Consider the following 72089-nt stretch of genomic DNA (forward strand, 5'->3'; position numbering starts at 1 on the left):
ATGTATCTCTGTAGTGTTGTCTCTTTTGTTTTACTGTCTTTCTTTTCCACCACCAATAGCTTTTAAAGTTCCAACTCCTGATGATTGCTCATCAGGAGTTGCTGGTGGATGAACAGTGTTGTCTTTGTGTTTTCTTGTGTGCGGCAGTTGGCAGGATCTGGATAAAGCTCCAGGCCTCATCGACCCCACCTGAGCAACATGCCAGGATCATCTCTGGTGGATAAAGTCGGTTAAGAACTCTCCGGCTATTAAACCGGCTCTTAAAATCCAACTGGCTGCGCTCGTTACAATTACTACATTCCACTTGATCTTGGCTCCGGCGCAGCCTGTTTCACAAGAGTCTGATTCGTCCAGTTTGTGTGTGTTCCACCTCATTACAGCCGTTGATTGTATGTTGATATTAACGGTAAAGACGTCCTGAAAGCAGCACGCCGTTTTCTGAGCCTGAAAATCGTTGACCTCTTTGACAGTCCCCCCGCTTACAGTTCACTGGTTGCCAAAATGTATTAGAACACGCTTGACCTTTACCCTCCGATTGATTTCTATTCACTACTGACGATTGGCATCATTGTAAGAAACCCTGAAAAATGTAACAATGTGATCGATTGTCCTGATTGCTGTTATTAGCTTTGGTGTTTTACCTCCTCTAGAACGTCTGTTGCAACTATTTACATTTGATGATTAGTGAAACTGTTTCCATTTGTTAGATAAAAAGGATAGAGAGAATTTTTGTTTTACTCATGAATTCCTTTTTAAATAGTTTTACATTTCCTGGACATTTTCTTAAACTGCATGACTTTATTTGAAGCATTTTGGTTTTCCTCCTTCCTGCTTCGGTCGCCTGCGTTTCTTCCAGGAGCAAAGTTGTTCTTTTGGGTTTAACTCCCTTCACTTTGTGGTGAAGTGAAGTTAGTGAGAATCCAGGTCATTAAAGTGATTTTAAGTTCAGTTCAATTTAATACAGTTTATAAATGTAATGCCATTTCACACCAAATGCCATCGCAAGGCACTTTACCAAAAAAAAAAAAAAAGAAAGAAAGAAATGGTTTAAATTTAATCACATATTTTCCAGTTAATCCTCAATCTGTGCAGTGAGTTCCATTTATTATTCAATTAGTTTAAAAAGTTCATGTCTAAAGAAATCTAGCAGATTGGCCTCCTTCTTCTGGACCAGCAGGGGGCGCCCCGTGTAGACAATCACTTTCATTGTGTGTTGGGTTTACAGCAGTCCCTCATTCTGAGAATACATGTTGCAACAGCAGAGAACAAAACTCTCCTTCATTTCAATGTCAGCTTTATTTATAAAGCACTTTAAAACAACTATTAGCTGCACCAAAGTGCTGCGCAGCATTAATAAAACCACCAATAAGGACACGCCGGAATAAAACAATAAATTAAACAGTCCGGACAGGTAGATTACAATGTCAGGCCTTAAATGCCAAAGAATAAAAATAAGTTTTAAGGAGTGTTTTGAAGTGTTCCAGACTATGGCCAGGTCTGACATTGAAGGGTGAGTTGTATAAATTAAGAGCAGTGACAGAAAATCTCTGGTTTATCCTGCTTTTAAAGCTGCAGTGTTTAACTTTTATAAAATCATTTTTCATAAATACTGCAGCTTTAAGATACGTTTCACTGATGTATCGGTGAGATTAGGGTCAGTGTTCATACAGAAAGCCTTTTTTGTTTGTGGCTTGAGAAGTTACTAAAACATTTCACTGCTTATCGCCCTGTAGATAATCGGCAGTTCTCCCTGCAAACATGAACCAATAGCTTCTTCAACAGACTGTCAACAACAGGCAGACAAACTCCAATAATGTGTTTTAGAAAAAGTCAAACTTCAAGAGAGAAAACATGTAATGACGGCTGTAAGCCACAAGAGGCCAGTGTTTGATTACATCACACTTTTTCTTCTCTTTTAGTAATCTTGTATTTGTATTGTATTTTTATAACGTGTATTTTTTTAATCACATGTGTATGTGTAAGTTTTATGGATGCCACTTGCATCTGGAATTTCCCAGAATATGAACAAAGTATTATTTCATTTGATCTGATCTGATCTGATCTGATCTGATCTCTGCTGAATCCCATGTTCACCTGTTTCATGGGATAAAGTTTGATTTTTCACATCCTACAGTAATGAAACACATTTAAACACTTCCTCAAGTGTCTCGACTTTGAATGCTTGTGAGAACTTCCAGCCTACTTTGGGGAGAATTTTCCATCTACTAGAAGAACAAAAGTAAAACCTTCTAGAGGAAAAAAAACCAAAAAACGTAAAAGTTCTTGGAAATGTGCTGAGCATAAATCCATCATTACACAAAATCCTGTATGCAGGTTTTGTGCAATTCTTTTCAAATATAACAATTAATTGAACAAAAATACATAGACAGGCTTGAAAACGTATTCATGCTCCCTTTACTTCTTCCTGTTTTGTTGTGCTTCAAACCTCAATGTGATTTATTAGGTTCATATCTGACGCACCAAAGTAAAACGATGAATAATTGTATCGTTGAGGGAAAATGTAAAAGGATTTTCTCGTTTTTATGTTCTGTCTCCCTGAAGCAATGCTTTGTAGAACCCCCTCTTTTACTGTAATTACAGCTTTAAAGGGGCAGTATTATGTTTTGCACACACAAAGAGCCATTTTATAGCACAATCAAGTAATTATGTTACTTTTGGTTGTTATAAAAATGCTGTATAGTGTGTGTGATACACAATAGTTAAATATAACAAAATTTAAGTAGATAACTGGAAGCAGCGTATAGCAATGTTTATTTTAATCAAAGGACATCTTCTCTGAACAGGAATAGCTCACATCTCTTGTGCACAGCAAGAGCGCCCACCAGTGGTGATTTGCTATATTTTTTTATCTTCAAATTTGTTATCAAACAGCCTCCACCACACACCAAAAGTCTCTCAGAATCTGAAATCTAGAGGTTCATTAATTTCTGTGTCTGGAACACCACATATACATCATACTTGTCTTAAAAGAAATTTGACTTCATAATTTAACGCATTGAAATTGGGCCTCTGTCTCTTTAAGAAACACTTGGTCTTTCTGAAACTCTGTCTTCAGGGAGTCATCATATGGCTCCCCTCTTAACCCTTAAACAACATTCTGATAATGAGTTCTGCAGATTTTCAGTTCCACCAGGTGTTTGCCAAACACTGCTGACGAGTCTGAAGGAACTGAATGAGGGAGCCGCAGGGGTAGGGCTGCTCTGTGAGGCGGGACGTTGGAAAAGAGGAGGAGCTTTGTCTTTGAAGGTGGATCTCGGTCTCCCCAGACGTTTTGCACAGCTAAATGGTTGCCACGGGAGATTAAAGGATTTTTCAAATATGCATGAAAGAATCAGAGCAACACTCCAGGTATGTTTTTGATGAGGGAATAACATAACATGATGTAAAGCTAAAACCAAAATCAGTTTTACATAATACTGCCTTTTTAAAGGCGCTACACTTTTCCTTTTATTATTAGGAAAAAATCATTTTCATTTTACTTCACTATTATATGCAACATAGCAACGGTCTACATGGAATTCTAATAAATTGCTTTGAAGTTTGTGGTTGTAATTTGGCAAAATGAGTTGTTTTGCAATAAACACACAAAGAACATTCAGTGGCACACTGATTCAGTTGCTTAACTCTTTATTATAGGTCAACACACAAAAGCACATTGTTTCAATTCAAGTATACTGTTAGTATACACATAATGCAGCTGTTCACCATGTACTGAACCCTCAGAAAACAGAGGACCAGTTAGATAGCACCATGACAAAAAAAGTACAAATAAACTAAATTCACATACCTTCAAATACAAAGAATAACAAACAAGTAAGAAAATTAAGTAAAAAAAAAAAAAAAAATGCCAAAAAACGGTATCTGTGCCATCACCGGGTAGAAAGAAGTTCTTCCCCAAACCTGTGCTGCTGCTGGAGGAACATATGGATGGTTATGAGACCCACAAAGAATGTTCCACAGGTTTCATACTGGCCTGATAGTCATGCCAGTTTGTTGCAGGTTTATACTGAATCCAAGGTATGCACTATGTTAGTTCCACTCATTGCTTGATTAATACAAGTGCTCTCATATTTGCTCCTTTTGTGAGCCAACAAAGTCATTTAGGAATTTGATAGGAAGCCCATCTGGATTTGTCAATGTGAAGCTTACTTCAGGCATGTTCCAAGTCAGAAAAAACAGCTTTACTTCTCCCTGAATCTGGAATTCCAACTTCAAAAGTGCCAGAACAACCATGACCTCAATATCCAATATAGTTGACAGATTTATAAAACAGTAGAAGCTTTAGAAATAAACTGTTCCATCAGAAGGGAAAATTAACTTCTGATTTCTTCCATCTGTTCCCAGATGGTTCCATGTTGTTGGTGCAGTTTCACACTGCAAAACTAACCAAACAATTTGAGCAACCTGTTTCCCTCCTCGCCTGTGGTGGCGCTGCACCAAAACCGCTGAAGTAAATATGAAAACCTATTTTGTCTTTGGCAAAAGACCACCAGCCATTTCTCTAATTTGTCTAATGTGTTTGTTTTAGTTGAATTTACCCAAAATGCCCTGCGCTGTAGTCCACTTCCTGCATTTTGAGCGGTCTCCGAACCGCTTGGCATTCATATATGCATTTAACCGCACCAGAGTTCACCTCAACCGAACTGAGAGGTAGGTTTGGTTCTCACCAGTTCAATTAAAGCGGACCAAACAGGGCTGGTGTGAAGGCACCCAAAAAGCTAATTTGAAATAATTTTGGTTTGATTGCTGCAGTAAAAACAAATGGGAACATAGAATAGAACTGCATTGTTACCAGCTTGTATTGCTTTGAATCATAGCTACTGACAAATCCAAATGGTTTCTGACTTGGTACTCTGACTTGTGAGTCAAATCTAATTCAGAAACATGGAGAACGTCGTTTCTTGGTCTGCAAAGGTAAAACAAATGACACGTTTAACTTGTTTCCACTAAGTTTAGCTTTAGTCCGGTCACTGAAGCTAGCTGACATCCCTGAGCTCTAACATTTGTTTTAGTGGTGGTCAGGTGGTCAGGCCTTTTTCTGAACCTTCTATCAAAGTTTTTAAAGAATGATCTGTGACTGAAATCATGCTCGTCTTACATTCGGTCACAATCTGCTTCGAAGAGAATTTATAATAATTGATGAACTTATGATTTATCATTGTGTCTTTGAAGTACTTGCCCCTTAAGGATCAATGAACATGGATGTTTCAGAGAAGCACAAACAACAACAGTTTGTTTTTTTGACAAAACATTGATGGAAGGGAATCGGGGACCTCAGTTCTTACACCTCTTGCACATTTATACCAATGGAAAGGCAAGGTTTTCCAATGCAACAATACATGTATATCAGTATTTGGTTCTTAACTGAAGTGCTTACATGGGTTAACCAGGAGGTGGCAGTGTATGAATGACACACTAGCTTATATGCAAGTTTGGCATCAACAACCACTCACATTACAGCTGAATTATACAATGAAATTTCACTTTTTGAAAAAATAACAATACTTCTAACACACTTTTCTAACAAACCCACCCCGACCCTTCACCCCCACTGGATTATTCAGCAACTCTTCGAAAAATGGGTATAGGGTAATTTACTAAGTCTGCCAAGGAGAAGATAAAGCAAATACTGCCAATATTTCAGAACCGGTCCTTATGTCCTGTTAGAATATGGCAGTTCAAGCATCACTTAGGAGTAGTGATGAATAGACTTCTTGTTTTCTAAAGACTGGATGTCAGACATTAAAAAGTTGATCAAATTAGAAGAAAACAAAAAGTAGTTCTCCACTGAAGTTAATCTTCCAGGTCTGTGGGGACAAAACTACAGAAACAACATCCACCAGGTTCTGTAGTTGAGTGCTTAAAGTGCTGCACTGCCATGGAGAGATGTTTAAATAAAGTTCTTATTTGATCACAGTAAGTGAAATAGTCTCTCTGTCACAGACCCAAACAAAGCTTCACCAGTCCCGTGATCATCACAGAGAGTGATGGACAGAAGAGGTCAACACATACTATGTGCTGGGAGGTGAGAAGAGGGTAGAGGAAGAAAGGTGAGGAGAAGAAGTGATGATTCATTCAGGGACAGAAAGTAGAATCCAGCCCAGATGGAATGGGTAGTGGTTGGTGGGACTCTTCCCACCGGAGGTGACCGCCTCTCGACTCCACTCTGTTGTTTTTACCTGTGGGTCACCTGGTTGTTTAGGAGGCCTGGGTACATCATCTCTGTCTCAGAGCTCAGTGAGCCATCTAGAGGCAGAGCAGCAGAAATAGAATTTACCAAATACTGCATAACAAATTATAACAAAAAATTACAAAGTAAATTGATTATAAGGTGTTAGTAGCAAATAGGTTTAGCAAAGTCTTCAGCTCAAAGTGAAGAATGTTGCTCTGAAATAGTTGATTCTAAGAAATATGAAATCTATAGCAAATTAAATTAAGCTAATTGTTTCATTAGCTTATTTTAGATGCATGTAACAGTAAAAATGAAAATTTGAGCAAAACTGATAAATGCTATTGCAGGTGAATTCTACAAATGACTAAAAGGTAATGAATCTGAATCATGACTAAATGAATGTAATAAGATCTGACTATAGGTACGGACTTTGTACTTTTTAAAAAATAACACACAAGTCCTGGTTAAATCAAAACTATGACACATAAGAGTGTGTAGAGTGACTGGAAGAGGGGGATACTTTATTTTTTAATACAGATTTTTTTTATAGTTGACACAAACAAAGAAAAAGGTGACCCAAATATGGAGGTCCATGTGCTGTAAAGTGCTGTACTTCCATGAAGAGATGCTTAAATAAAGTTCCTTCAAATACTTGGAGGATTATTTGATCACAGTAGGTGATGAAATTCCATGTGGGATTCCACAAGGCTCCATATTTGGGCCACTCTCTTTGAATGTCTCATTAAATGCAGAAAAGACTAAAGTGATTGTTTTGGTAAAAAAACAACAAGCCCCCCAAAGACAGTAAAAGCTGCAGCCACTCTTCAAAATCATAGCAGGGTCTCACCATTATGGCAGCTGTACATCCACACACGATGACCATCATATCGACATCTGCATTTGGTGATGTTATTGGTGTAGTCTGATTCTGGCACTTCGTAATTAGGGTTAATTACAATCTGTTAAAGGATGGGCAAGAATGAAACTAAAGTCGAGGTTGCAGAGAGAAGACATTGCAAAAACACAACCGATAAAAAGAAGAAACAAAAGGACAAATCACCTGAAAAATGTAATCCCCAGGTTTGACGTCGGTGATGTCGACCCACTGGCAGTCAATGTCGTGCCTATAGGTATCCCAGCAGCCTACAGTAATGCCCTGCTCTCCAAAGTTAGCACATTCATACTTCTTTTCGATACCTACAAAGATAAAGTAAGATAACTTCACTGCAAATATATCACACCTTGTGTGATATATTCACACAAGGTGATCCACAGTATATTACCACTAGAGGGCGACATAAGAAGGAATGATCATTTGTATTTTCACTTCATAGACATATTCAAGACAACCAGATATTCTCCCCTTTGGGGAAAAGCAGACTATATGACTCGAATAACAGTAAATGTAATTTCTGAGAAGTTTGTTGCAAAAAAACACAGGTAAACAAATAAATGCATTCTGTAGGTTTTTGGTGCCTGGACATCATAGCAGACAAGCTCAGCAATTATATGATGTTGCTTCGCAGAACAATTGGTTTAGTCTTAGACTTATTTATACTGAACTAAGACAGTAGGACTTTGGGAAAACATCTACTTACAATATTAAATTGTATAACCTCTAATTCAATATCATTGTGCGGGTGATGTCATTTAACCCACATTTTCCTCACTTCCTTTTCAGTTTTCATACTCACTGTTAGCTTTTACACATAGGTCTCTAAATATATAAAAACTGAAGGCATCAAGGCCACTGAAGTGGCAGGCAGATTCCAACCTTCATCACATTCTGAGTCCTCCAGGCAGAAACTTGCTTTGTGTCCCTCTGCCACTTTGGTTCCATTTAGGCTGAACAGGTCATATGTTGTGAACACCTCCATGCTGTGATAATGCCTACACACACAGACACACGCACACACACATAGAGTATGTCTTTCAATCTTCACAAGGACTTTGCATTAACTTCCATTCTTTTTTCATTACTTTTTACAGCCTAACCTGACTTTTACCATAAACCTGACCATTACCAGTACACAGCACACCTTAATATTAAATCTAGCCCACAACCCAAAAACAACACTTCTTCTTATGAGGTGTGGACTTTGGGCCCCAAAAGAAGCATACAGTCCCCACAAGGTAATATATTTTAAATGGTCCTTACAATGTATCAAATACAAGAACACACCCGCACACACAAAAGCCTAAATGTCTCTTGCTTCATTTTTAATATATATTCTTTTAGTAATTTACTGTTGTGATAATCATCATCATCATAAAAAACTAGTCTGCATGGCACATCAGTCATAGCACCACAAACCTAAATACTGATCTTGAAAAAATTTAAAGAATTCAAGAAAACTGAGAATTCAAAAATTCTAGTGGCTTCTTCAGCATGCCACTTACTTGAAAAAGATGTGCTCTATATCACTAAGCTGCACTTAATAACTGCATTTAATCATATTTTCAACATTTCTGATATATATCGATGCTCTAATAAAGCTATCATTGAAGAAAATAGCAAAAATCACATCTCTGATGATGCTGTCAGTTTTATTTAGCTGAAATCTATCAGGACAACGATGGATCAAAATTTTTATTATGATAAGACATTTTTCACAGTAGATGATAAACACCACAATAAATGCCCACCCCAGGGTGCTTTGTTTCTAGAAACATTTCCATCCTGACAGACCTGTGACAGTCGTGCCACACCCACAGGTGCTTGGCAGCTTTGGGCTTGAAGTCGGACTGGCCGTTGTTGTGGATCTGAGAGGAGAAGCGCAGCAGGCGGCGGTACGCGTTGGCCGGCGTCTGGTCAGAGTTGGAGGCCAGGCAGTTCTCCTCGTACGCACACTGCAGCATGAACATGAGCCGGTCCTCCATGTAGGTGGTCTGCTCCACCACCTGAGGGTTCAGCACCAGGTCGGGAGCCGCTAAAGGTGGGAAGGAAAAAAAAATGAAGAAGAAAAGACGGAGACCAAAGATATTTAGAAACACAGAGAGATGACTGCATGCAAAGTAAACAAGTGTTTTCTGTTCCAAACAACAGATTCCAAGAAAGAACAAGGGGTTTCTCCCTGACAAAGGTTCTTTAATAGTTGAACACAGATTTGGTAAACTTTGTGTAAAAGGGAAAGGAAATTTACTTTTATGACTGAAAACTAAAGTTTGCAGTCAGTTTACAGCTCTTTGCAAAACTATTCCTCCCCCTTAAACTACTATGCGGTTGAAACACAGTGTATGCTTCAAATGTTGACAGCGGGTTTTAACACATAGAAACAGATGAAACCGACTGGACTTTGGGCTTTTCCAAGCCAAGGAAAGCTTTTGCTCCATGCTAGAGGAGACTGTAGAATAAATCAGGTTTTTATTGGCCCAAAAGAAAACAGAAACTTCTGAGAACCACATATGATTATTACAGAAGCTGAAAAGCAGACATCATCTGTAATGATGGTTTTTATGTTCAAAATACTGTATTTTATTGGAAACTTTTGCAATGTTTTGAGAATCTTTAAGAGTCATTCTTGCTGTTCAGTTTAATTGTCTTTTAATAAATAATAGCTATCCAAATCTATTACGTATAATAACCATTGCTGACTCAATATTTTGGGTTATTCAAAGGCATGTATGAATGTCAATTTTCAAGTGTTGATATAGAAACTCAGCTGGATTCAGACCTGAGCTTTGACTGGGCCATTCCAGCACAAAAATTTCTTATCACATTAGTACAAGAAAATATCACGATAAAATTCTAAGTTCATATCACCCACTTTATTCTGTCACATAAAATACACGTTCAAATTCACAGGATTGTGAACACTTTGCCAAAACAAAGTGAAATACAATTTATGACACATTTTAATATGCTTGATGCTGAGCAGAAGTGAGGCTCTTGATTAGCCTTCACCAGAGTCTTACTTTCAGAGCAGGAGACTCCGGCGGAGTTGCGTCCCCCTCCTCTGGGGCAGCTGAGGTGGGGTCCGTGGTGTAGACAGTGGGACAGAGACATCTCAGTTCCGGAGCAGCGAACGCCACTCATCACCACACCGTCAGCACTGACCTCACCCGGCCAATACCACGTCTCCTATGGACGCAAACGTTCAGAGGCAAAATTATTTTCTAAAGTACAGAAAAAAACAACAACAAACAAAAAGAGGTTTCATGAGTAGAATTGACACAATAGACCTCTTCAATTACAGCATATTGTAATTTTTTTTTTTGAAATCCTTACATACAGTATGTTCCACATCACTGTGATGGAACTAAAAATAAAAACTTTAAACTCAAATGTTTAAAGGGGCAGTATTATGTATTTTTCAGGCACACTGTGCTATAAAATGGTGCTATCAAGTAACTACATTACCTTCAGTTGTGATAAAATGCTATGTATCAGATATGACTTACAAGAAATTTGAGTTTGTAATTTAACAGCTTGAAATTGGCAGAGACTCTTTAAAAAAGCTCCTGCTCTTTCTGAAACTCCGCCTTCAGGAAGTCATCACAACATGGCTCCTATATTAACTCTTTAACAATGTTTTTGCCAGCGTTGCTCTGAGAAGCAGCTCCTAAAATGAGCTCAGCAGGTGTTTACTAATTGCTGCTGGCTAGTCTGAAGGAGCTCTAAGGAGGAGTTTCACCTTCAAATGTGGCACTTGGTTCCATCCAGGTGTTTTACAAAGCTGAATGGTTGCCATGGGAGATTTCTCAGACATGCATGAAAGAGTCAAGACAACACTCCAGGTATGTTTGTGAAGAGGAAATAAACCTTATAACATGTTATAAAGCTCAAAATCATGTTAAAAATGATTTTGCCACTTTAAAGACAAACAGGAATTTCAGTGACTTTCAGTACAGACTTATTTTTGGAATTTTATAAGCTGAACTTTGAACGATTTTTCTTCACTCTGATTTTTTTTATCTGAAAAGTCACATTTGTAAATTTTCAGTCACTTGAAAAAGGTAATTAAAGCAGCGATGATTCACCTCCGCTCCAAACACAGTAACGTTTGTGTTTCTTATGTCCAAAAGCAACATGTACAAATTCTTGTACTAGGAAATCTCAGTAGGATTTCCTATTAGGTCAAATACATTTCAGTATGAAAGTTTTCACACTCAAAAAATGATGTTCCTAGTTAAAGAGTTGAAATAACAGAAGCGCTGTAAGTACATCTGTCCTGTTTCTGCTGCCAGGCCTGGTAAGGCTTGTCTGGAGGTGTCCTGTGATCAGGCAGCTCTACATTCCACAGCTCTGCAGACACTTTTAAACGCTGTTGGAGCTAACCACCACGTTTCCAACTGTAAACGATATTATGAGCCACTCACTTCATGCCAGAAGCCTGAATTTTGTTTTAGTGCTTACTCCTGTCAGCCTTGCCAAAAACAAACAGGTCACTGACACTGAAATTTAACTGTCGACATGATGATTTAATTAAGATGGAGGATGTTACAGTGGTGTGAAAACGTGTTCGCCCCTCTACCCATTTTCCTATTATTTTGTATGTTTTTCACATTTAAGTGTTTCAGTACATCAAAATAATTTAGCTATTAGTCAAAGGCCACCAGTGGCGAAGACAAAGGTTGTCCAAGCAACTGCAGATAAAGCTGCACTTAACCATGACAGACGCCAAAAAAGCTCTAGCTATGTAGCAAGGTTATGTTAGCAGCTATTATTAGCCTCAACCGCCTTGAGTCACAAAACGCAGTGAAGACTTCTGCTCGTAATTAAGACGTTTGCCTGACAGAAAAGTCCTGTGAGAAAAAAAAGCACTATGCACACAACACAAGATGTTAACATACAAGATGAAATAGTCCTGCCACGAGAAAGTTTAAGGCTCATAGTTAACGTATTTAAAACCTTTGAATGCCTTAATTGTAGAATAATGACCACACACCCTCATGAAACAGGATGTCAGATCCATGCGAGTTGACTTGAAGTTTCCTCTTTCTAAGAACACATGCAAACTTGTTCTGCTAAAGGCACAAGTACCTGGAAGGCACTGCTGGCGAAGCCCAGGCCCAGCTGTCTGCACACCACCATGGCCTCCATGGTTCCCCAGCCCTCACTGCACACTGTGCCCCACACCAAAGAGCCGTTCCTCTCCATCAGCACCTCCACACGGCCTTCAAAGGGGTTACGGCCTCCTCTCAGACGCAGCTGTGGGTTAAAAATTAGAAGGAAAAAAAAACGCAGCTTAGTGCAACATCACTGAAAAGTATTAAGAACTTCAACATTCCCACAGTACCAGTCAGAAAAGCCATCAGAGAATCATTCTGTGATAAGAAAAAAAAAACCTAAATTCTTTAGCTCAGTGATTCAGAATACGTCTCATGCTGCTCGGCAAGCAGACCCTCATCAAAAACAGCTGTTGAAGACAAACTAGTAAATCCCTAACTGCATCTGGTTTCCTTGTTAGAGGTTCAGATTTGTACCGAAATGGAGGAGAGACTGACCCTCTGCTCGAAGCCCATAGCTGGGACGTTACATCGGACGGCTGCATCTTCTTCATGGCTGCAGCCCAGGGCCTCCTTGTTGAAGGGACACTCGGTTATGGACTTCTCAAATCCAGAGCACTTCACTTCATTCATGTGCACCGGCCCCATCCCTGAAGGGCGCACAAGTACGCAGGAGGTGATCAGTTTTTCAAACTTATTCGTTTGTGATTCAGATAGTGAAGACTTTATCAACGAGTTAGTTTTATGTACTCATAGATATAACTCAACATGGTTCCCCTAAACTCTATTGGATATTCAGACAACACTGATTGCTGCAGGCTTGTGGAAATTCATTCTCACGTTCAGACTAGAGATTGAGCAGCTTGTTGATTTCAGAATGAGAGTTTCCAGCCCAGACAAATGGGCATTTTAATGTGAAAGAAAAGTTTTACTTTATTGTTAGATGGCTCTATATCCTTTCTGATAAAATATTAATATTTTGTTTCCCAAAGAATGTTGTTTGAATTGTAGCCCTCATAAATTAATCTAAGCCTTAAGCTTAAAACTAAACCAATCTAAGATAAAATAAACTACGTTAAACTTTACTAAACTAAGCTAAGCTAGGTCAAGATATGAGCAAGTTAAGTTAGAATTATATGGAATAATTTAAGCTAACACATGGCATAATTAAGCTATTCAAACTATGTTTAATGTTAAGTTATGTTCCCAAACATGAATTAGGTTTGTTGACAATAATACAAACCACCAGTACAACACAACAAATGTCCAATATTACAAGTATTTTCTCAAAATAAAAAAGAAATAAAAATCACTTTTTCAGTTAAATTCAATTCTAGTTAAATTTCAAATCATGTAAAGGATAAAAATAATGTCTGTCAGTCAAACCTCCCTCACAGCAGAGCAGAACAGGACAGTGGTTGAGTTTTAGACATTTGCAGAGGTAGATCAGATCAGCTTCACATGCAAGTATTGGCCAATCACAGGTCTCTCAAAATTAAGGAAACCGGAGCCAATAAACCAGTCGGCCAATAAATCGCTGCATCCCTAATCATTTTCACAGTTATACAGACTAGAAAACTGCTAAGGAATTTAATCCACATTAGATCTGAGAGGTCATGACCCTAAGAAAATCTGCAGAGTTAACAATAAAAAGGACAGAATCAGTTTGTGAAATTTTACCAAGACGTGGTTTTACTCGACAGGGAAAGTGACGGCATGTCGGAAATTATAGACAGAGAGTTGTTCCAACAGTAAAAATTGTCATTCTCAGCTATCTATTATGGGTTAGCTTCAGGTCTGCTTTCTAATTAGCATGGCTGTTTGGCTGCTTTCCCCTCCTCTGTACATGTTGGCCACATGTTTCTGTAGGCCATAATCACTGGTGAATCTGAATGTGCATCAAACAGCAGTAGGGATGAAAGAGCCATACGACAAAACATTTAGAAATAAATCAATGAAAGTAAAACAGACACTCCAGAGACGGTATGGACGATGCATACCTTGTCCAAGTTGTCCTCCAGACAGTGCTTCCTTTGCTGAGCCGAAGCCCAGCTCCCGACACACCACAGTGGCCGAGAGCAGGTTCCAGTGGTCATCACATATGGTGCCCCACTCTCCATTCTTCATGACCTCCACCCTACCCTCCCCCACAATGGCTCCACCGCGGAGGCGAACCAACGGCTGCTGAAAACGTCAAACACACAGCGTCCAGAGGAGCCTCCGTTAAAGCAGCGACAAAATTTTAAAGTTCAAACCACATATTTTGATTATTCTAATGAGGATTTCGATTATTAAAATTTCTCGAAGTCTTGATAACTTATGTTTTACTATTTAGCTCACTGATAATTATTTGTGCTGCGCAACGATCTCAATGTTGACAGAGCTGTTGATGAATGCTAAGTGCCATTGTTTTCTTATTTAGAAAAGAACTGAAATTATTATTTTTCGTAAGCATCTTCTCCTTCATATACGGAGTCCACCTGGTGACATGGTAGAAAAAAAATGTGGTCATGACTTAATAACATTTGCACACCACTTGCTATAATTAAATAGTTCCACAAAGCAAATGAGTCTTTTCGTGCAAGATTTTTACTTTCACTCTGACTGCCACCAACCGTTGAAGCTGCAGGCGTGAAACACTGGACTGAAAGTTAGTTAACGATGGAAGCGGTTTGGGAAGAGGGAAACCACAAAGTCCAGCTTTCGTTTTCAGAAATCTTCAGCAATCATTTTGAGTCAAGTTGTTATAGAAACCATAATTGTCTGGCTGCGTGTTAATTTACGTGTGTGGGGTCGGTTGGACCCCATTTCTAGACACAAGGGTTATGTCACATTTGTTCAATTAGATGAGGAGATTTTAAAAAACTCCCAGTGTGACAGGAGAGGACGTTTTAGAGGAGGAAAAGTTACATTTTCTACATAACAATTACTGCCTGTTACAAATAAAAGGTCTGCAAAGATCATGGCAGTCACAGAGACTGATCTTAATCAAATTAACCCACATCAGAACCAGGGATGGGACTTAAACAGGCTAACGAAGAAGGCTGGTTCTGATCTGTTTCTGTTCGGGAAACGACTGTGGAACCTCTGGAGACAATGGAGCAAAATATGACTTTTACATAAACTCAAGAAAATTATAGACAACCCTTAGCTTCCTCTTGTTTTACAAATAAGGAAATACTATTTACATTGGTAATTTTTCTTTTAGAAAAGAAAATAACTTGATTCATATCATAAATCCGACCTGGTAGGAAAAATTGGAGATGTATATTTTTAAGCCATATTGCCTGGCCCAGCAGACTGTAAATAGAGTGAAGCATTAATGCAGCCAGTAGCCTGTCTGTCACAGTAACTAACGGTCCCAACAATTATTAGAATAAATGATAATATTGCTGTTTTGAGAACATTTTCAAGTAATCTACTGACTACAAAAGTAAAGTATAATGGTGTGTATGTTAATATACACCATCATGGCATAAAAACGGATGTTTGCTTTCTCAAACACCATAATACTTTAATTTTGTAGAGAGCACCTCACACCAGAACTGGAAAGTAAAACACACCAACCGAAAACATGAAATGAAATGGAAATAAAAAAAAACAGACAGGGATGAAGACATAAGAAAATAGCCTATTATATAAAATTAATCCTCAAAAAAAATCATCAAGATGGAAATTATCAAGCTCATTGTAATTTATCATACAATTAATTGATTAATTCCTTATTGAATAGGCTTAGCAGCCAGTATGTTACAATGATATCATGTAAGCTAACCGTGAGCAGCAGAAGCTCCCTTGTTGCCCATCTGCAGGGCAGACAGAATGAAAAATGCATTAGAACAAAAACAGCCTTCTTTTGTAAACGTAGCACAACAAACCCGGTTGGGGCCAAAAGCTTCGTGTCAGTGAGGACCGCTGCGCTGCGGACATCGGGAGGTTCAGAGCCTCTCCCAGCTCAGCACCCAGCTGTGCAACGTGACATGAAGCATGAACACAGCACCAGTGAGGTCACCCAGACAGAAATTCATGTTGGCGCCGCTCGTGGAAAAAGTATTAAGACGTACGATGTTCATGACAGATGCGGGAATATCCTTCCTTCTTCTCGGTGGAGAGGTCAGAGGTCAGAGCAGTTGAGTGAAAAAAAAAATCTCACTCAGATGTAAACGCTGAATCAGTAAGATCACTTAGATAAATGGATGCTTTTACACTGACACAGACCTGAACGTTCAACAGACACCGGGACCTTCCCTCCTCCCCTTCCTCTCCTTTGGTTTCAGGTTTTCCACCAGATGTTAAACCAGCAGGGCGGCAGTCATTTTCTCCCACTAATAAACATCCACATGACCACACTGGTGGGTGATGCAAGGCCAGCCTGGCTCACATGTGGCCGAGGTTGATTCAGGACCTGCATGGAGGCCTTCGCCATGCCCTCTCTGTCTACCGTTCCGTCACGTTTTCAGTTCGGATCGACAGAAAACGTGACTGTTCCACTGGGCTGAATCAGCAGGGTTTCATGCTGAGGATTTTTTGAAGGTAAATACATGAGGAAAAGGCGAAATAACTGTCCAACATTATGTCACGAGACAATACACACGTAGGCTAATGAGACCATATGAGGTTAGCAGGAATCATAGAGCAAAGGTCTCACAAATAAAGTTGTCAGGGATCATAAAAGTCAAATGGTGTAGAACAATCCAGTCCAGGTTTGACTGGTCTGCATACTGAGGTTCCTCTGTGTGCCTAATCTAATGTCAAAGAATCTTACAAGGACATTTGTGGAGACAGAGGCTTTGCTGTGACTCTGGAATAAACCTGCACTCTAATATTAAATCAGTGCAAACTCTGGAGCTTTTAAATCGCTTCTGAAGACTCGCTTTTATGATCTGGCTACACGTTGTCGGCAAATGATTTTTTTTGTGTGTTGTAACTTTGTTGGTCTAACTGTTTGATGTTCGTTTTTTTTATTTTTATTTTATTCCTGTACTGACAGCCTGTGCTGTCGGAAATGTGTTTCATATTAAAATTTGACCTTGACAACTTGATTTTTGTTTTTTAAAAATAGAAGAAAGATTTCAAAAGTGTCTAATTTTCATTAAATGATCCAGTCCAGCCCGATCAGTCCAAGTAATTTACATTTTCATCTAGAAGGGATCAAATGTGATCCTGACTGCTTAAGGAATCGTTGAGAGTTCAGAGGAAGTTCTGATTGTTAACAGTTAATGTTTTTTCACACCGCACAGCACATCATCATTTCTTTTTTCTACCAACAGAGCTGCCATAAATATGGAGAAGGAGTCTTCTGTGCTTTTGTGACTACATGATGCAAATTAGCATGCTAACATTTGTTTTAGCCAACACCGTCAACCAAAGCAGAAATAAGTCTTGCTACACAACTAATCTCAAAATTAGGGCTGTTGCGATTCCTTGAGGTAATTCGAATACCCCAATTATTAAAATTCCCCAAAGCAAATTATCTGCCGCGAAGCTTTGTTAAATTATGTTTAACAAAGTGGGTAAAGCAAATTACTTTACCCACTTTACTGTAATACCTCTAAAGAGCTGAAGACTTAATAACGCTGAGGCGTAGCCATGGTTACCTCTTGTCTGAAGGCCTTCCTATACCCTGTCATGGGCGCCGGGGCGAATGCTCTGCCAGGCACGCAGCTCACCACCACAGGCATCCCTCCAGCGCACGTCTCATTGGACTTCATGGCTAGTATCTGACCCAGCTTGCAGTTGGACAGGTGGGCCTCGGTGCCAGTGCAGTTGACAGAGAAGTCCCAGTATGTTGGCTTCCTTCTGCGAGCGAACATCCTGGACAGACAGAGGAGCAAAACAAATTCAAGCTGAATTTTGAGACCATAAATCAAAAGATCATATGATATGGAAAAGCAAGTGCTCTGGTCAGATGAATCCAGAGCACCCTATAACAAGAGATTTTTCCCCATGTTATAAGTGAATTAATTTGCCTATGAAAGTAAACATACATACAAATTTTGTTTAGCACATTTCAGCAGCAAGGCATTTCAAAATGCTTTACATCATAACAAGCACAAAAACACAAAGTCATGCAACATAGAATCAACAATCAAAACATGACATTAAATCAAGTGCCATCGTTAAATTCATAATTGACTACGTTTCAAATACAACTCTAAACAGTAATAATTTAATATCAATATTATGGAATTGTTGACCTAAAGCAAGCTCCTATTTCTTGCTGAAAAGTTATTTATGAGTTAATTTTGTCTTATTTCAAGTGTACTAAGCTCTTTGCACAAGAAACTAGACCAGAATTACTTGGTAAAATCTTCTTGTTTTCGCTGTGTATTAAATTATCAAGTCACACAATATAAATGGGGCAAGTTTCAGGATTATTAGCATATCACATAACAAGCAACATGATTCCACTGTTGTGGTAATCTTCTACTTTGTGATTATGAATAATCCTCTGTTATGTATTTAATGACCCTCTCCTGTCTTCCTGTCTCATCTCTAATGATAACAATAAATTCTACCCATAAAACACGCTTTACATTTACAGAAATCTTAAAATACTACAATCAATAAAACCATCTCTGTGGTGCAGATACAAAAAGCTGAGCAGGTCAGGACAGGCACTGATGGTTTTTAATTTGGGAGCTGGCAAGAAGCAGCTAGCTGCCGACTGGAAGCTCTCCAGAGCTGGTGTTCAAAGCAGCCGGCTTCGGACTGGCTCCGCTGTCTGTTCACAAGCTGCTCGTTCTGTTTTGTCCATATGGAGCCCAGCTCTCCTTCCTTTCATTTCCCTCACTCGATTCCTGGCCCCGGTCTTTCTTCATGGAGTTTGCATCTTCTCCCTGTGCATGCGTGGGTTTCCTCCGGGTACTCCGGTTTCCTCCCACAGTCCAAAAACATGACTGTCAGGTTAATTGGCCTCTCCAAATTGCCCCTAGGTGGGGTGTGTGTGTGCATGGTTGTGTCTCTGTGTTGCCCTGCGACAGACTGGCGACCTGTCCAGGGTGACCCTGCCTCTCGCCCAGAACGTTAGCTGGAGATAGGCACCAGCAACCCTCCTGACCCCACTAAGGGACAAGGGTGTAAAGAAAATGAATGAATGAATGAATGAATGAATGAATGGATGAATGGATGGATGGATGGATGGATGGATGGATGGATGGATGGATGGATGGATGGATGGATGGATGGATGGATGGATGGATGGATGGATGGATGGATGGAGATGGCCTCACATCAAGCTCTGTGGTGCAGAGCTGTGACTCTGTGGCTCTAGAATACTTTGTTAAATAGAAGGAAATCACCGGTGGCTGCAAAATAACTTGAATTTGTGAACTCCACCACTACGCCGAGTTACTGGATGTTAGAGACAAAAACTATTGGTCTCATCTGTCTACAAGTAAAGGTTGGCAGATCGATCCACAATATCGGGATATTAATACCCACACGGTATCAGTATTGGATCTATGCTGGTGTGGTGAAATCAATATTTAGTTCTAGATTCCCTCGTGAAATTTTACTTTATTTTTGTGTTATAGTTTCTCAACCTTACTTCAAAGAAGAATTTGTTTAAATTTGTTTTCAAATTATAGTTTTTTTGTTGTTTACTTAGAAAAACCGCACACAAATCATATTATTCATATAGTTATAAATGTCAAATTCTGTCCTACCACAAAACCGCCTACAGGTCAGAAGTTTGATGATATGTCGAACTTAAATACAAAATATCGGCATCAGTATCATATCGGCGATGAGGACTCTGTATTTACTTGGTATCAGATCAGTATTGCACTCCTTTAACTATAAGATTGCTCCATTTCTCTGAGAATTGCACCATCTGATCTGAAATTAGCACAACAGCTAACTGTCATTCTTAGTCTTAAAGCAGGAAGTAAAAAACATCCACATTTGCACTCTGAAAACAAGCAACCAGCCTCAAAGCAATCCAGAAAACATTCAGAACAGCTTCAGATAGAAACAAGAACATAATCTGTGAGTCTATAGTTGGTTATGATTAAAAACATGTAAGAAGATTTACACGTTTCTTAAAACATGTAAATTGGTTTTGATAAACTTTTTAAATGTTTTAAGACTCATTAGAGGATGCCACACACAAGAACCCCTATTTAGCTTATCTACTTCAAATAACATATTTTTCATCTTTATTAATTGATTGTAAAAAAAAATATATATATATGTTTAAATAAATTGAAAGTGAACATTTTCCTGTTTCCAAAACCTTAAAAATCTACTGTATGGATGCAACACAGCTAAGACTTGTGAAAGTCAGGATTATGAAACTGCTGCCGTTCCTGGCTCTGTTCTCATAATGGCAGACTGTGGAAGCACATCGTATGTTTCACGAGGCTGATGCACGAGCAGCCTGACACGTAGACGGAAAGTTGGGGAGCATCTGTTCTCTGCTGCGGTTACCTAAAGCAGGAGACTTCCAGCGTGAGCAGACAGAACATGTACGGTTATCTAGAATCCTGGAGGTTTTAATGGAGGGTCGTGTTTAATTTGTGGCTAGTAGGATGGAGAGCTTCCTTACGTAAGCAGGATTTATGATCCATCAGTGGTTTCTCAGGCATTACATGAGCTGAGTGTGATGCACTGATGCCAGACAGCCAGGAGTCAGGTACGGGTTACAGAGTCTGATGTCACACACACCTGTGCTACTCTGGATACATATTTAATACATATCTAATCAATCTAAGTAATTTTTTTTCAATGACTTTAGTGAAATCTTGTGTGTTTTACGTATTGATGACTGTTTCATAATTGTGGGAGATTTTAAAATCAGACAGAGAGGCAAAGACGCTGTGAGATACTTCAAAACTTTGGTTTCACTCAACATGTGAAACAGGCAACATGCAGTCAGGGACACACTCTGAGCTTGATTACCAATAAGGGTGTAAATACTTCCAAGGTCTTTAATTGAAGTTGCATTGACTGATCATTTTTCTGTTATCTTTGAAAGTACAACTTCTGTTGACTAAAACATTTTCTTAAGAACAGCACTGTAGAAACTTTCAGTCTAATCCACTCTTGCCTCTATCCTGATGAGTTGATACATCGTTTTCAATCCAAAATTCCACTCAACCTCTCTTAGCCCAGCTAATAAAGGATTAGATAGCATCAACTCACTCTTTGGTTACCTAGCAACAACTTGTTGTGTAACATGCACAGCAGCAGTTTGATGTTGCTCCCAACATGCTGACAGTTGAGCAGTGTCTGGTCTGGCTGTACGCCCAAACGGTTCATCAAACTCACTAATATCCATTTAGATTGTGGGAAATGAAGGAATTTCTCATGAGACATTTCAGCAGTCAGTACGTTGGACTCTGAAATCTCAACCATCCACGCACAGAGCACTTCATCATCAAGTCCAGTACGAATGACATGCCCCGCAGAAAATGGCTAAGTTTCACCAACTCACCCATGAAGTTTTAGAAGAAATTATAAATCAATTAAGCTCCTCCTCCTGCGGCATTTATATCATACACTCATCTTTCCTAAAGAACGCTCTGTCTGTTATTACATCTAACCTGGTTCACACAGAAAACCCATCAGCAATTTGTTGTTTTTGCAACTCTTTAGGGCGATTCTGAAGAAGATCAACAGTCAACATGGTTGAAGACATTCCTCCAGTAAACCTCTCCCTTCCATGAAGACGACTCTCACTGAGTTACACGAAAAGTTGAACATTATGGTCTCAAACACACTGTGCCAATTGACATGTTGAATTTCTGTGCAAGCGTTTCATTGCCCCATCAAAACAACACACTCATGCTTACTTGTAGACTCTGGCATTAAACTTCCTCTCCCCTGGGAAGCCAAACATGCCACAGATGACTCTGCTGTTAAACTCGTTCCACTCTGCGTTACAGATCTGCTTCCATTTGCCGCCATCTTTCACCTCTACGTAGCCCTCGGTCACAGGGATTCGCTTACGGTAGGAGGACAGGATGGCTCGAATGCGCACATCCTCCACATGAATGTCAAGGTTCTGTGGAAGAACATTGAGAGAAATATGTCAGGCAGAGCACTTTTAACACGGCCCTTCAAATAATGAGAACAGGTGAAGAACAGACTGCAGCGCGCGCACACCTCTGGTTTTTACCTAATGGAGCTATGGAGCTCTCTTTTGTCAGATTGGTCTGAAAGACTTTCCTGGACTTTAGATTAGGTGAAAACGAACTTTAAATCATTGTGGTTTTCAAACGCAAAGATTTTTTTAAGTAGACTGTTTAAAGCATTTGTCTAGAGACTGCACTTCCTGTGTTACATAAGATGGAACCAGCGACCCCCTGACCTTACACCCCCTTGTATGCGACCCCTGACGTCTGTGTGCTGCCAGTAAATATTTTCCAGATGGCAAAAAAACATTTTCACAACAAATTAGCTTGTTAACGTTAAACACTGTGGCGAGGTTTAAAGAGGTATAAATGTGCTTCAATGTCCCACCAGTAAATCTGCAAATGGAATTATGCTTCTACACCCACGTTTTTTATGATTCCCACCCCCTCTGAACCATTTCTATCTACTTTGTCAATGACCGCAGAGTTGAAGAACATGGCCTGAGCAGTGATTCTACAACTTAGACATAACATTGAATTTAGCTTTGTGTTGGCTTCCATTTTGAATGTTCCCATTAGTGGGCGCTCCTGCAGGCTTCAGCATTTCAGAATCCCTAGCATATGTATACAATCTAATTTACCTCCAATACTTATTTTCTCTTAGCTGCGCTGCTTCCTGTACATGTCCATGTGGATTACCCATGTTTCATCCAATCAGAGTTCAGTCTCTGCGGTCTAAGGAATCCACAGAACAGGCTGACGTTAATGAAACAATATAGCAGAGAAACTGTTGTTTTTCACCCAATCTGCTTTCAAAGTTGCCTCACAGATCAGAACAGTTTTGCTAGCGTAGCAGGTCCTCAACACCCACCATGCTCACATTAATACTTGAAAATTATCTTTTTTTTTTTTTTTTTTTAGAATCCTTGATCATGTTGGTTAATTGCTGTTATATTCTTTTAAAATATGGAATTAAGAAATTTCAAGGTTTAATTAATATTAAATTAATTAAAATCTATGACATATACTGCATAACTCATTTATTGATATGCATGTGATAGAGGTCTAAATCTATAACAGCAGCAATGTGTCTGACAGAATTTTTGTAAAACACAAACGTCTCATTGCATTTTGGCCTCCTTGTTTCCGAGGTAATAATGTTTTGGCCGGACAAAAACACAACAGACTCTTCGATATGTTTAGGCACTTAACTTGGACATAATGTCAGGTGACAAAATGCTATTTTTCAGACTTTATTTTTTTAGGGGATTTTTAAAGTGACAGTATGGACTGAGAACATCTAATTAGTGGGGAAATCTATCAGGTTCCTCACAGACTTTTCTCATGCTGAGCCAAAAACATAAAACCCTGACATGGAATAATGAGAGAGGAGGGTTTCCACAATTGGCATGTTCCTCCAGGGAAGGGCAGATGGCACAAGAGAGAAAACATCATCAGTTTTTATATCCGCTGCACATTAATCATTTTAGTCTGGGGGAATGTGAAGCTTTATAAAAACTAACATTTTGGTGCACAATAATTACTGGATATAAATATACATGTACTGAATATAAAGTAAATGATTAAAAAAAATCCCTTTTCTTTGGCAGAGTTGGATTGTCTCACTGAGCTTAGAGAAACGGATCCTGTTCAGTCCGTTTCCTGGTTCCAGCTCCACCTCTTTACATTTTGTTCCTGGGGATTTATCTTGATGAACTTCCTGTTTAGATTAGGAGCATGTTTCGGGGGGGGCGGAGGAAGGGGGAATTCTAGCTAATCTGACTTGGGAAACCAAAGACTTCCTCACGTGTGTTTTGCTTCAACTGAGTCTCAGGAGTGAAGCTTTTTCCTGAAAATGGCTACAGATGGAAAAAGCATTAGGGAGATGAACTGATGGGAGGAATTAAAGGAGCCAACATTTACTTCGACACAGGCTTGACTGAGACAATGCTTGCCTTTTTTTTTGTTTTTACTTTTTTAAGTTCAGTTTATTTAAATGGCACTTATTCACAACAAAAGCATTGTCTTGAGGCGCTTTAAGAAAAAATTGGTTACACATTTGATCCCAGCTATCAAACAGGACAGTAAGCTCAGTTAATTATTCAAAGTAGTTTAAAAAGTTTCTACAGACGGAAACCCATCAGACTGCATTGAGCCGCTGACTTTACAGCAATGTATCACGCTGAACATGCATGGAACAACAGTGGAGAGGAAAAACTCCCCTTTAACAGGAAGAAATCACCAGCAGAACCAGAACCTGGTTCAGTCTGAGCGTCCAGCTGCTACGGCAGACTGGTATGGTTATTAGCATTTATAAGAAATGGAAAACTTGCACGTATGTCAAAACAATCAAACTTCTCCAACATTTATCTATCCCTTTTCAATACATTTTCTTTTAAAAGTCCTTATCTTATGCACATTCAATACCTTTCTGATTCTTTCTCTTGTATCAATAGAAATTAGAATTAATTTGCAACAATTTTCAACAGTTACAGCAGTGAGCGCTAGTTAGCGTGTTAGGCAGAGGGAGTCAGGCTTCTAATGAACAGATACAATCTGGATTTTTCTTCCTGTATGCACCAACCTATCATCATACAGCACAGCGTCCAAGGTAAATTTACCTCCAACACGGTTCCTGGGTTAGGCTGGGATATTTGGTGGTCCCTATTTCCAGCAGCCTTTGGCAGAGACATGGGATAGACCCCAGTCCATCACAGCATTAAATGTCATGTACAGTGATTTAGATATCTCTTTTTATTTCAGGAAAAAACCTGAAAATGAAAATATACAGCACATGCAAAAGTATATGTAACTAGTGGAAACCACAAAAATGACATTTTGAAGGACTCTCCGCAACAAGGAAGGAGAACAAAATGACAAACAAGCTAATTAGTGTATTCCAAAAACAATGTTTGGAATGAAGGTTCAGAAAACTAAAAATGCAGAACGATTTCAAATGTCAGATTTTAGATTTATGCTAATTGCATTAACATGGCCATAGTTCTAAAAAAAAAAAAAAAAAACTTTAATAAAAAGAAACAGAAAATGTAACTTTTATAAAAAGTAATATGCCTTTTATATTAAAACTGTCACCAGGTTGTAACAGTACAACATGAGATAGATAATCTATGAAAAGACGGATCTCATCCACCTCCTGCCTGAGCTACTGCACCACTCCCAACCAAAACAACCAATCAGAGCCAGGAGGCGGGTCTTAGTGCTGTCAATCAATCTGCTGTTGAACATGCTAAGCAACTAAACATTACAGAAAAAACGTTTATTCACTGTCATTGGTAGCCATGCTAACTAGCCTGAGTAGGAAGGAGAGAATGAGCAGCGCCTTACAGAAGGTGATTGACAGCGCTAAGATTGGTTGTTTCTAGTTACTGGGAGAAGGCAGATGAGTTTGATTCTTTTCACAGATTATGTCTCATGCCATATTGTCACAACATAGTGACAGTGTCAACAAATATGAAAAAACAAAACAGTTTTTCATAAGAGTTACATACTGCAGCTTTAATGAGCAGATTTAATCCTGAATGTGTTTGGTGTGATCTTCAGTATGAATTCAGTGCAGATGTGAAGCAAAAATATAGTGAGCAAATTTTTTGCAATGACTGTCTGACCAGGTGCATGGGATTCTAGGATTACGTGTTTTTTGTAGTTATTTACAGAAAACAGGGAACATTGCCTCTCACTTCCTCTGATCAGAACCATTAAAATGGGCCTTTTGTTAACAAACTGGAAACAGATGCTTCACAGCACTGGGACACTCTGAGCCAAACTGGAGCATAAATTACAGAGACAATGACTTAATGGAAATGAAGTGATTCAACATGGCATAAAAGTTGAAGCTTGTGGAAAATGATTGCAGTACTCAGGGATCAGAATGTCTCATAATGAGCTAAAGCAGGTTAAAAAAGAAGAAGAAAAACATAAAAATCCACAGCGCTGCTTTCCACTGAGAGTGCATCAGGCGTTTGAGCAATAAAAACTCACTTGAGCAGAAGGGCACAAAAAATTTTTGGAAACTGTTTCGCTCTCTGTGTTTGGCTCGTTCCCCATCATGCCCGGTCCGGTGTATTCGAGTGCGGGGACAGCAGGTCAACAAGCCATCTAACTTTAGGTTGTGCGGTCAAATCTTTAATGTGAATCGTGTTTGCACCGGATAAAATCCACACCAGAAAACCAGCAACACATGGCTCTAATCCTCAAAGGGAGGGGATAGAAATGCAGGCATCCACCAAATGACTCCTAATCCTAATTACTGAGAGCACTGCGCTCTGAGCCAGCGCTGAGCGCCGTCCTTAGACAAATGTTCTGAATGTGCCCAACGCAGCAGCCTGATACCAGAAGACCATGCAGTTCCAACACTGAGATGATATTAGTTTGGATTTTTCTCTCTTCTGTCTTTCAAATGAATATTTCCTCTACTCTTTGTTTAGCTTTAATATGTTCAGCTACCATCTGAATTATAGAGACTGCATCCAGAATGTACAATATATCACTGGCATAAAAAGCAGTGTAAACTATAACAGGGATGTTTTGCTCCATATTCCAGTAATGTGGAGCAAAATTCTGCATTCCAAACAGTATTTGGAACCATTTTAATGCTTATCGTAACTACTAAATGTTTTAATGTTGTTAATTAACATTACAGTGTTAATGTAATGTGACATTAGCTTTGCATTGTCACATTACAATGTTAATGTCACATTACCTCTGCGATGATGATATATTTACAATATATCATGCAGCTCTACTCCTCATGATAAATATGGACTTTTAATAATATTACTAAAACATTTTATTTAAAAGTATCTTGAGCAGCGTAACAAAAACAAGATAAAACAGCACTGCATGCGCACACTCTACTAAAGTCAGTTACTCTCCTATAATATGCACCATTTACTGCTTCATCCAAACACAACATTTTAGTTTGCAATAAAATGTTGATTGGTTTTAAAAGCATTTGTTCCATTTGTAAGCGGGCACTTTTAGTTTACTTTAGAATTTTTATCAACTCATTGTTATTTTTTTATTGCTGTTATTGTTGTGCTTATGATTCTTGTTTCTTTTTCTGGCTTTTACCTGCCGTGATCTGTTTGGTTCTTTATGTCCCTGTTCAGTTTAAGGAAGTTGGCTCTGCCTCTCTACACTCACTGACACAAACTCCCAAAGTGGAGGGGAAGAGTGGGATTAAGAGGCAAAGCAAAAAAAAAAAAAAAAAAAAAAATCATTTCAATTCAATCACACATACATTCAAATCGGTCCTATCAAACTGCACAGTCAGCTCTGTTAATTATGCAATGTGATTTAAAACATTTCTAAGGAAACTCAGCAGATTGCATCGACTCATTGACTTGGAGCATTTACTCCTTCTGGACCAGCATGTAGCGACGCTTGCCTGCGCTGATGCTGGAACGCATGGAACAACAGTGGAGAGGAAAAACTCCCCTTTAACAGGAAGAAAGCTCCAGCAGAACCAGAACTGGCCTCAGTACAAGCCAGGTTCGACCGCAAGCTTGAGAAGACAGAGCAGAGACACAAAAAAGAAACGGGCGAACTGACACAGGATTATTTCTGCATTTTCAGACAATTGAAGGTTGAACCTCAGAAAAACTTTTCATGATATGAGGATTTCATATCCATCAATATCAATAATTATTGATTCATTCTTTGTTTTAAATATCTGAAATAAGCCCAACCTTTGCCCTTTGCCCTTTGCTTTGCCTACATCCCCCAGAATGCTGCGCAGTTCTGGGTTAGAGTTCAGTGAAATTATTGAAAGTTCTATCGGATGTGTTTTCAATTTGTCTATCATTTATCATGCCCCAAATCAGAATAAACTGGAGGTCAGTGGACTTCTTCAAAGCCATAAATGGACAGATAAGCAGGAAGTGGAAGGATGAGGTGACAGCGACTTCAGAGCAGCACAACTGACGGTCACTTTGTGTTGTTTACTGGACTGCTGAGAGAGACAGAGCTGAATATATCCAGGCAAACCAAGGGAACCTCAGACCGCAGAGCAAAGTCATGGAATGACATGTTTACTTTGTGTCTGTCACAAAATGCCAGAGAATGCAGGAGAACGTGAACGGGGCTGACGTGGTGAGCAGCGGCAGCCGGGAAGGCTTCACGTTTCACCTCCGTCTTACCTCACTCTCTCGCTATTTCCTGTGTGGGTTATTCTGGCTCACCTGACAGAGTCTCTACAGCCTAATAATCATCCCAAACCACTAAAACCCCCCAGCAACATACAGTTCATGGCTGCCATTACAACGCGCCTGCCTGGATGATGGGGCCAGGCCACAGCGGTGGAGCGCTGCTCCCAGCTGGGTGTGTTTTACACACTGGGGGCCCATCTGACTTATTTCAGTAAATGGAAAAGCTGAGTCTGAAGGTCTTTTTTGTTTGGTTTTGTTGGGTTTTTTTAGGCCATCATCCCAGTCTGGCTCCATACGTCTAGACATGTCCATCTGCACTACGTGGAGAAAATCATAATCTACTTCTTGTCTCTAAAATCCAAGGACATTTCCTTCTACAGAGCCAAGGTCATCTATTAGCACTCCTGGTAAACACTAAGCTAAACACCGAGAGCTTTCATTTAGTGAGGGGAATAATCCTCCGTTAAGAAACATCTTTAACCAAATTGTCGTTGGGAAGATGGGACCTGCCGCTCTCAGTAGGGCTGCACCGATTGCAGTTTTCTGACTGTTCACTGACTACCAATCTTTAAAAAGCTATTTTGGCCAATACTGATTTTTTTTTTTTTTTGATCTGAAATATTGATAAATATTGCAGTAAAGTTGCAGAGTTGGCTACAGTGGAGTGATTTTTATTAACTGTGATCACTGCTGACCACTGATCTCCCAAAATTAAGAAAATCGGGGTCAATTTATTGGCTGGCTGATTTATCGGTGCACCTCTTCCCTTCAGGTGAAAATTTCCATTTGTGAACATTTTTACAATTTTCACAATTGGAAAAATATTTCTTTGTACCTCCAGGCGAAGTATTGTTAAAAACGTCACAATGCAATTCACTTTAATATTGCTTGAAATACTTCAATATTCATTTTGTAGTAAGTGGTACACAAATATTCCATCCTTTTCAGTTCATTTCTCCAAATAAATATCAATTTGAAATAGTCTGTGAATCAAGTAGCCCTCCTGTCATGCCATGGTGGGCAACACCGTCGTGAGCAGCTCACACTACCGCTATATCAGCTGTGTGTCATATGTGTCAGTTCTTCATCTTGAGTTTATTTGCCGTCTGAAAACAACTACTGTTGGGCAGTATATTAATAAACTAAATCAGCCTTTCCAAAACAATATCAGCTGTTCAGATGCACAGACGTTTTCCCCAAAACACACTAAGCAATTACACCATGGAACAGCCCATACAACAACAGTGTGTCTGAAATAAAACCCTCTGTGATCTGAGTTTGTTGATACCATTTTTAACTCAAACAGGGATGTCAAAGCAATCAGTTTAGATTAAAATATCCTAACTCAATTTTTATGAAATGATTGGGACCTTAAAGGGACAGTGCTATGGGTTTTCCAGCCACAATTAAGTAACTATGTTACCTTCAGTTGTTATAAAAATGCTACAAATTTCCAATATGACATAAAATAATTTTGACTTTGTAATTAAATACCTTGAAATTGGGCCTCTGTCTCTTTAAGAAAGTCCTGCTCTTTCCAACACTACACCTTCAGGGAGTCATCACAACATCACTTTTCTATTAACGCTTAAACAACATTTTTACCTGTACTCCTATAAAGAGCTCAGCTGATGTTCTGTTCTACCAAGTGTTTGCTAATTGATGCTGGCTAGTCTTAAGGAGCTGAGTGGGGGAGTCACGTGGGAGGTGGAAGCTCTGAAGCTCTGAAGCTTGGAAATGGCAGCTCTGAGGGGGAGCTGAACCTCAAAGGCGGAGTTAGGCCCATCCAGGCGTTATGCACAGCTGAATGGTTGCCACAGGAGATTACATTATTTCTTAAACATGCATGAAAGAATCAAAGCAAAACTCCTGGAATAACATTATAACATGATGTAAAGCTCAAAAAAGTCGATTTTACATAATACTTCCGCTTTAATAAATCTTTTATATTGACTTGATCAAATGATGTGACTTATCAAACTTGCTTGGCACCACAAATTCAAGTGTGGTACCATAGTTACTAATTGCTTGCTTCATCAATGCCCATTACTTCCTCTTAAGTTAAACTCTACTTTACATTCACTATTAATTCCTGGAGGAAATGTCTGTGTTAGCTCCTAAGCTTCCCAAGGAGAAGCAACAAAAAAAAAGAAAAAAAAAAAGAAAGGATAACAGAGTCACAGCATTAAGTTCGATCTGCAGTGAGCTCACAACGTTGGAATGTGTGAGGCCTGCAAGGAGTGCAGAACACATTGGACTGGCAGTAGTAGCTTGGAGCTTGATGCTCAGTCCGGTCTGAAGGGTTTTAAAAGGGTTGGCTCGACAGTTACGAGCACAAACACTTCATAATTACCTGTTCAGCTTCACTTTCACTGAGACGTTTAAGACTATTTTTAAAGGACCCTGGGATTAGCTATCAATTTTGAGTTTTGTAGTACAAAACCCAAAGAGATTGTTTTAGCAGTACTGTTTTCTGAATCCTGAGCTACATGGTCACATCTGACAGGAACATTCCAAGTACAGCCTCAGTAATCACTATTCTCGGATTTTCCTGTGGAACGTAACCCCAATTTATTCGTGGAAAATCTGTCTATTTGTGGATCACACCCTGGTGAGCTGAAATGACTGGGCACAATGCTACTCGACACACTATTGGCTGGAGTTTGCAAATTCACAACAATCCAGGAGCTACACTTATTTTATTTTATTTTCCGTGAAGCTGATTAGCTGTCCCCACCTAATCTTTTGTCCAAGTGTGCACAAAAGAAGACCAAGATGTTAGCTTCTACAGCAGTGTTAAAGCAAGTAAGACGGTGTGTGTATTAATGCTGCTTAGGGCATATTTGGTGTGTGAACTATTGCAACTAGAGGAAGCCTCAAGTATTCATGGATTTGAACTATGCACAGGCAGCTGTGGTTCCAAATCCCTTTGAATAGCTGGGGTCCACTATACTGAGGTTTGGGTTGGGTAAATGTTTATTGAATACAAAAAGTCTGACTAAGAATTTCCCTTGTAGGGATTGTGTAGAAATCCCCTACTGTAAGTAACATTGTGAATATGAAGCATCAAGACTTTTTGACTTCCAACATATCAGGAAACTTTAGCCTTAAAATTTGACGTCATTCATTTTTTTTAAAACAAAACGTCTTTTACGGTCTTATAGTTTGATAGAATGGCATCACACTCTTTGTAAAGTTCTCTTAGTAATTGTTTTATCTGTTTATATCCATCTTGTTTGGAACAATATCCCCACAATTCCTACACAGAGACCGAGGTTTCCAGAGGGTAGGGCAAGGCCATACAGTCTATCCCCTCTAAATTTGAATGTTACCCATTTACATTTTTCTGACAAGGATTCAATCTGAGCTGTCCCTTGGATAAGTCAAATCTTGCAGCATTTTTTCTTTACCTCTACTGTGTGCTGCCTGCTATGGTGCATTCAACACACAAGACTCCTTTTCTAATCTCTTGTGCCAATTCTCCATTTATCACGGCTTCATCATACGCAGATGGTGCAGTCAAGAAATTGGAGGAAACTGGTCATATTTTAGAAATAGAAAAGGAAAAATTAAGCCTGAGAAGCCACTGTAGACAAACAGTATCTCAGGGCGCATTCACAGCAGCCCTGCTTTAATGGAATTCTGGTTTGTTTGGCTAGAAAGGCCGGCTTGGTTGAGAAGGTGTGAATGCTCAATCAAACTGTGACACAGACAAAAGAAACAAACTCTGGTCCTCCTACAAACCTCGGCCTCTGTTCAGTTGAAGTTAATTCTGGCACAGTTCCAATGCATATGTGAAGGCAAGTGGATCAGAGACAGCTCTAAGAGCAGGAAGCAAACTATAATACAGGGCATTCTGGGTAAATAGAACCAAAACAAAAACGAGAAATGGCTCGTGGCTTTCTCCCGAATACAAAAGAGAAATCCTTCAACCACTAAAATCTGGTGTTAGTCCATTTTTGTTTACATTTTGTGAAGATGGAAGTTGCACTCAGTGTATTCTTCAGCAGTTTTCTTGTCACTTCCTTCAGTAGTTTTTGGTGCAGGCAAAGGGGTGAACAAGTTTTTCACTTAGTTTGGATTGTTTGACATAGTGCATTTTTAAAGTAAAACGCATCAACTGAAAATGTAGCTAACATTGCAACTTTGGCCCCCAATTGAACTGAGTGTACTGGACTACCAGGTGTGAAAACATCCTTAATGACTCTGAGTTAAGCTTTGGGACAAACACACTATTTTGTGCTTGAAACCCTTTCTACAAGCTAGAAATTTGAACTTCCTTGTTGCTGAAAAAGTGCTATATAAAAAGGATCTTCTTTTTTTGATAATTTTACCAATAATAATAATAGAAGAATTTATGTCTTTGTGAGAGAGCTACAGTTTAGATTTGTTTTCAACTTTCAGAAAATCAGGAATTCTGTTTACTTACCCTACTTTAGAGAATACACAATCAATGACTGCATATTCACCACAAGGTCTCATAAGGGCTTATAATGAGTTTTATGGACGTGACAAAATCTCTCCCCCATTCCTAATTAAATAATTCATAACAAAACCCTATGAAATGTCTTTGCCAAAGAAAACTTGAGTGTTTTACTCTTGACACCCTTTATTTATGTAGGTTCTTCTATTTTGAAATTAGAAGGGAAGTACAGTCATATTCAATAAATTAGAATATGAATTCAGAAGAGGCCAGTTTGTCAGGTTAAATAACAAGCTCAAATAACAAGAAAAACATTACATTTTTAAGCTGTTGGAGAGAAGTTACATCAGAACAAACCACAAGCACCGGCTGGTATCTCCGAGGCCCACGGTCCACAAGGACAATAATAAGAAGGAAATATAAAAAACCCATGCAGCTTTTGGAGAAGTTTACCTCCACATGATTGGGCAATGTGTTGACAAATTTAAATCCAGGGATCCTGCGGTCGCTGCACACCACGCCTACATCTTCGGTGTGTTTGCAGTCAGAAACACCAATCCCATTGGATGGACACAGAGCCAGCGTCCTCTCTTTTCCAGTGCACTGGAGATTGTCAAACCAGATGGGTCCTTATGGGATAAAACAGAAATGAAGGTTTCATCATATTAGCATTCAGCACTCTGCCTTGGTTTGGTTGCCACAAAATATTTCAAGTTTACACCAAGGTTTTGCAATATGCAACATTTTCCCAACCAATATTCATCAAGTGACTGGTGACTATGGGTGATATACTCGCACAGCGGACATTTTCTAGGCAGAACGACACACTTATCCCTTGTGGGGCTCCCAAGGGTGCTGGTGCCGATCTCCAGTGAACGAGAGGCAAGTTAGACCTTGGACTGGTCACCAGTCCATCACAGGTTTAGGGTACTATTTAAATAAATTTATTTTTCTAAAGGATGCTGCCTTTCTGTTATAAGTTTGAGTAAATAAATCACTGCTGAACTTGGAGGAACTCTACGGAAAATAAAAGCTTTGGTTGCAGCTGGAAGGAGTTTGCGTGCACCATTAAAAATGGAATTCGTTTTTTTTTTTTGTTTTTTTTTTTCCATGGGCTGCATCTTGTGGCTTCAGTCAAGCATTGTTATTAATTAAGACAGCAACTCAAAGGCCAAAAAGAAAAAGAAAAATCCCTCTTAAAAGATCGACTGGTGAATGGCTCAGCCTATTATCAATGGTTGATAAATTTGTGAGGTCACCCAGCCTTAGTTTACGCACCTGTGGGATGTAAATAAATGCCATGTACAAAAATAATACATGTCATGTATTGAGAATGTCTGAGCCTTACCTTCTCCTTTCCCATATTTAGAAGATGGGACCCATGAGACTGCTTCCTGATAGCCCAGTTCCTTGCACACCACCTGGGCACCATGGATGGTGAAGTCATCGTCGCAGACAGTACCCCATGTACCGTTGTAGTAAACCTCAACTCGACCCTCGTTGTGCTTCCTCTTTTGTCCTGCTAGTCGGAGCTGAATCCTGGGGGTGTCTGCAGCCAGGACCGGAGGGGTGTACTGTTCCTGTTCAGGGTCTGGGTAGCCCGGTGGGTATCCGAGGTACTCGTACTGGGCATGGGCCAGCCTCAACACCACCAAGAATATGCCAATGCAGTAGGATAGCTTTTGTTTGGCCAACATTTTGATAGGAACTGTTAAAATAAAAATAAGTAAGAAGGAGCAGTCATTAAAAGTTGCTAGCAGTCGATTAAAACTTGGGACGATATTCGCCCCAGTTTTGGCCTAAATTTCCAGTCAGATAAAGTCGCCATCACTCTGCACTATAGTCAGCTGGCAAGTTGGGTCGGCACAAAAATCTGCCAGTGTTAGGCAGAGTGAAGATTTAGTCTGCAGGTGAATGAGTGGAACTGACCCGACCTGACCCAACTGCAGTCACAGTTAAACAAACTGATAACCTACTCAACTGGAACTTCACTAATATACATTGAAAAAGAGAGGCTGGAACAGAGTCAGTTTGTGGGACAGTGCCTGTTTGGTGTCACAAAACTAAAGGTTTGCAGGGTGCCAGATCATTTAGTCAGCTTTGCACAACCTTTTTTGAGTTAGCTTTTATCAAAGAGTGTAGGGTGTTTTCACACCTGCTAATCTGGTAGATTTTGTTCGACTAGAGACCAAAATTGCCACATTTTTTTACAGTTTTGACTGGTGCGGTTCACTTTCACACTGCATTAGATGAACAAAATCCTTTGAGCTACCAACAACCACTAAAGGAAGTGACACAAAAACCTCAGAGGACGACACTGAGCATCACTTCTTTCTTCATGAAATGTAAATGAAAACTGAGTGACATCAGATTTTAGTGGTTTAGTCATTGGTAAAAGACAATGAGCCATTTCTCCCGCTATCGCTAGAGTACTGTGTTTGTTTTGGCTGTATTTCCCCAGAACGTAGTCCACTGTAGTCCACTTTTTTGGAGAGGTCTCTGGTCCACTTGGGATCCTCATGTACAATTGAACTGCACCAAAGTTCACTTCAACCGAGCCCAGGTCTGTAGGCGGACGAATGTTCACCTTCCTGGTCTTGTTCAGAGTTCAATTAAACCTCCCCAAACAAATCAGACTTTCTGGGCAAACAAACTAGAATTACAGTGGACTGAACAGGGCTGGTCTGAAATCACCCTAAAATATGGCCGGTGAAGCAACCCTGTCCTACAGGTAGAACAAGGAATGAGTTGGATCTACAGAGACACCACCTCACATCCCAGAAGAACCCACAGGACCGGTTACATATAGTTCCCAACTGTCCAGTTAAAGTCTTGGACAACAAACACAGTTTGAAAATGTTCTGTCACTGCAGCTAGTGGATGTCATGGGTTTTTTTTTTAACTGTTAAGCCTCACATGTAGAAACAAAACAAGTAGCCATAAAACAGGATTAACATGTCATTCCAGAACCAAGAAAACATCCACTACTGGACTGAAAAACATGCAGGGAACTTGTGTTATTGGATGACTTCACTGCAGATGTGCCTGTCCTGTGTGGTGTGAAAACATCTGGCTGCAGACTCTGTTTTCCTCACTGTAACGTGGCAGCAGTTACACAAGCTGATCCGCACACGGGGAACGGGTGGAATGAGGCTCCGGCCTCTGGACGGGCGAACAACAGCACCGCCATCATTAGGCAGTTGGTTGTGCTTTGATCCAAGCTGGGTTTTCTCAGCGGCTCTCTCTTCCCACAGCGATCATGAGGCATGCAGACTGGGTGACGCTGGAGCTGAAACATCTGAACACACTGAGGCTGTGCAGGATTTCCTTCGGTTTGAGGGAAAACTAAACACGGATCAGAAAACCTGAAATATGAAACAGGAATCACGCTGTCTGATATTTTCCTATCGGAGCTCTGCTCTAAGGAGTATTTAAGGGTTTGTTGTGACGCGAACATTTTCTCCCGCCGGGGATGGAAGAGGTTTATGGATTGACTGAAAAGGTCAAAATGTCAATTTGAAGAATCCCAGCAACTCTTTGAGTAACCCTTGCCAAACAGTGCAAGCAGCCACTAAGAAGAAAAAGTTAAATCACTTTGTAATTACAAGCAGTCTCCATTTTAAATCATGTTAACCTTGGACTCTTTGAATTCATATTGCACTTATTTGATGAAGAAACAGTCAATAATAGGCATAAAGAGGAGGTCAGGGCATGTCAACTAAAAGTCAGGCGTAGAAACAGACTCCTTGGGTTTTGAAATTATTTTCATCATGCTCTTAAATTGTGTTGAAATTAAAGCAGTGCAGAGTACAACACATAAGCATGTCATGCACAGAATAAATGAATGTTTGAAAAGGTTTTTTAAAGACGGACTCAAAGTTTGGGCTCAGAGACTGAAAAGTTCCAGCTGCAGCTGAACTTACTGTAATTTCTCCCCCTGGCGAGATGAAGCTCCGTCTCTTGATCCTGAAGTCAGCTGCTCCTCCTTCTGCCGCGCTCCGAACTTTCACTGCTCTTTATGCAAATCAGGACCGGCGGAGGGAGTGGCCCAAGCCGCTGAGGCCCCGCCCACTGACCCTGTCCGATAATAGGCTCTCTCCCAGCTGCAGCGTTAGAGAACAGTTCTGGATTCAACTCCGCAGCATGCTGCCTCCAGTAACTGTAGAAAATTTGACAGACACTATAAAAACGTTACAGAAACATTATTGTCAATAGCAAACAACAAAGTCAATCGTTACTTTAGTAAAAAAGAAATTAAAACAGCAATTTATTCATTTTCCTTTTCCCAAGCATCTCAGAAAACCCAGTAAAACCTTCCCAAACAAGGCTACGAATAAGGGTTTCAACAATTTCCTTCTTAATAAATTTGTCACTTCTCAAAATATTTCTTTATTGTGAACCTTTGTCCAAAGCAAACAATAAAAAAAATAAAATAAAAACAAATGTTTCGCCCTTTCCAGTGACATCAATACAAACAGACACAGGAAGTGCACAAAACACAGAACAGAAATATCCTTTATTGTCCCACAGTGGGAAAATTCAGGTCTAAAAGATGAACATTTAGGTAGGCTCACACAAAGATAAAAGTAAATATATATATATATATATATACATATATATATATATATATATAGGCTATATATATATATATTTTTTTTTTTGCTTTTTGGTTCATCAATTCAACTCACAGAAAAAGGCTCATTGTTAACCGAGCTGTCGTTAGGAACCAAAATTATTCACAACTATAAATACATTTGGATTTAAATTTATTGTCATTTAACCAATAAAATAATTTCTGATAGGAAATACATCTCTTAAATGTAGCAAAGGAGAATAAGGTCTGGGGAAAATGTTTTCATTTACCTTTTCTTAAAAATGTAAATCATCGATAGACTCTTTAAGTGGAAAGCCTTTAGTTTTACGTCAGCTCAGGTATCTTTACATTTCGCGTGTTCTGAGCCTAATCTGGATTGCTCTCTGCTGCCATCTTGTGGCAGACAATCGTCCTCTTCTACTCGGATCGCGGATGCCCCGAAATGCTCCGCTCTGTGCAACTTGATGTGATTCTTTTAACCCTTGTGCGTGCGAGGACTGAGGCAACTGATGCAATTGATATGGGTGTGGGGTCGGTTGGACCCCATTTGTAAACACAAGGGTTAAGCCATATAGTGTCAGATTATCCTCTCCTTTTTGATCCTTCTCACAGCACACATCAGGCCACTCATGTTGCTGCTTCTGGTGGTAAAATATCTTCAACCTGGAGCTTGTTTGATGGAAAAAGAGGAAAGGGAACTATTTTGTCGATATGTGGAGTTTTTTGTTTTTTTTTGCCATCATGTGACTAATGCACCTGGGATCCTTTTAGAGAGATGGTAGTCTTTGTGGCTTCCTCTGCATAAGGGGGTCATGTGTTCCACCACTTTCACTTTCAACCACTGCTAATTCCCACCACCCTCTGCTCTGCTTTTCTCACTGATCCATCATGAGCTTGTTGTAAATTCTCCAACTCATCTCGCCCTCGCTTAACGTCACACTTGAAATCTAAGCTGTCACGCTTTTAGACAGGATGAACTCGTATAGTCTCATAGCACGACCTATCTTGCAATGTTCTCCATCCAGACTGTTCTAAACAAACACTCGATTCAAACCCTCTAAACCCATTTGTAGCTCTGGGTGGGGTCGTCGTCCTGTTGGACGGAGAACCCCACTACGTGTTAGACTTTTAGGGAAGATGGTCCGGGTAGATTCGCAGTCTCAGAGTTCCACTGGACCAAACACACTAAAAGGTTTCATTTTGGGCTTATTCGACCAGATGAACCTTGGTCCACACGTTTGCCGTGTTCCCTGCTCAGCTTGTTGCAAACAGAACTTCTCATGACTTTTTTCAACTAAGGCTTTGTTCTTGACACTCTTCTGTAAAGGACAAATATTTCTCCTACCAATATTAAAACCTGACCCCCTTGAACTTTTTTCCCCACTGCAAAATAATCTCAGTGGCACAAAGACAAGTCAAAATCATTCATGGATAATAAAAAAAACATATATACTGTATCGGTCAGTATCTGAGGAAATTTAAGTGGACTAATCCGATTATCGACAAGGATGTCTTTAGTGGCTTAGTAGTGAAAATTACTTAAGACTTGGGCCCCATTAGTAGCTATGACAATATATACTCATATTCATATATTTGTGTATATAAATATATATATTCCCACAATACTCGCATCATAGTACTTATGGAAATAACTTAAATCAACACTAAAAACCCTCCTGTTCAGAGTTGCACTTAAACCATAATAAATGGAACATTGACCAACATATTTGATGTGTATTGATGAGTGATGGCACTCATCAAAATGCAATGTTTGATAGTAGTTTTCACAATTGTTGACTGTGTCATGTTTTTTTTTATGATTTTGTATTTCTGTGTTTTTATGATGCAAAGCAATCTGAACTGCCTTGTTGCTGAAATGTTATAGACAAATAAACTTGATTATGAAAGGCCTAACAATCCAGGTTAACGACTTAAAGAGCTGCATTCAACAACATGAAGAGAAGTAATTTCTATAGGATGTCAGGGGAGGGGTGCAGTGTATCATGGGACAGATTAATCTGAGAAAGAAGTCAGATGAAATTGTTTTATTTGGGTGAAAAAGCAATCTTAAATATAATACACATTTACATTGATAAGGTGATTATTTTTTTAACTTTAATCATCATCAGAAAACCAAATATGTTTTCTGACTGCCCTGATTTAGCAGTGAACTGGTTGCGGTTCCTCAACTTTTAGTCATTTTCGTCTTGAAGTGGCTGGAAGATAAAATACATCAGTGTTATTAATAATTTTTCATTTATTTATTTTAATTATTATATGCAGGTCTGGGTTCCCACTTTTACAAAATAAACATTTCACAATATCAAACAAAACTTAAAGCTGCAATATGCAACTTTGATCATTTTTTCTTACATATTTGTTGAAACTATTAGTATGTCATGACAGTATGGTATGAGACATAATCTGTGGGAAAAAAATTAGTTCCGCCATCTTCTCCCAGTGCTACCTAGAAACAACCAATCAGAGTGGGTCTTGGTGCTGTCAATCACCCTCCACCTCCATGTGGCGCTGCTCATCCTCACTCTCTACCTTCACCCCTTGCTCTCTGCTACACTCCTGCTAGGAGAGCCTGTAGTGAATGCTCAGCCTAATTAGCATGACCATGATGACGGCGGACAAACAGTTTTCCTGTAACGGTAAGTTGTTTCTCTGTCATTGGCACATTTAGCAGCGAGTACGAGAATTAACACTAAGCCACTCCTCCTGGCTCTGATTGGTTGTTTTTCTTCAGGAGCCATGCTTTTCTCCAGACAGCAATAGCAGCTCAGGGAGGAGAGCCATCTTTTCAGAGATTATTTCTCAGTAACAACATGGTATCACTTTTAACAAATATTTTAAAAGAAGCCGTTTATAAAAGTTGCATATTGCAGCTTTAAGGACACTATAATTCGACTGTAACAAATCAGCTGTTTTTCCTCAGACACCCACCGTGTAAGCTATGTCCCCAGGCCTGGAGTCTGGTCTCTGCCATTGGATGGTGGATAGAATCTTGAGGACGACCAAGCCAAAGGCTACGACTAAAGCCCCTAATGAGTTTCCCAACACACCCTCTGCTGGAATGCTGGAGTATGTGACGTTGCCTTTTCTGTGGAAAGAAGCAGATGTTAAGATTGAACATCATGATGTCATGTTAAAGGTACAGAGTTTTAAAAGCAACACAAAGAGAACTCACAGGACAAAGAAGAGTTTCTCGTTGATGCCTGAGATGCAGGCAGCGGTGGTGAGCAGCAGGATGCTGCCGCCCAGCCACACGTGGATGGGTTTCAGGAGTTTACGGAGCAATACGGGAGAGCAGGGCAAGAGGAAGCCTGCAAACCCCACCCCCCACTGCCCAATGGTGGGTCAGGAAAGACAAAAAGAAAAAATACCTTAACACTAATGAAGATGACAAGATACATTTTGTCCCGTTGGAAGCCAGGTACCTGAAGTGTAAAAAGAATTATGGCTGTGATTCCGATCCAGCTGTGTAACGAATACAGGTTGGGGGTGTTTTTGGCATTGTGAAAGTCGAAGACGGCACAGAGTCCCAAGATGGACATGATCAGGGAGCCCAGCATCAGAGCGGCATGAAGCAGCTTCCAGGGGAGTTTATTCTGACCCCAGGTCAGCGGCACGCGGTACACCACAGCTCCTGGAGACAGCACAAGGAACAAAAACAAAACACAGCCATAATTTTTAATAAGGATCATGCCTTTTCAGAGAATACTCCTCCAACGTACGCATCAGCCTCGATGTGTACGTTGCTCGATGTGAACCTGACTACAGGTCGACTTATAGACTGGCTTTCAGAGGTTCATGTTGAGCTTACAGTGAGACTGATGTGAGCGCATGCATCTTTGTGAACAAAGAATAACCTGTGCGTTTATCTTACGCATTCTCAATACGTGTTCCAGCAGCGCTGTGTGTGATCAAACTTTATCAGGTAGAAAAGTGATTTTCTTTATTGTCTCGCAGTGGGAAAGTGTCGGTGTGACAGAGGCAAAGCGACAGGCAGTCGAAGCATATAGAGTGACATAACATTTAAAATATACAAAAACTGATATTTTCATATTTCCTGTCAACTTTTAATATTTTAACCCTGAAACCAGGTGCATGATCAGGGACCTGGGTGGACTGCCCTAACCCACTCACCATCTGGGTTTATGTAAAAAAAGCTGTTGCTGAAACATGGACATTTTTATTCAGACTGACCTGTACAAACGGTATGAATGCTTTCATTCCTTTTTTTCTCCATCTGCATATTGATAGTCATTGTTTCGTATATGTGTGTTTTTTTTATTTCTATTTAATTTATTTTTTTGGTTGTTGTTTTATCTTTGGATATTTAAAATGCCTTCCAGTTCCAGTGTTAAGTGTACTTCACAAAAATAAAGTTTACTGGGCAAAATTACAGTATCTTGTCAATTACTTGAAAACAGTCTCAAGAAATACCATTTACAACAATAATTACTCTGAGAATTTATTGTTCAGCAAAATTAGTTACTGTGACAGGCCTAGTCATGTGTTCCCTGTGTGTCTGACAGAAGAGTCACACTTCAAACCAATTCAGCTGACTTGAGTCAGATGGGAGACCATTTTGTTCCGACCGAGCTGACTGACCACAGCAACACTGATCCAGATTCTGAAGGTAAATGGTGAGGTCTTCCTCCCAACTCAATCAGAGACTAAACAAATGGCCAATCTATAACTGACACAGAGGTCATGTTTCAACACAGGTCGTATAAAATAAACAGTTTGGGTCTGGAGCTTTAACAGAACTCAGCTAGTTAGCTGGAGGTGCATCACACAGTAAAAACCCTGCGTGAGTTTCTTGTCAGTGAAATTCCAGGTTCATTATTATGGAGGAAAGTAGTGAGTGTAGACGAAAAGCCACGGCTTATTGTTTACATTTAAGATCCAACAGCAAGTCAACACACAGGAGTCATTAAGCGCTGCAGGGAAGAATCAGTCAGACAAGGAAAAGTCTAATTTCTCCCAGAGAAGCTGAGTGGATTACAGATTCAGCAGCTACTGTTTCTCATGTACATTTCACTTTAAGTACAGTCGAGTGCTGAAGATGTCGTGACACCAAGAAGGTGTAAATATAGATATTCCCCTAAGAAAACCAAAACCTCACTTTTACTTCCTTAAACATGCACTCATTATTAAATCTCAGGAGATTTAATAGTGTAAAATATGTAATGTAAAATACGACAAGAACAAATTTTGTTCTTGTCATATTTTAGATCTAGTTTCAATTTGGAACATCAATTCAATCAACTGGTCAAACTTTGTGGAAATTATGATTTTGTTCTTGTGGTAGCGATACACATATGAACAGTCTTGTGTTATGGTCATTTCAATGAAAATATGAATAATTTTGTGTGGTTTCATTGGGGAGCTAATAATTCTAACCTTAACTATATTCCTGACAGTCCAGCATAACTTTATCCATAGTCATATTTTCTTTTTTAAATTGAAACAATGGCTTTAGTATTTTATGGAAATTAACATGCCTTGAACAGTAGCAAAAGATTAGTTCCCCTGGCTTTATGGTTGAATTGACCTGTAAGCGTACTTCCTGCTCCCTATTGGTGTTACAAACATAATTCACTTTGAGCTAAATTGTACCAACTATTGTCTTCAATCAAATCATCAAATCACCCATGTTCCACAGATAACAACCAGCAACACTCACTGAATGATGTCATGGCCATCATGATGCTAAGAAAAATGTTAACATTATCCATCTCTGGTATTAAAACCCTCAGTCCTTCTGTATCCTCTGGTTCCCCAAACCTCTGCAAAGCCAAAGTCTTTGGAGAACCTGGAGACTGCAAGTTCTCCAATCTTTCTTAAGCTATATTTTGGAACCATAGATCGTTTCTTCGGTCAGTTCTATTCTGCTTTGCCTTAGTCCCTTTTGCCTGACCATTTCCAGATTAATATTTTACTTGGCAACCCAGTTAAAACAGAGCTTTGAATAAACCACAAAACAGGAACTTAAACTGAAGAGCTAACCCAATGTTGTCACTACAACCTAGCAAAATTGGATCCTTACACACTTCCTCCTTCTGTCAAAGAAGTAGTCTTCAAAGCAAAAAAAAAAGGTACAGTTTAATATGGCTAACATTGACATTTTTGTACCAAAAAGACACCACCAGGTTTTGGAGCAAAAACATTTTCTGCTTCACAATTTCCGATGGTGTTCTTCAAGGCTCCTTCTTTGGGACTAACAGTTTTAGAAGTAGTTTCCCCGACTAGGGATTTTGTTCAAGAAGCAAAATATTAAATTTAACTGGAGCAGTGGTAAAATGCAGCACATCTGTCGCTGAGGACTGCCAATCCGCTGGCTGTAAGAAGTTTACTAGACTTTTCCCCCTGCTAAAAATCTGAAAGTTCCTGGATGACACAGTCATAACGTAGAAATAAAACAAGTTTAATTTTAGGTTAATGTTTAATGTTTTATGTAAAACTAACTTTATGTCAGCATAATGCCTGTGTGTAAGTGTTAATTACTCATAAAGGTCAACGCTAGCAGAAGTGCCAACTTCCTATTGTTAACATTAACTGAATAGCTGATCACATGGTTCCATAGTAAGAGAGATTATCAACCCACACTGTAAAACAGGATGGATGGTACAGGTTCTGCATTTGTGGGGATCGCCATCACTGAGGAGTTTCAGCAATAATGCAAAAAAAGTTTTACCACATTACACCTGACACTCACATGACACACTATCCTAGTACAAAATTCATAATTGTGTGTACTGACTAAATACACCTACAGCATCAAAAGAAGAAACAGAAGTGAGACAGAGAAATGAAACTGCACAATCCAAAACTGTGAAGCTCACCTACCGTAGCCATACAGAACCAGCAGACCCGTCACCATCAGCACCGGGTGCCAGTTGAACTGGCGGCTGGAGCCATCCCAGGCAAAGCCGCCCCTCCACCGGCTGTTCCACAAACACACACACACCACGCAGGCCAGCCCCAGAGCCAAGCACAGCAGGTAGCACAGGTAGAACGTCACAGTGGACCTCATCTGAAAGGCAGAGCAGAGGAAGAACGATGTGAATCACATTTCACCTCACTTTTCTGAATTTGCAGCACTTAAAAACTGTCAAAGAGCTGTTTATCAGAAACAAGCACAGATATGTCAGCAGTCCTCAACAAGCAGTCCCCTCCCAGGTTGTGGTAAACAAACCAGTTTCTCCAGTAGAGATAAGAGTCAGAGGGATAACCTTACCTCGACAACAGCCACTGGGTTGTCTGATAGCAGTGCGCACACGCCACACTACTGTACCATCTGCGAACTTAGCTCCACATTATGTAGGAGTTACTGTAGTCCCTCCCCGCCCTGAGTTTGCTCAGACACTCACGCAGCCAGTCGGAATCGTTTTGTTTTTCTGCGGCGAAGTTTCGTTTTCACCGTCTGTGCTGAGGCTGACGAGGGGGAAACGTTCAAAGACGTAGGGGAATGAGCCGGGGCAGTCGGGAGATTGAGTACCATTCCGCTCCATCTTCTGCCCTCGCGAGACAGGTGGCGGTACAGATGGAAGGATAATAAGAAAAGAGCACCGTGTTTTTAGAAACACAGAAACCACCCCACTTTTAGATTCATATTAGTCGAAAATAATATCTCTAGAAATTCTAGGAAAGAACTCTTGCTAAAAAGCTTCCAAACAAACAGAAAACACACAGACAGGCGCTTAAGTGGAAAATCTGTGTTAATATTTAACCACTGGCTGCGCGTCGTCTTTAATAAAGATGTCTTATCGACGTGCTAGGCGCGAGGCAACCTCGAATTTTCCAGTTTTCCAAATTAAAGTTAATAAAAGACTAACCTTAAAACCGTTTCACTGTGTCTCATTTACAGACAAATTGGCCAGCTGACAATCAAAAGGGGTGAAGAATTAAGCCCAGGTGTGAAGGAAACAGGTGGACTACTTTCATTTCAGGGGAAAAAAAACACCCTCACCTTTCCCGTTTCCGTATTGCCAGCGCAAGTTACTGTGGGAGATGTGGTTTTATCTGCCATAGGCTGGTCGGACAACCGGACCGGCTATATACTTTGTTACCTAAACCTGAGTTTATTTATAAAATTCAAGGCCTGAGCTGCAGCCCTCCAGTCTGCACTGTTCAAATTAAAATGATTCATTATGTAAATAAATCAAACAGTGGACCATCAGAATACTAATGTTATTATAAAGTAATAGAAAGGAAGGCAGTTGAACAGAAGGGCGTAGATCCCATCTCATTATTGGAGGAACCATAAACAGGGAAATTTTTTAAGAGCAATTTTTTGAGGGGGTCGGCAAAGTTACAGTAAAATGTGGTTTACATTTTTTTTGTTCAAGCTGCACTGTCAAAATAACTAGCAACAACAGATCTAATCGCTGCTACACCTTTACAAAAACATAAGGCTCTGACTAAAAGCAAGTTTTAATAAGTAACTCCACGTAATAAAATTCCTCATAAATATTTATTTATTGCAGTGGTTCTCAATACAAGTCATGTGTTATTTAAATCATAACTTAAGTTGCTTTAAGCTTTTATTTTTTGGGGGGGAATTTTTCATATTACAACCTATAAATATGTAGGAATTGAATATTTGGGAAGTATCATAACTTAAACTTAAAGGTCAACACCAGAGTTTTCTAGAAAAATATTCAGATTTTATTTTGTGATTTTAAAGGCTCTATGTTGAGAATGGTAAGAAATAAAAGCATACTTTATTTTTTTACTGTCAGCTGAGTTTATCCTCCCAACGCTGCTGCGCTGGGATCTCTGTGAACGGAAGTCACTCAGCATTTCTCTGTTGCCTTTCAGCTCCACCTGGAGCTGAAAGGCAACTGTCTAATACTAAAGTCAAAGATATTTCCACATCAACCATAGCCGACCAAAGTGCGTTATGGGGTAAATGTTTAATATAATATTTCATATTTTATATTTAATAACATATGAATAAATATAAAGTTGATAAACAAAAACAATTTAATTAATCTAAGTTAATCAAACAATATATGTGGATCTTCAGAGAAGTTATTTTCTTTAAACAAAATAGCTTAAGCTCTGCCAGATTGTACAGAGACCCAACGCAATCTTGTTTCATGGCGGAAGGATCTGGACGGTATTTACTGGACTGGCTCAATGTTCATATCTATTTCACAGGACATAGTGTGTAAAGACAGACAGATTCTCCTCTGACACTATCCCCTGAACCTGTGAGGTTCCACAAGGCTTCTGGGCCCACTATTATTTTTCTTTTATGTTATTCCACTTGCTGGCATTATCCTTCATTTTCTGATATTTCCTGTAACATCTATGTCAATGACATCCAGCTGTATTTCTGGTTTAAAGCACAGAACTAGTTCCACTGGGAGATTATTTCACTTATAAAAATATATTTTTCATATTAGTAAAATAATATAGCAAATAAACTGACACCTTTTCATCAATATTAAGGAATTATTGACGTAAAACAAGCTCCTTTGTCTTACTGAAGTGTCACTTGTAACTTAGTTTTGTCTTATTTCAAGGGTACTATATTTGTACTAGAAACTAGACCATATATAATTTGTAAGACTTTGTGCTTTTGCAATGCAGCAGCACAGTTCCCAAAACTCCATCTCTCTCAGAACCCCACTGAAACCGACACCAGACTTATTGAGTTGTGGGATTAATTCAGTCCTGAAGCAGAGTACAAAGTGGAGGCCAGAATCTGGGATGTTGATCTGTTGTCAGTAAGCAGAAGGCTGACTCTGCAAATCAAGCATCCGCCAATTTCCTTTCACCCCGAGAAAGTCATCATGAATTCTGTCACAGCTACCTTCTACACTCCACTATTTATCCCCAGCAGGGTTTCACATCAGTCTAACAAACTCAGCCTGCGCCGGAGACATTGGTTCCTTTTTCTGGGGACAGTGAGTAATATTATTCAACCTCTTAAAGCTTCGTGTTTTAGAGTCCTATTTTAATTTGGTTATTCCTCAAGTTTCGCAGAAGAGATCTGAGGCTAAAAATTGAATAGCGCAACCTCTCTACCTCCTCTTCATCACTGATTAACAGCTGTTTTATCCCTGTCCTCCTTCGCCTGAATGGAGCGATCATGCCTGCCTCCATCACAATCAGCTGCTATTCATGCGGCATCGCTCAGTACCCAGCAACCTTCAGAAGCGGCACTTCTCCTGGTGTGGGGAGAACTGAGAGGTAATCCAAGAACAAATTGAATTTATTCTTGATGCATGCATGTAGGCACATTAGGAAAATGGAATATGAAACTGGTTTGTGTGTGTGTGTGTGTGTGCGTGTGTGTGTGTGTGTGTGTGTGTGTCTAATACAGTACTAACAGTGCCCTCCTATGTTCCTGCTTTTGTCTTGTAGCCACTGGAAACAACTTGAGAGTGATTTCATCTAAGGAGCCAACTGCAGTCTGCATCCTTGATTTAATCCCAGAGGTCCGATTGGCTCCTCGGTTCACACTCCCAGGGTTTTGGGTTTTTGCCTTCAGATTCATGAAGATGCAGACAGCTGAGTCGAGGGGGAAGGGGTCGTTTTAGAGAGGCAGCTGGGCTTCTTCAGGTCCACTAATCACAGGAAACTACAGTCTAACTAAGAAACACACTAATGGAAAATGATTTTAGCGCCAAGCCAATTATGCTTTATGGCCACTTGGGGGCGCAGCAGAATGGTGGAAACAGTGGTTCAGACTAATTGCAGTGTCCTCCGAAAATATTCACACCCTTTTTACTTTTTCACATTATGTGAGGTTACCACCGGAAATTGTAACGGATTTAATGTGCCTGACCAACACAAAAAAGTGGATAATTGTGAAGCAGAAAGTCAAAGAGGAGTCTATGATGTATGCTTTGTATCACCTTATCATGTTATTCCCTCATGATAAACATTCTTGGAGTGTTCCTTTTGTACTTTCATGCATGTTAGAGAAATCACTTAATCTCCCAAGGCAACCTTTCTGGGGTTCCTACACAGCTTCTCCTCAGAGCTGCAGTCTCACAGAGCATCCCTCCCCTGTGACTACCCCTCCTGCAGAAGTGAATGACAAGTATCAGTGTCAGTACTGGTTTCGGCTTTACGGGTTCTTTATTTGGTATTGGATCTAAGGGAACAAATCCCATTTCGTTATTGGGGGAAATTTCTTAAGAGCAATTTTTTTTGGGGGGTGGGGGGCCTTGCATTGCATTTTCTCAATAAACAACCTGTTGAGACAAATAGAGGTCAAACTAAGATGCAAATGTTGTTTAGATATGAGTTTGGTTCAGTGTCACCGATCTCGTCCCTGATACACCTTTACACAGATTTAAGACTCTGACTAAAAACAAGTTTTAATGAGTAATTCCACTTAATAAAATTCCTTATAAATATTGATTTATTGCAGTGGCTCTTAATACAATCTATGTGTTATTCAAATTATAACTTAAGTTGCTTTAAACCTTTTGTAAGAGCCAAAAATGTCAGTTTGTAACATTGTTTACTATTGTGTATGCCGTTTGCATATTTAGATATTTTATTAACAATAAGATTCCATTTTAGTATGTTTTTTGTAGAAAAGCGCCACCTAATGGACGTAATCGAAAATATATGAAAAGTGAGAAAATTGAATGTGGCGTGTTTAACTGAGCTCAGCCTTTTGGCAGTTACATGTGGAATGCTGTGCAAGATTAATTAAAGAATCCTTTGTAATATCTGCTCAAAGAAAAGTAAAGTTCGTCGTTCGTCAGACTTTGTGTGGATTTTGTAAGTACGTCTTTAATCCACGAAGAGACGCACAAGAGCATATCGTGGGACAGACACGCGTCAGCTAAGAGCCAATGAACGTCAACAAAAGAAACTGAAGCTTGTTGAACAATATAGTGGCTTTACACTGAAACGGAAAAGCAGCCACTACATAAGTCAAAAACCTCTTCATATCGGATGGAAAAAGGATGACTTTGTGTGTGCATTGAAGCCGAAGTGCAACGTAATAACGATCTTTAAACGTAAGAAGGTCATAATGGCTGACGAGTTGGACTTAAACGTTGTAGTGACCGAAGAGGACCAAACGAGGGCGCCAAAGCTCACAGAAAAGGCTCTGGATTCTAAACTTCATAAACTGATCAATGTAAGAAGATACAAACTTGGACAGCTGACAGCTAAATCTAAGGAGATTGAAAGCTTACTGCAAAATGATGGAAGTTTGATCCAGATTGAAGAAGAGCATTTACCATTATTTCAAGCACTTCTTGAAGAGTTTAGTAAATCCAATTAGGCAGTTTTGGAAATTCTTCATGCAGATGAAGATACACTGAGACAAAATGGAATTCAGTGGATATTTAATCCACCAACCGGCTCTCAACATGGTGGAGTTTGGGGGAGGCAGATTCGAACTGTGAAGAGAGTGCTGAGCTCTGTGCTGAAACAGCAGATGCTTGATGATGAAGGTCTCCAAATGGTGCTCCATGAGATAGAAGCCATCATTAATGCAAGACCTATAGCAAGTGTTTCAGGTGATCCTAATGACGTTGAACCACTGACTCCATACCATTTGCTGTTACTGAAAAAACAACCTCTGTTACCAGCTGGTCTATTTCAACAGGCAGATCTCTGTGCTCGCAGAAGATGGAGGCAGTCTCAGTACATTGCTGACCAATTCTAGACTTTTCCAAAATATGAAGTCACACACCCCTCATGGATGGATAGATGGATGGATCACCACAGACTTTCTGGCCTGCACTCCGTCTCACTACTTTTTGCTTTTTGTAGGTAGCTTAAACACTGAAAAAGAAGAAAAACTTGATCCAGAGGAATCCACCAAAGCACTCCCACCAAAGAAAATAGCAAAATTGTTCTACTTAGAATTACACAAATTTAGAGTAAATATAAGAAAATAGCTTTCTTGATACATTCCAGTGCATCCAAAAGCTGGAATAAAGAGATTTTTTTTGAAATGAAATGAAATGAAATGAAATGAAATGAAATGAAATTTTATTCGAACATGATACAAATATAAAAATAAAATAGTGCACAGTAACAAGAAGTGCATAAGAAAGAAGAGAAAATACAGATTTTTTTGTTTCAGTTAACATATCATGCTCAAAATGGGGTAGGAAGAAGTGAGAACTTATAAACTCCTACCCCCTAAACACTTGAAACTTTAGAGTCCTACTGTCATTAAAAAAATCAAAATCAAAGTGGCAGTCAGAAGTAACAGTTACTAATATTTACCTATACATTTTCCCATTTTATGCTGGTTTGTCTTTCTAAACCCTTACACCAAGTTATCTGCAATACACACCTTATTGCTTTCTGTCACCCATATGTGTATCTATTGAAAATTACCTCTTTGTACTTTCTTTTGAATTGTGTTAAACTATTGCTTTGTTTTAAATCTTCATGTAACTTGTTCCATAACTTTACACCTTTAATTGAAATACAGAAGCTTTTTCTTGTTGTTCTAAAATTGCGGATCTTGAAGTTTGAGTGACCCCTTAAGTTATACCCCCCTTCTCTTTCAGAAAACGTGCTCTGTATGTGCTCAGGTAACAACTTTTTAGATACTTTGAACATAAACTGAGCCATTTTAAATTCTACAAGCTCGTCAAATTTGAGAATTCTGGATTTTATGAAGAGTGGGTTTGTATGCTCATAATAACCGACATTATGGATGATTCTAATGGCTCGTTTCTGTAGGACGGTTACCGGATGTAAAGAGCTCTTGTAATTAACTCCCCACACTTCACAGCAATATGATAGATATGGTAAAATCAGAGAGTTATATAGAATATGAAGTGATTTAGCATTCAATACATGTCTAGCTCTAGCCAATATGGATATACTTCTACTGAGTTTACTCTGTAAATGTTTAATATGAGGTTTCCAACTGATTTTGTCATCTATTATTAGACCGAGGAACTTATTAGCAAAAACCCTTTGTAGAGTTACGTCCTCTATTTGAACTTGGATTTCAGTATTTTTATAACAGTTCCCAAAGACCATGATTTTCGTCTTGTCCAAATTTAGGGATAATTTGTTATGGTCAAACCATATCTTTAACTTACTAATCTCTGAAGTGACTGTTGAGAGAAGATGCTCTAAATTGTCGCCAGAGGCTAGAATATTTGTGTCATCAGCGAATAAGATAAATTTTAATACATTGGACACTTTACTGATATCATTTATATAAAGATTAAATAAAATTGGTCCCAATACTGATCCTTGTGGTACTCCACAGACAGTCTCCTGCCAATCAGATTCCACATCTCCCAATTTCACAAATTGTTTTCGGCTCTTTAGATAACTCCTCATCCAGTCCAAAACTACTCCCCTAATTCCATAGCGTTCTAATTTTTTAAGTAAGATTTCATGATTTATTGTATCAAAAGCTTTCTTTAGATCTATAAATATCCCTACTGCCAGTTTCTTACTATCTGTTGCGTTGGTTATTTCTTCTATTAAGTCAGTTACAGCCAGCGATGTTGACCGGTTTGCTCTGAATCCATATTGACTGCTAATAAGTAGCGAATGTTTTTCTATGAATTGTTCCAGTCTTTTCTTAAAGAGTTTTTCCAGGATTTTAGAAAATTGTGGGAGAAGAGAGACAGGCCTGTAGTTAGTGAAGAGGTGTTTGTTGCCAGTTTTATACATTGGTTTGACCTTAGCTATTTTCATTTTGTTGGGAAATGATCCTGTTTGAAATGATAAATTGCAAATATAAGTTAGTGGTTTAGAGATTCCTTTAATTACTATTTTAATAGTTTTCATGTCCAGATCATCACAGTCAGTGGAAGTCTTATTTTTACAGTTATTCACAATGTTTATGATTTCTTCTTCTAGTACAGGGTTGAGATATAAGGAGCTGGGATTATTCTCAATTAGATATTGCTGAGTTGCAGTTTTTGTAGTCGGTATTTTTTCTGCTAATTGAGGTCCTATATTAACAAAAAATCTATTGAAATTATTGACGACACTTTTCAAATCAGTAATATTCTGTTCATTATCTATAAAATAGTCTGGATAGTTGTTATTGTTAGATTTTCTAATAACTCTATTTAAAATATTCCATGTTTCCTTAATGTTGTTTTTATTCCTATCCAGTAATTTATGATAATAGTCCTTTTTACATGTTTTTATAATATTAGTTAACTTATTTTTATATTTCTTATATTTGTTTTCTGATTCAGACGTTCTATGTTTTAGAAATTCTCTATAAAGTTTGTTTTTCTTTTTACATGCCTTTTGTATTCCTTTTGTGATCCACTGTTCATTTTTTTGATTGCTTTTCCTGTTATATTGTTTGATTGGGCAGTGCTTGTTATATAATATTTTAAATGTTTTTAAAAATTCTTCATATGCTAAATTCACATCATTCATTTTATATATTAATCTCCAATCGTAGGCCAACAACTCAGCTTGTAGAGCTTTTAGTGTCTCTTCAGACGTAACCCGTCTGTAATGCGTCTCTATTTTTTGATCGTCTGTTTTGCACTTACAGTCGTAGACTATGAACACTGGTAAGTGATCAGTTATGTCATTCATTAATATTCCACTAGTTAAATTATTTTCCAGCACATTTGTAAAAATATTATCAATTAAGGTAGCGCAGTGCGATGTAATGCGACTGGGCCTGGTGATTTTAGGATACAGGCTTAAACTGAACATGGTGTTAATAAATTCTTCAGTCATTCTATGTTTATTTGGATTGAGAAGGTCAATATTGAAATCCCCACAGAAAAATGTTATTTTTTGATTAATTGTTATAAATTTTTCTTCTATCCAGTTGTTGAGTACTTCAATGTTTGATCCAGGGGCTCTATAAATGCAACTCACTAAGACATTTTTCCTTTTTTCCACGAGTATTTCTATAGTCACACATTCAAACATGTTGTCCATCACAGTTGACATTGTTTCGATCAACTTATAATTAATCTTCTTGTCAACATATAAAGCTACTCCCCCTCCATTTTTGTTTTCTCTGTTCTTACAAACCATTTCATAACCATTTATTTCAAAATCTATGCCCTTATCACTATTGAGCCAAGTTTCTGATAAGGCAATAACATTGAAGGTCTGTGAAAGTTGTTGGAGGTATTGTTTGATGCTGTCAAAATTTGCATAAAGGCTTCTGCTATTAAAGTGAATTATTGACAGCTTTTGTTCCGTTTTAATGCTGTTGTTGAACTGATCATCGCTGTAATAGTGACAACTATCATTGCTGACATTATAGAAGTTGTTATCAGGATCAATGTCAGTTTCAATATCTTGCTGATGATAGTTTCTGTGTTGGAATACTGGTAGCTCTATATCCTCATAGGCCGTGATCTGTTTCATGTTTCTCTTTCAGAAGTGAACGTCAGCTATGTCTGGCTGTCTGTCATACATTGTTGGATAATTTAGGGGTACTAGTACGTGGATGGGTGATCAACTTATCATAACGTAGGTAAGCGATGTCCCCTCTTTGACGTGCTGCTTTTAAGTCCGGCATTAGTTCCGCCCTCCTTTTCCTTACTGCATCCGTGAAGTCTTCGTTAATGAAAATCTTAGATCCCTTAAGTGCCTTGGTGCTCTGCAGAATAGTTGATCTGTCCTTGTATCGTAAAAATTTGACAACAATGGGCCTGGGTCTGTCTCCTCTATGTTTACCGGTGCGGTGAGCTCTCTCAATATCAACCTTATGTTGAAAGTTTAGCTTTTCATTTAAAATAGTTTTCACTTTCTCCTCAGTCTCAGCCCAAGTCTCATTTGGTGATTCAGTAATTCCATCAAAAACCAGATTGTTTCTCCTTGATTGCCCCTCAAGGTACTCCATTTTATCAGTGATAGTCATCATACCCTCACATACTTTAAATATGTCTGACTGCACCGTGTCACTTCGGTTCTTGTGCTTAGCACTTTCTACTTTAATGTCGTCAATATCTTTCTGTGTAAATTGCAGGCTGGTTTTAATGTCCTGTAGTTCTCGTGTCATTGCGTCCATTCTGGTGTTAGTAGTGTCCACAATGATTTTAACAAAACCCTTAAAATTGTCCTGTTGTTGTTGGAGTAACTCCATATACATTTGCTTTTGCTGGCTCAGCAACTCTTTGACTTGCGTGAGTGATACATAGTCCTCATCTTGTCTCCCGTCGGTCTTGGATCCTTTTGGAGGCATTATTTCGCTTCTTTTTGCCTGTCGCTTCCTTAAGGCTCCTACTCAGCAGTTGGAGGCCACTGCGCTGTCTCTCTCGGCTTGCTGTCAATCCAACGTATCGTTTTCCACTGGTTTTGTCCTCTGTTAGGTCGGTTAACTGCCGGACGTTGGCCTCGTCCCGGTTAGCAGCCGCGATGTTAGCAAGCTAGCCGCAGCAAGCTAGCCGCACTGTCGCTCTGTGAACACAGACACCCTGGGCCAGACGCGTTGTCCAAGCACAGCCGATCTCTCGCTGTTCAGCTGACTGTGGTGGATAGCGGTACTATCACACTGATGTGCACCAGACGTCCAAACTTTACTGACACAGGTGAAGTCTGGTGTGATCTCTTGACTAAGTTGCCAATAAGCTCTTGGAGTGATTTTAGTAGTTCGTCCACTCCAGGGAAGTTTCACCACTGTTCCATGTTTTCTCCATTTGTGGATAATGACTGTCACTGTGGTTCACCGGAAGCCTAAAACCAAACTTACTTGCCATGAAAGTCTGCGGGAGAATGAGACTTGTTCTTGTGACCCAACCAGTGACTCCACCCCCTTCGCCGGCTTCAGGGATCCGCTCTACAGTTAAACAGTGCCAATTTTGTTGCGATCCAACATTGTGCTACTTAAAATGTTCGGTTTAGCATAATTTCTGATAAGGAATACATGAGAACTTCACTTATGGGAGACGGAGACGGGTTACTGTTTACAATCACGAGTTGGAAACTAGTGATTTAATTGAAAGGAACTGCTTATGACATCAGCATGACTCCGCCACAGCAATGTATAGCCTGAATATTCAATGTCAAGCACATTTATATTTGATGTAATGAAGTATAATATGGGCCCTGAGCAGCCACGCTCTACACCTTTATTTCAAGCGAACCAAATCACCTTTCTTGAGCGGTAATTTGGCTGCTACGGCGGACAGCCGCGACGGAACGCTTAATAATATTCTCAGACAACATTAGTTTGATGAATGAGAGTCAGAAGGCTGATTTGTTACAGCGGAGGCATCATTTAACAGAAGGATAGTGTGACACCTCTATTAAAGACTAGGAGTGCGCACCGTAGGGCTGCTCTCTGAAATGACGGACACGGCGAGCCCATCAGCATTCATTAAGGTAATGTTAGAAAAAGACACTTGTCTTCAGAGTAAATGAACAGTAAGCGCAGCTCACCGCTCAGCCCGCCGAATAAAGAATAAAGGGCAAAATGAGGCAGCGGGCTGCCGACACTATTGGCGAGTGAAACCGAGTCGGAGCAGCTCGTGAGACCAGATTAATACACGGATGTAGCATTTATGACAGATTAAAGCAGGTTGACGCCAGGTCCTCCCAACAGACAAAAGGGTCGCAATAGCTTCCAGTCATAGCTTGAGAGGTTTTTCTACAGAAAGAGCTCTGCGGGCTCAGCAGGTCCCTACATGTCCACCTGCTGAGTCACTGCCTGCTGCCTCCGGGAGGGTGGACAATCCCGAATTCTGCAATGCACGTGCAGCTGTGGAGGGTATGCTAAAGGTCACATAACGAGGAAGTGCTCTGCATGTGGCCAGTGTCACTTATAATTCTGTTCAGTATTCATGAATTTATCAAAGGACTAGTGGGGTCTGAAACATTTACAACCTAAATAGCCATTTTTTCCTCGCTAGCCAGCAAAGTAAAACTCGATCAGAGCTCTATAACTGTAACATGACTATAGAAAATTGTGTGTAATTTTAAAGAACCACCATTTTATTTTTATCTTTAAGATTTCAAGATGAAAACATGTAAGTAAAGGATGTCTCTTTTTCATGGGGTGAAATATGACAAAAAAAGAACAAATACCCTAATCTAATGACAGGATCTAAAATAATTACTGCACTTAAAATAACACAGTCTTAGTATTTAGTTTCTAGTGTAAATATCTTAGTACACCTAAATGGACAAAACATCATTCAAGTAACTTTTCAGCAAGATGCAAGTGTTTGATATAAGTCAATAATTCCAAAAATATTGATTAAAAAGTACTAGTTCAACTGGTAGATTATTTCACTTATAATGGGAAAAATGTCTTGCAAGTGGAACTATTGCTCTTTTAGATATAAAAAAATTATAAAATGTATATCGACTTAAAACAAGTTGGAATATATTATTCCTGTGATGCTTTGTCTTATTTCAAGTGTACTAAAATATCTGCCAGTAGAACTAATACTTTTCTAAATCACTATTAAGAAGCAGAAGTCACTTTTTTTGGTTTAGATAAATGAACAAGAGTTGGCTTAAAGTGACCTAAACAGGTGTGGTGTGAATGCAGAATGACAAACAAGAGGAAGACGTTTTTGTTTCTTTCATCTTTATATCAGAATGAGCTGAACCACAGATGAACAGTAAATTACCACAACTGAAACATGTATGTAAAAAAAATTCCAACAATGGACTGAATCTGACACATCCGATCAGAACCAGCTGACAAACAGAACATCACAAATGTGGACGAAAAATATGTGCATTTGCTTCAGCAAACTCCAGTCAAATAGAACAAAATCTGAATTGATCTTCTATCATGTTTTGCTATTATTAAGAGCCCCTGAGGATAATAAATTACATCTCAAAAAAGAAATTAAGCCTAACAAAAGCACCGCATGATTGGGAAAACATTAAATACAGGAATGAAAAGGGATGATATAATAAATTAAACCTATTTTCAGTGCATAAATACGTGAGATCACTCACATTTCAATAAATCTTCAGGGATCACTTTGAATCCTCATTCACCATGTAATATAAAAAATGTACAAAAGAAATTAAAAAACGGTAACATTGACCACCCTGAACACAACATTCTATTCGGTCTGGATTCTCAATCAAATGAGCAACATAAATATACAGATATAAAAACAAATACTAGAGAGACAGAACTTCCTATAGATAATTTCTAGGCAGAGTACGGCTCCACCAGACTAGTGGCAGCAATGGTTAGCAACATCTGGTGGTACTGCACTCTGCTGAGCTCCTAACAGCAGCTGTAAACGGAATCAGAGACGACATTCTGAAGATGGAGGACAGGACAGTTCCAAGGCGTCAGATGCAGCTGATGCAAAGTCAAATGTCTTGGAAGACATTTTTAGTATTTACAGCATTTTCACAACAACTCACAGTAACATTGTTCATTGTACTATAAAATGAAAAACACTTAATACTCTTCATTTAATCATCTCCCAGAGAAAAACTCTCAAGTTCATAGTAACCTTTCTTAATGGCATTGTCCATGATTGTCTCTGCTGTTCTTCTTTGGTTAAGGTCCAGTAAAGCTCTCAGCAGGTCGTTTAGACTGGCTTCTTTCCCCTTCTTCTCCACCCAGTAAGCCAACAGATAATGTATCCGGTCTTCATGCGAATGATGATCTTTGCTTCTGATCTTGTTATCTTCTATGCTGAGCTTACGGAAGAACCTGTTGTGGAAGTCCACGTTCAGCTCTTCAAAGAATTCAAAGCACGCCGTGAGAGATTCAACACCTGGAAACAAAGGAGGCGATGCTTCAAACACCTGGCAGTCAAGTGTCCAATGACAGAGCTTTGAAAAAGTATTCATATCAGTTTACCTCTTTTTGTTGTGTGTTAACCACAAATGTCTATTAAAGGGGTACTTATGTGAAAGGCCAACACTGCATTATAAGGCAGAAAGAAAATCCCTGTTTTGCTTTGTTTCCAAATGCTTCTGGTCATAATGCAGCCAAAGTGCCTGATGATGCATTTTTGGCACATTCCAAGGATCATACTAGAAGCACTTTGCTATCATTTAGTTAGTGTCTGAACAACATCCAATTGGTATTTTACAGTATTAAAGCTGTATTTGACAGTGATAATGAACCAGAAAGGTTTTAACAAAAGCTAGTATATTTTCATTTGAAAGATTATTTATTGTATCAGATTAAAGGAAGCTGCATATATGCAATATATTGTTTTCTGAGATTTGTTTTCATCTTCCACTTGAAACAATAATTTGTGTTGTTCTAACTTCAAAATATCCCAATGAGCTATATTGCATTTTTGATTGCAACATATGTGGCAAGTTATAGGAGTGTGAATATATATATGACATAAAAAGAACAAATTTTTTTTTTTACCATTCTTAGGAATGAGGGTGGGGAATGGCACCTCTTCCTAAAACACACAGAAACACAGGTTAATGTACCAAACTGATTTTTTAAAAGCATAGGTGTTTATTTATGTGAGAGACCAGATTTGATATTCTACCATTAATAAGCAAGTGTCCTGTGAGGTCTGCTTGAAAAAAGAACAAGTCAGACTCCGAGGTTAATAACAGAGCGCTGCAGCCCAAGCCAGCTGGAGGCCAGGGTGAAGCTGACAGGAGCTCAGGCTGTGAGCTACAGTAGTGGAATGAGGGGATCTAGATAACTGACCTTAGCTGGAACAGATTTATGAAAAATGCTCACTACAGTAAATGAACAAGCTTGAAACAGCACAGATTAGGGATGCAAAATGTTCTTAATATGACTGAAGGCCATATCGATGAAGAAAAAAACTGCCTAGACTGCAGAGCTCTGTCCACACAGAAACTAGCACAGTGTATTCTTGTAAATGATTCAGACAAAATATGTGTTTCAACAGGATGCAGCATCACAGGAAATGGTGTAGTAGGTATGCCCAGCCAATTGGTGGCGCTCTAACACTGCCACAGAACAACAAAGAAAGGTATGTTTGTTATTGTGAGTGAGGCGCATGTTGGCTAGAGGGAGAGATGAAGCATCAACATCCTCTAAAAAGAAGAAAAGAAAAAAAAAAAAGAGTTCGCATTCCAAAATGTTTTTTTTTTTTTAATCCATCCGCTTCATAAATGATCGTGGCGTGACGCAGTGACTAGAGCGGGTGTCCTGCATACCTTGACGCAGTTGTTCTGCGTTTGTTCTGGGTTCTTTTGCTGCATATCTTTGCCCCCTTCCTGTCAGATTACTGCTGAATAAAGGCCACTAATGACAAAAAATCTTTTAAAAGAAAAAAAGATTGTTTCTGGTCTCCAAGGATGTCGAGTCCATATGGATGCACAGCTTAAACGACAAAAATATTTTGCGGACACTTAGTATGGATTGTCCCAATAGGTTGATTTAGTTAGTTAAACCATTATTTCATCAGGCAAAACATTAAGAATGCTAAATAAGAAAGGAGAAGAAGGGAGAAGAAAAGGGGAGGTCAACAACATTGGCCAACAGAGAGTACGACTTTTTTCCTCCAGTTGCTCCGTGCAGCAAAATTTCGGTTTCTATTGAAAAAGGTCAACCACTATTTATGTTGGATAATTTTGTTTGTGTGTACTTCATTATACGAGGTTTTAAATTCCTAAAATATAAATAATATTTGATGCATATATGTTAGGTAAAAGTGGCTGATTGTAGAAAAAAGCTGCAGGTTTTAGGAAGCAGACAGTTGAGGTTTGTTTTGTAGGAAAGCGGAAGCAGAGCTGAGAAACCCAACATGAGAGTGAGGAGGCTGGGTGAAGAAGAGGTGAAGAGGAGCGGTTAATCTCACCCTCCTGTTGGGGTCTTCCCAGGGGAGCATTTCAGCGGGGTCAGTTAGGTTGTGCTGAGAGCTGCTGGCAGAGCTGGGATTGCTTTCACACAGATTTATTGTCTCCTCTTTTCCTTTTCCTTGAGGTTTATATATGTTTACATATGTGCTTGGATTGGTGCTGTGAGGCTTGCTCACTGAAATATAACCCTGGAGATAATGAAGGGGAAGCATATTCAAATATGCACTTGAAATTTGTCAGTTTCAGGAAATATTGTTTTGTCAATATTTTGAGACCAAATCAAAGCGACTCACCGGTTTGAAACTATTGGAATCTGAGGAGAGAGAACAGATATTAGTGTAAGTAAATGGCCTTGTTGTAATGATGGAATCTGAACAGGAAAATGTTCTGAGAAAAACCAGCAGCCATCTTTCAAACGAGGATCAGCTGATGACCAAAATATGTTTGGTCTGTGGGATTACTGTTCATCTATGTTGCATAAGCAGAAAGTATAAAGTGTGCGAGTTGCCATGGCACCGACATTGTTAGCATGAAAACACCATCACTCATCCATTGTAGTCCAGTATAACCAGCTTAATGTCAGTGAGGCTTGTGATGCAAGGAAACCAAACAGATTCTCAGAGTAACAACACATTTCTACTCTATCAGTTTGTTTACATGAGGGCATGTCTGATTGAAAAGGTAAGTGATTAGTTATCTGTAGCTGCTTGACCTTGATGAGGTTTATTGGCCTCATCAAGTTAAAGACGCAGACGGTTTTTGTCTTTGGTAGCAGGACGGTCATGCTGGGTAACTTGGTGTGACTCATCCAAACTCTCAGATACCACAGATGCTTCCTATAGTGATTAAGGAAGCCTTGAAAGGCTCACACCCAGTGTAGAAGGCATAAACAGAACTGTTTTCACTTGGGGTGTTACATTCCAAGGAAGCAATATGCCTAATAATTTATGAAAAAGGAATTGTCTGTGCTGCTCTGATAATAAAACACACACTGTGGGATTAAAAGACAAACAGGTTCTGTGGCAGGTATGAAGTCAGTGATGACTCAGTCAGGTGTGGCCAGCATATTCACACTTCTTACTAAATGTAAAGGTGAACTGTTCAGACCTCAACCATACTACTATCAATGTTATTAATATAATACTAATATTATTAGCCAGAGTCCTCTTCACTCATCTGGGCAGCAGTGGGATAATAAACATGGCGTCTTTGAGCCAGGTTGTATCCAAACATTACACTCGTCACTTATTGTTTTGAATTAAATGACAAGTGCAACATTTGGGCACTCATCCATTGCATAACACTGAGACAAGGCAGTGCCAGGATGCTGCTGATGGCAGACATTTTCTAGAGAAGGAATGCCCCAGTAGACTCGGGAGATTGTGTGATACATAGAATATACTCATTTTATGTAGCCAACTATATCAAATGTACTTCATCCTATTTAAGTCCCATTTCATTGTGTAAATAATGTAGGCATAAATGAGGCCTATTGTTGTTCAGTTCCAGTTCAAACATAGTGGTTGGGACCCATAGTCCTATATATGCAACAGGGGTACTGTCATGAAAAATATGATTGCCATAGTTAAAATTGCATTTTACTATGAGGTGTCATTTGTAAGGTTACACTGTAAAAAATGAATAGTAATATTTTGGTTTATTTAGCCTGCCTTGGAGGAAAAAGGGATTCATTTTTCAAAGTCATATTTTTACCATGTTGTTCACACATTTATAAAGGTCAGACTTCCAAAATAGATATTTAACTCACAAACTAAATATTTAATTTCAAAGTATACATTTATTTTCCAAGTTAAACATTTAATTACCAAACAAAATATTTAGCTGGGACCTAACTTTCTCTGACCTTGCTTACTAAATATTTAGGTTGCTAGTTAAATATTTAGCTAATATACAGATTAGCTTGGCAATAAGCACAAATGGATTGTCAAAACATAAGCTAGGTTTAGCTGACCTCTATGTATAATGATACAAATATGACTGAAAAATGAAAACCCATTTTTTTCTGTAAGGTGAAGTAAATAAAAATATTGCAAATATTTTTACAGAGTAACTTTACAAATGACTCTCCATACTTCACACATGTATATTTGCTCCACATGTATAGTTGCTGAAGAACTTTAGTGGATGGCAGCGTGACAGGAGTGGAGGGACTCATGGAGAAACCTGGTTCTGCTCCACAGAAAGGTCAGACTGCTGTAGTCATTAACCTGGAGCTATGATAAACCAGCTATACAAGCTGCTTAGTGGTCAACAACTGACTTACAGTCTATGGCAAAATAGAACAGTTGTTTTACTATTATTATTTATGTATGTGAATATTATCGCTTCCAAGGTTTGAATACATAAAAGACTAATTTAATAAACCTACCTGCTGTTTTCCATTTCTTTTTCCAGAAGATGAAGATAAGTATGACGAAACCAAGAAAAAGTACCACAAAAACCAGAGTCAGTACTGCAATCAGAGTAGTATCTGGTAGGAGAAACACAACATTAGCAACATTTTTGTGAGGAGAAATGAAACATCTTGGTGTGAATCAATCTCCCTACAGTGTCAGACTATTAATAGGCGAGAAACCAGGTGGAGCGGCTCTGTGTTTGCTACGCTGATCTGTGGGAAGGTTTTGAACAGAAAACTACCTGCTTCTGGGCTGGAGTTGCTCTGCCGTTTCTTGCACTCAGTGTTACTGGTAGATGTGCAGTTCTTCACCACCTCCTCATCACTGTTACATCTAGTTTAGAGGCAGAAAAACAGGTTAGTGAATGGCAAAGACCCTAGCAACAGCATCACTGAGCGTTTCGAGTAAAAGCTGGATGAATAAGATCACTTGTCTTCTCACCTGGAACACTTCTTGCATATTTCACATGCTTCGTCTGGATGGCAGTACTTCCCCGGCTTGCACTGACACAACGTATCCTGGGTGTGAGAGCACCCCCTGACTATTTCCTGATCTGAGAACAGCATTAAACAGGCCTTGTTAAGTCAGAGCTGATGCTCAGAGCGCGGCATTGATTTTCCTCTACAGGCCTTTTAATCAATAGCACCAAACTGTCAGGAAGAATTACCTGGAGGGCACTGGGTGCACTTGATGCATTGTTTCAGTCCGTTGGCGTGCTCCGTGAACGTTCCATAGCCACACTCCTCACACGTTCCCTTCTTGCCCGTTTCAGTGCAGGGTGTTTGAACATACAGACCTGAGAGCCATAAGTAACGTCCATATTAATTTCTACTATGGTGAAGCGTTTAGCTCTGCTCAAGTGTTCAGCCTCTGTTACTTACCGGCTTCACATTTTATGCAGCAGATGCCGTTGTGCAGGTATTCTATGTCTTCTTTGCATGAAACAGACCGGCCCGACTTCACACCACGCTGTGGGTAAGCTACCACCAACTGGAGAACAGCTAAGGAAGCCCACACAACCTTGGAAAACACAACATGTTCAAAAGGTTTATTCTTGTTTCAAATTTTAAGCCATGTTACAGTCACACTGACTCATCTTTGGACACACGGAATAAGCCAAATAAGGCTCTAGAAAATCCCACAAGTTGAACCTTGTCCCCTGATTAACCAGGCTCAGCCCAGAATCCTTCCCCCGCCACACCCGTCTTCCTGCCACTGTTTACTTTGAGATCAGACAATTCCAAGGAGAAAAGGGGGAGTGTGGGGACTTCAAGTTCATCCTCTTTGATATGCCTCAGACGAAAATATGCAACCCTGGTCACACATACACACATGTACACGCCAGAGATGAATTCAAAACTATACCATAATCTTTAGAGAAACGCACAGGACATTCTAGAGTTTAAATATGGAGAACATTAAACTGGTTATCTGCCACTTTCCCTACAGTCACACTGCTGATAATATATATATATATATATATATATATATATATATATATATATATATATATATATATATATATATATATATATATATATATAAAGTTATTAAAGGACAGATGTAGGCTGAATGAAACCGTTTTCTGAACAGGGAAAAAAGGCCTTTTGAAATGAGTTGTATAGATATGGAAATTATAGTTGAGGTAAATATAAATTTACCTCAACTAAATTTATATTAGTGGCCTTATTCCACTGACTGTGGAACAACTTTAACTGAATCAGCTGATTCAACCAGCTAGCCTTTCTGCATAGTCATATTATTCTAAAACCACTGGCCATGATTCGATTTGATGGGGTGAGGAGGGAAAAAGACTTTAAAAGGCTTAAAATTAACAGAACTGAGTAATGTAAATATCCGTCTACTTATCAAATTAATTCTGTCCAAATAATGGTTTTCAGAGACACTGCTTGCCTGAAATCATTCATGTGGAAATTAGAGAGTTTTGCCATTTATTTAAGCAAAAAAAAAAAAAAAAAAACAGGTTAATGAAAGACAACCTGCAGTAAGTCAGTTTATAAAGTTGTATCCTTCACATAGACACTCCCTGATGCAGCTCGATGATGCAATACTAGCTCACACCAGGCAACTGGCCAGCCACAGCCCAGTAGGTGAGGGAGAGAGCTTCCTTCAGCTACGCCAACACAACACATCACAGCCAACCTCGCTAAGAAACACTTAGTTGCCATGGCGTCGCAACTCTCAACCAGGTTTGACCAAATAAAGCAAAGTCGTGCCTCTGTACACGCCCTGAACGTCATAACGTCAGGTACTAAATCCCTGGAAGAAAAGTGCGCACGCACTCCTACCTGTAAAAAAGCACGTGCTGAGGAGCTCCGACTTCAGTCAGAAGGAAAGAACACAGAGCTGAGCTGTAAACCCAGATGTGTTAAACTACGATTTAATTAGACAGCAACAAACAGGAAAACTGTTTGAGCTTTTTCATGTCTTCACATGAATAATGAGCTTTTCACCTATAAAGTCAATACCAAATTTAATGTTTCCCTTCCACCCGAAAACAACATCAGAAAATGAAATAAAATAAAATAGTCACTGTGCAGCTCCCTGTTTTCTCTGAGCGGAGAAGGTATGAATGAGGAGCCTACTTGTTGAATTTCACACCTGCGTAAAGACGGAGAGGACAAGCCCTGGCATATACACGCGAGAGGGCTCCGTTAAAACTTTATTACCCATAAGAAGACATTTCTAATAAACCCACTCTGAATACGGACTAGTTTCACGTCGGCACTGTGACTTAAAAGCGTTGTTAATAAGCTTTAACACAACCGTCACTGTTTAAATCCATGACGGCCCTAATTAAAAACGCTAAAGTGTTGAAAAACCAACTTTAATGACCGGCGACAGAAAGAAACTAAATATCTACCTCAAACCAAAGGCAGCGAGAGTTTAGGGTTGTGTCACTAAAATGGAAAATACAAACTTACCTTAGTGCTCATGTTTTTTTTCAAAGTCGTAACAACTCACTTAAAGATACTTCTAGACACTTCCAACTTCTAACGCCGTCTACTGCTACGGCTCTGCCTCAGGTGATAGTTGTCGTGGATGACGTCATTGTAGGGCGGGCCTAGCAGCCCAGAAACATTCCACCCGGCTTGGTTTCCACACACCGTAACCAGGATGTTTTCATCAAAGAAGTGACAGACAGCCACAAACCTACAATTTATGTTGAAGTGAAACTTATTGCCAGCTTTGTTTTTCTAAAGTTTATTTTTTTTTTTTTTTTTTTTTTGGGGGGGGGGGGGATTGTAATTATTTATTTGTTAAAAAGAAAAAAAAAAAATTCAGTCTTTAAAAAGACAAATTTGCACTCATCCTATATATTTTGTCTGTTTGATTATGCATTAAATGAGATGTTCTGATTAGTCAAAGAGTACTTCATTGTAATTTTTACCAAATACTTTTTTATTCCTAGAGGATACTCTGGACAGGTCACCAGACAGTTTCTGGACTGACCAGTGTTCTATTTTGGGTGAAATGTCCAAAGCTTCAAACTGCTATCAGATACATTTGCACTCAGGTGGCAATCAATGAGAAAGTGTCACGTCACTGTGATATATTGCCACAAAGGCTCATTTACAGAGTAAGACCATTTTCAATCAATATGCTCCACTGCTCCATACAGACATGGAAGATCTCAATGTATTATGCAGGAGGGAAGATGCATATCAATAGTCATCTGGGCATGAGATCCTCTCAGGTGATTCGACAGACAGGGAATGTGTTCTGGGGTCACCTGGGTCCACTTTGCAGATGCTTCTGGGTGTAGCAGATGTTGTGTATACTAGATTTTAAGATATCAATAAAATCGTTCAACCATGATGGTGCTGGCATCCTGGATGGTATCTGGTGGAAGGTTTTTATGAAGCTGCCATTTTCCAGACCTTTTAAGAACCTTTATCTGGAATGATCTGGGATTGCCTTAGTAAGACAACCAATTCCTGAACATATTTATTCAAAAAGATGGTGAACACGTTCTACTCCTAGCCCTACCTTACATATTTTCTCAATAGACTGAAAATCACTAACCTTTTTCTGTGCTTGAAAGTTGAATCTGAGTCTTTGTTCATAACACGTGACATTTTTTGTTGTGCCTCAGAAAATTAGAAAGTTGACTTTTTAGTAGGAGCTCTTGCAGCTCATGGAAGGAAAATGTACACTGCAAAAACTCACAATCTTACCAAGTATTGTTAATCCAGTTTCTAGTTCAAACGTCTTACTACAATTGAAGACAAAAGTATCTTACCAGTAAGTTTTCAGTAAGAAATGGGATCTTGTGTCAAGTCAATAATTCCTTGCAACTGATTAAAAACTTACAAGTTCTAATATAGTTATAATTTATGACATGGCATTTTTCCAATGTTATAAGTGAAATTATCTCAGTGGATCTAGTTCTTTAGTGCAAACATTCTTGACATTTTAGTTTTTACAGAAGCTACTCAACACTATTGCCATGACGATATAATACGACATCATCAGCAAATAAAATAAATGCTAGCAACATAGATACATTAAATACATTTATGTAGCGTAAAAAAACAGTTTAGGGCCCAGCAATGACCCCTGACCCCACAGGTCACCCTCAGTAAATCAGAAATCACATTATTTATTTGAACATATTGCTGTCTTTGATCCAGGTAGTTTTTATCCAGGAATACACTGCTCCTCTCCCATCACAGTTTATTCAACAGCAATTCATGATCCAGTCATATTTAAAAGATTACTGAGATTACTATTCCATTAAGCAAACACCATGCAATGATGAAAGGGCTTTATGAGTGTCTGATTGATTGAGTCACAATGTCTGAATTAACTGTAAGCATATTTGTAGATTCATTGTAAGCCAACGCCTCAAACACATTGCTTCCTTGTGTGACATCATTAAAACTATGAGAAAGTACCAGAAAAAAAACAAAGTTTGCTTCATTCAAGATTACAACATCTAGATGTAATCTTGAGAGATTACTTCTAGAGAGTTTTACAGAACTAGAATTTATTTTTTTTTAATTTAATGTGTTTCCATTAAGCAAGTTTATTTGTGAAATGTAAAATTGTGCAATTATATGGTCAATGAAAACGGAGCTACTGAGAAACTTATGGAAGAATTCCCAAAACGACTGGCCTGTAAGGTCAAGGAATTGTACTTGAGAAAGTTCAACAACAAATCGCTGAAAAATGTTCCCTGCTCATCATTCATGAAGAAACGTTTGTTACAGAGTGATAAAAAAGATGGCACGTGTCCTTTACAGTTTTATTTAACAGCCAGTAGAGTTTAACAGAGCTTGTATTTGCAGGTTTGCCTTTATCTATTAAGTGGTTGTCTGCAGAACGTGGATATGCAGAGTGTCAGGAAGTAATGGGCTGTGGTGACAAGAACATGTTGGTGAGGGCTGAAATAAAACCGTTCCTGTCTGCCAATCATGGCAACCTCAGCTCTGGCCGAAATGGTCGGACAGTTCTGAGTGGTTGAGGTCATGCTGCAGGCTCAAAGATTGGTCTCATAGCTGAGGAACTCTTGGGTTCATGGTCTACAGGGCACATGTAACAGACAGCATGCAGTCCTCCTGCATGCCTGCGCTTCACTCACCGCCATCCTCTTCTTCATCTTACAACCTATTTTCATTCGCCCAATCACTCCATTTGCCGCTGCTGTGAATTTCTGCTCTGTTTACCCCTGCAACTCTCTCTGAACGTGTGCTTTTGATGATAAGGCCGGCGAAGGGGCTGAAACCAAACCTCCGAGCTACTTTTTCCAAGATAAGACATGAATTTTTGAATTTACATTGCTGAGTTCGTTCGTTGGGTCTGCAGAGAGATTGACGCGACGATATGGAGAAAATGTGTTTTTTCTGAGGAGCTGAGAGGACAGTTTTCTTCAGGGACACATTATTTCACACTAACTCATCTACAAGTTATCAACTGATCAAGAAAAATTATATACATACAGGTAGATACATACATACAGAGGCATGCACAGGCAGTCTGGGGTCAGGAGCTCATTTGGAAAAAAGGCACCTTCTGCCTTAGTGGTTTGAGATGTATTACAGGCACATCTTGAACATCATGTATATCAAGTAAATAACCATATCTGACATCTGATGTTTAATAATGTCAAGTCAGGGAACAAAAATCATCTCAAAACAAGGATGGATTTTAAATGTAGTTTATGAAATTCTTAGGAATAATAAAGCAATAAAATGACTTTAGATTGATGAAAATAAAAACTCACTGTCAGTCTTTCAGCTGAACTCCCAGCTGAATTTGAAACTTACATTACCCTTCTTTTTTTCCTTTTTCCTTTTTTACACACGAAGCACCTTGTGTTAGTCTTGAGTACATCGGTCTGCAGTTTTATTCCAAAAGTACGCTGCCTCAGGGGAAGATCTACAGAGAAGGGGTGAGGATGCGGCTACTGTCCCCCAGAATTTGATGTCCTTAAAATCAACCTTCTTCTTTGTCCAGAAGCTTCTTATAGCCTTTGAATTGAATATTAATTCACACAAAAAGAAGAATGATAAGAATAGTCTTATGTCCCTGAAAAACTTACTTGTGGCCCTGCTCTGCCTCCTGCTTTGCTACTGGACCTGAGGAACACCAGCATGTTCCTTATCAAGACGGTGAAAGTTATCAAGTGATAATACCATGAAACTGTAACAGTTGACTAACATAAGTCTAAAGTCTAGGAGAAGAAGGAAAACATGTCAGTAAGTCTGACACATTTTTTCTGCATCCACTTTCTTTCTTTTTTTTTTACTTCAGTGGTCTTTATTTGACAGGAAAGTGTGCTGTGAGAGGCGGCAAAGGTCAGTGGGCTGGCACTTGAACCCGTGACAGCCTCATTGAAGACTGAGGCCTAAAGGAAGAAGTACATAAAGGAAGAAATGAAGGAAAGAAAGAAAAAAGAAGGAAATAAAGGAAGGAATGAAAGGAGGACGGGCAGATGGACAGATGGACGGATTTCCAATCAGAAACAAACGTCTTGGTTGAATGAGAAAAGATTCTAATCTAAATCCACCAAGTATGAGTAACTTTGGCTCTTTTCTGCCCACGTGTGTCCTTCATTTCTCCTGATCCCTCATCTGTCTGGATGTTTTTATTTTTCAACCCGACTGCTTGTTTCACAACACTCAGTGTTGAGTTAGCTGAAATCACGACCGTTTCCTCTAATGTTTTTGAAACATTTTAAACAAATCTACAACTGAAGCTGCTAATTAAACCGGCTCTGTGCCTGCGACTGAACGATCTCCATGAGCAGTGCTTCACTGGAGGCCCTGCGTCAAAGGGGACTTTTGAAGGAAAGTATCAAAGTTAGTGCAGCGTGGGTGCCAACTGTTTATGACTCATTCTCTTTCTTTAAGGAAACCTGTCTTGAATAATTTGTAGACTTGTTTTTTTTCCTATGGAGCATACTAAGTGAGACTTTTAAGTGTTCCTTAGGACAAAAACTATGTTTTGTCTCACACACACACACTACTAAAGACACACACACACAAAATTATAAAATTGCACATACACTATTAAAATGTCACCCATACAATTTTTCTCTCTCTCTCTCTCACACACACACACACACACACAAAAGACTAAGATTGCGCATATACATTATTAAAATATCACACAGCCGTGTGTGAAAACATGATTTAATATTACAATTATTTAAAATATTGAATATGATGTAAAATTTTAAAAGAGGATAGTGTGTTTCGTGTAGTAGCATGAATTACCAATTTTTTTGTGTCTGTTGGTCAGAAGGCAAGGCATTTATTTACATCTGTTTGACAGGAGTGTCTGTTTCGGACGGTCCCTAAGTAAACCTCCGAGTGCTTCGGGGGAGCCGGAAATTAGTGTTCATAAATCGGATCAACTTTGAGCTAAACGCCGCTTGTTCCGCAGAGCGCGAATATCCAATATCCAACTTGAAAAAAACTTCACTGCGGTAGATAAGAATAAAAACACCGGAATAAAGTTTGTTTTGGTCTGTGAGAGACGTAAATGTCATACACAGTGACGTTGGTTCCAAAGCTGCACCTCTTCTGTGACATCTCTCACAGAAAAATACAAATCTCTTCCTCATTCATTCATTCATTCTTTCAGCCTAGTGTTAGTTCACACACACATACATTCATTTTCAACCTATCATTCAGAATAGTATGTCTGTATGCTTTGTGTGTGTTTGTGATATTTTAGTAGTGTATACCCGCAATTTTAGTATTTTGTGTACGAGTCTTTAGTAGTGTGTGAGACAAAACATAGTTTTTGTCCTAAACAGCCTCTTATATGTTCCTGAAGCTTCAGGTTCCATGAACTGGATGGTCTGTTTGACTTTCACACAGGAGCATGTGTGAACAGGCTTTTTTTATTTTTTAAATGAAAGCGCTCATCTCCAAAGTCATGAAGATTTTAGAGTCTCAATGACTTCGTACCGGCAAATTAATTCCACACCAGCGTCTTCACTCTTGTGTCATTCTTACACCAACAGTCATGTTTACATGCATTCTTCCTGTCATGAGTTGGTTGTTGGTCATGGCGAAGATAGAGGCAGTGGACCCAGGTTGAAGAGTAAATGATGGTTTTAATGTTGAATAATGAAGAGTACAAACATCCAGGTAGCACAGGTGAGCAATGAGGCAAGGTGCTCAGACACTGGTAACACACTATACTGGAACACACCAAAATGACAAGACACAACAAGGATCGGACAGGGAGCAGGGGACACAGGTGGGATTAAATACACAGGGAGATAATCAAAGGAAACAAGGGACAGCTGGAGACAATCAAGGGGAAGATGCAAAAACACAGAGACTCAATAAACTAGAAACATACACAAAAACCGAATCCTTACACTTCCTTTTTGTATTTTGTTCTTCTTGTATTTTTTGAGTACAGCTAATTGGGTTTAATATTTTCTTCCTCTTCAGTTTGTTAACATATTTAACTGCTGGTGAAGACGTCAAACAAGCCAGGATTCCTTTACAAGAAATACTGGTTTGGCAGAACAGAATAGAGAAATAACACATTCCTGATATTTCATAATGGCCACTCTATCAAACTGATAAAAAGGCGCGGCACGGGTTGTCTTTCAACATTACCCACTGCTTACTCAGACCGTAAACTCAGCCCGTAAATGGTAAAAAAAAAATGCTAAGGGTTACCTTAGCATTTTTATCCAAACTGCTGCTGGAGGAAGATGATAAGATGTCACTATGATATGCTGAAGCTGTTTGTTGACGCTGCTGGGTGACTCATCACGCTCCAACGTGATGAGTCACGTCTGTGAGCGTTTAGTACGTCAAAGCGTTTGCATATCAACAATAACCGGAAGAACCAAAATTTTCTCTGACAAAAGCCAACAAAAAGAAAAGTTCTTGTTGACTTATCACTTTTGCTTAACTTTTGTACTTGTTTATAGGCCAACTTTTTTTGAGAGTACAATAATTATTCAAAATTGAATTTGTGCTTCACATTTAACATGGGATGCTATTGTTTTATTCTGAAATATATATATTGGTCCACGTATGTGGACCAATTTTACTTGTGTTAAAAACACAAAAATAAAT

General features: G+C 39.2%; 3 protein-coding genes across 6 annotated transcripts; all 3 read right to left on the minus strand.

Annotated features, from left to right (window-relative positions):
* Positions 1-3631: 3631 nt before the first annotated feature.
* loxl2b (lysyl oxidase-like 2b) lies at positions 3632-37361 on the minus strand. The gene is made up of 14 exons (XM_088009119.1): positions 36732-37361; positions 34157-34516; positions 33262-33437; positions 21937-22148; positions 17740-17956; positions 14143-14326; positions 12641-12792; positions 12177-12344; positions 10109-10274; positions 8883-9123; positions 7968-8083; positions 7254-7390; positions 7041-7152; positions 3632-6267 (listed from the first exon to the last, which is right to left on the minus strand). Exons 2-14 carry the CDS (start codon positions 34503-34505, stop codon positions 6197-6199), a joined length of 2301 nt encoding a protein of 766 aa, XP_087865245.1. The 5' UTR covers positions 34506-34516; positions 36732-37361; the 3' UTR covers positions 3632-6196.
* Positions 37362-39432: 2071 nt separating this feature from the next.
* Positions 39433-45387, minus strand: cyb561a3a (cytochrome b561 family, member A3a). Of its 3 annotated transcripts, XM_015014160.2 has the most exons (7): positions 45253-45386; positions 44788-44931; positions 44264-44450; positions 40846-41054; positions 40596-40750; positions 40352-40508; positions 39433-39618 (listed from the first exon to the last, which is right to left on the minus strand). In XM_015014160.2, exons 2-7 carry the CDS (start codon positions 44926-44928, stop codon positions 39595-39597), a joined length of 873 nt encoding a protein of 290 aa, XP_014869646.2. In that variant the 5' UTR covers positions 44929-44931; positions 45253-45386; the 3' UTR covers positions 39433-39594. The 3 variants fall into 3 exon arrangements, with proteins under 3 accessions (XP_014869646.2, XP_014869648.2, XP_014869647.2); XM_015014162.2 differs by lacking the exon at positions 44788-44931 and having other exon boundaries at positions 45253-45387; XM_015014161.2 differs by lacking the exon at positions 45253-45386 and having other exon boundaries at positions 44655-44795.
* Positions 45388-56886: 11499 nt separating this feature from the next.
* Positions 56887-65586, minus strand: LOC106934330 (tumor necrosis factor receptor superfamily member 6-like). Of its 2 annotated transcripts, XM_015014156.2 has the most exons (10): positions 65460-65586; positions 63396-63534; positions 63182-63310; positions 62956-63067; positions 62756-62847; positions 62487-62588; positions 60391-60410; positions 60097-60285; positions 58677-58713; positions 56887-58065 (listed from the first exon to the last, which is right to left on the minus strand). In XM_015014156.2, exons 1-10 carry the CDS (start codon positions 65469-65471, stop codon positions 57758-57760), a joined length of 1140 nt encoding a protein of 379 aa, XP_014869642.2. In that variant the 5' UTR covers positions 65472-65586; the 3' UTR covers positions 56887-57757. The 2 variants fall into 2 exon arrangements, with proteins under 2 accessions (XP_014869642.2, XP_014869643.2); XM_015014157.2 differs by lacking the exon at positions 60097-60285.
* Positions 65587-72089: the final 6503 nt, after the last annotated feature.

Source organism: Poecilia mexicana, unplaced genomic scaffold (genome assembly GCF_051168715.1).
Source record: "Poecilia mexicana isolate PSO_F unplaced genomic scaffold, ASM5116871v1 scaffold_9, whole genome shotgun sequence".
Lineage (NCBI taxonomy): Eukaryota > Metazoa > Chordata > Actinopteri > Cyprinodontiformes > Poeciliidae > Poecilia > Poecilia mexicana.

Coding starts and splice junctions, on each gene's coding strand:
- loxl2b (XM_088009119.1), bottom strand. CDS start 34,505: ATGTTGGCCAAACAAAAGCTATCCTACTGCATTGGCATATTCTTGGTG. Junction 33,438..34,156: donor TAAATATGGGAAAGGAGAAG/GTAAGGCTCAGA, acceptor TTATCCCATAAG/GACCCATCTGGTTTGACAAT. Junction 10,275..12,176: donor TCGCCAGCAGTGCCTTCCAG/GTACTTGTGCCT, acceptor TTGCGTCCATAG/GAGACGTGGTATTGGCCGGG.
- cyb561a3a (XM_015014160.2), bottom strand. CDS start 44,928: ATGGAGCGGAATGGTACTCAATCTCCCGACTGCCCCGGCTCATTCCCC. Junction 41,055..44,263: donor GCTGGTTCTGTATGGCTACG/GTAGGTGAGCTT, acceptor TGCTGTCTCCAG/GAGCTGTGGTGTACCGCGTG. Junction 40,751..40,845: donor TAATTCTTTTTACACTTCAG/GTACCTGGCTTC, acceptor ACCATTGGGCAG/TGGGGGGTGGGGTTTGCAGG.
- LOC106934330 (XM_015014156.2), bottom strand. Junction 58,714..60,096: donor GGGAAGACCCCAACAGGAGG/GTGAGATTAACC, acceptor TGTGTGTTTTAG/GAAGAGGTGCCATTCCCCAC. Junction 58,066..58,676: donor CACCCTCATTCCTAAGAATG/GTAAAAAAAAAA, acceptor CTTTGTTTCCAG/GTGTTGAATCTCTCACGGCG.